We start from the raw sequence: 72,089 nt of genomic DNA on the forward strand, positions 1-72,089 counted from the left end.
ATTTAGAGCCTTAAACACAAGCTAAATCAAATATGAAAAATATTCACTTAAATTATCATTTAGAGTGTTGCCTTAGACACAAGATTCAAAATGTTAGCTAGATCAGCATTGCAGGGATCATAGTAAGGATCATGATGATACAGAAGTGATCACCATAGTACTTGCAATGAGCATAATGCTTGTCAACAAATTTAACAAGCAAACACAATTGCAAACTTGTGCGGTGTTTGAGAATCGCTCTAAAGAGACAAATGTGACCTTTTACACCTGTGGTGCTCCTCATTCATCGTCCACTCACAACCATTTGAAGATCTAGTGAGCAGACCCTCCTCACGCTCAATTGCATTGAATAGTAGGGATTAGCCTTGTCATGATGGGTTATGTCACCAAGACATGTCATCGTCCCAAGAGCCTTATTCTCAACACATGACTACGAGTAGGCATAAAGGGGGTTGTAATCTGATACATACCACATGAGGGTTCTATGGGAAGGGGAATCCTAATCCCAAAAGATCCTCATTGGACATGTGGCAAATCCTGACAAGGCTTACCTGCTATATACCTAGAGAATTGTATTCCATTTTCCTTACAATAGAAAGTGTTTATGTGTATGTTTCTCATCATAACTTCGCTCATCTCTCTATAAAAGGGAAAGACTCAAAGGTCTCCACACAAAATCAGTCTCGAGAGTCTTTAAGAGAGCCCTTGCTTTCTGCCTTCTTACCCCCTCCCTTTGCCATATCAAGCATTCTCCTACACTATGATCCCCTACATCCACAATCCACACAAACTTCTAGTTATCCTTTGTCTTTTAAGGTGACCATCCTCTACCAATGGAGAGACAATAACCCTAACTAGATGTGTTAATAAGGCCATGATGTCCTCCACAAAAATCCCAAACTCACCAAACACCCGAATGAAGGTATGTGTTCGACAACACTAATGAGCCAATAACAACTCTATGAACTCATCCCCATCACGTCTGGGTAGATGCATGAAGCAATCTACTAACCCTAATAAAACAGGGTGAATGGAGTAAATGATAGAACATAGGGTTTTCCAAAATGAACTATGCCTAATCAGTGAAATTTGGGGTCTCCTTGTCGCTCTATCTTCGCTCGTGACAATAATATGTAACAGACCTCTTCTAGCGCTCGTAGAAGTAGAGAAGCTCCTAACCTTCAATTTGTTCATTAGTATTGCCTTCACCCAGTGATACCAAAATTGGAGGCTAGAAACCTTCGCCATGGTCGCTCTCCTTCACTTCTTCAAACTACAAAAACAACTACACAATATCCAACATCTAGGTATATGTAATAAAGGGACAAACAACATGCACGACCTGCTTTTGCTTATAGGGAGCCATTTATGTAGAAGAAAAAAGAAATATCTCTAAGAAAGGAAACCCTAATGACAAAGGAAAGAAGTAGTAGTAAAGTTTTATTTGCTTCTAAAGTCATAAAACAATACAGATGGAGTGGGAGTATATATTATACATGAATAAAATATATATCATGTATAAATAATATATATACTATAATATAAATAATTGATTTGATCACAATATTAAAAACCAATGTTCAAACAATATATTGGAATTGCATTTCCTCTTGGCAAATAAGTAATTTTATTATCTTATATATTAAATAATAAAAAATAAAATATATAATTTTATAAAAAATTTAAACATACATTAATATTATATGCCCTTCATATTAAACAAAAATATATTTGAAAAAATGAGAATTATTGTTAGTAAAGATAGAAATGGTTAAAATACAAAGAAAAATGAATTAATGTCTTAATCATAGTCCATTTTCCTGGTTAAATAGGTTAATGATTCAACCAGTAAGTTCCTTTGGTTACTGATTATTATCATCATCATCATCATTTGATACTCCACATGCAAAAATAAATGTGGAAATAAGAATTACTTTTATTGATGATGAAAATGTAAAACATGATTTAAAATCAACTGAAAAAGAAAAAATGGTTTTTCCTTCCAAGTGGTGGGCTACTTGTTCATCTATCCTTGTCAAATGATCAACACATGATGTTTTTATTAAGTAATAAGATATATAAAATTCTAGAAAATATAGAAATTTATAGATAATTTTGGGTACATTCTATAATATTATATATTCATCATATAAAAGAAGTGTGATTGACGAGAACTATTTGCATTAATGATAAAAATGGGATAAAAATTATGATAAAAAATAAAGAGTATTAATGTCTAACACATGATCCCACTAACCAAGTCAAATGGTTTAAAGATTTAATTAGCTAGGTCATTTTATACAAGTGGTTTGGTAGGGATGCAAATAGATCGGATCGGATTTGAATAAAGGTATATTTGAATTCAATTTGATCCGAAGATCTGATTGGATCTCATAAATATTGATTCAAATCTAAATCCAATCAATAATAAAAACATGGTTTTTCAAAATGAAAAAATAAACTAATTTAATAGTTAGCTCACCAAGTTTAGTTCTAGTCCAAACAAAATGATTATGTTGAAGATTAACAAAAATGTGAGTTGCTTTATCATTATCCCACCCATTCTGAGAATTCATAAGGTCAAAAAACCCATATTTATAAACCTATTAGCTGGGGGACCAGTCAAGGCCTTCAACTTAGAAATGATTTTAATCCAAGGAACATTACAAATATTATTATCAGCATTAGCTACAACCTTACATGCAAGCTAGGATTTCAAATAAGACAAACAATTATAAATAGATTTCCAAATTTTAGATCATGCTGACTTTAATCTACTAGGGAAAAGATGCTAGGCACTAAAATACTTAACTCTCAAGAGTCTAACCCATGAACTATGATCCTAATTTAGCAAAAGCCAAGAAAGTTTGAACTGAAAAGCACAATTCAATTCAAAGGCCTTACAAATGCCTAGACCACCTTGAGAACTTAACGAGCACAGAAGATCCCAATTATCCCAAACAAACCTCATATTGTTTTTTTCCCAAAATTCCACCAAGACTTCTTTTATATCTAATCAATTTTCTCATTCATCTTCTTAGGAAGTTGCATCATAAACATGATGTGATTTGGGAAAGATTGAACGTGGACTTTAAAAGAACTAGCTTGCTAGCTTGAGAAAGATTGCCAAATCTCCACTCATTTAATTTGGCTTTAAATTTACCCAAAAAGAGAAATAGATGGGATTGTGTGTTCTTTTTCCTTTTAAAGGGATACCTAAATATTTAACCTAAAGCTCAATATTCCCCATATTTAACTACCTACAATCTAACTTCCTACAACAACGATGAACATCGTGATTAAAATAAACCCCTCACTTACTGCAATTAATGACTTGGTCAAACATGGACTAGAAACAGTTAATCATGTCCATAAGGTTGGTAGGCTCTTCTTTAAAAGCTTTAAAAAATATAAAAACATCATTAACAAAATGTAAATTGGAGATAAAAGGGGCAATCCTGACTATTTTACACCATGAATCCAACCTACAACCTCTCTCTCTCCCCAAAATCCTAGAAAAGACTTTCATACCTAAAATAAACAAATAAGGAGAAAGAAGGTATCTTTGCCTCAAACCTCAAGATGAAATAATGTGCCCCTCAACGAAAATATTTGATCAGAACTGAATAAGAGACAATGGAAATACAAAAACAAATCCTTCCACGCCAAGATTCAGAGAAAAAAATTGTTATACAATGTATGCCCTTAACTCCAATTAGATTGATGTACATAAAACATTATTAGTGAATAAATAAAGTATGTTATTGTTTCATGTTCTAATCGGTATGTTTTCTATAAATTACTCCTTAAATTGGACACTTACAAGACTTGTGTTAGTATAGAATGTTCTCATCCATTGGATAGACTTAGGGAGTTTATCTTGACAAGGTTGGCACTGGTGTGTTGTTGAACTAGTGGAGCAGTTTGTCTCAGCTGTTAGAATTATACCCCAAGAACATCCAGTGGGTGATGAGAAGAAACACTAAACCCATACCAATTAAAGTTATGCCCAGGACCTTGGAGATATATGGGAAAATTGGAAAATTGCACTTAACCCAAGACTTGGTTATGATACTACATTAGGTATTGGTCTGAGTTGGCTTTGAAGTGCCAATCCATGAGACCCATCAAGGGTCAAATGCCTAGGCATGTTGAAGCAGTTTGGAAAATTACTTGAGTGGGTGATCATAGTGATAGGATCAACCCCTTTGTCATATAAAGTGGACATCAAGCTTTACACTCTTTCTGATGGAAACTTAAACTATCGGCAATGGATTTCAACTATATTTGAAATCTGATTTGCAAAATATATTTATATGTTATATTGCTATTTTATGGAAAAATGTTTGCAAAAGGTTTTAATCTTGAGATCCATCCGAGCATAGAGTGTGACATTGCATTTTATAGTCAAGAAAGAGGTCCTTCCTTGTGGGCAATGTTGTGATGATTATGGGCCTAGAGGTTAAGTGTAAGAAGTCCTTCATAAGGTGGTTGAATCCAAAGATCACTTATGTGTAAATGTTGGGCCTAAACTGAGCCCAAGTTGATTGGGTCAGGGTTCACTGTCCTGAGTAGTGAGTTCGACTTAACCTCTTTAGAGGTAGGCCAAACACTTATGGACTTGTATGGGACCTTTGTGGGTCTCATGCCATACAATATTCATGCCCAAAGTGGCCATGAAATACTTTGGGACATGAACCATTAGAGAAAATGGGCCTAAGGCCCACTACTAATTTGATTAATTAAGTGATCACATGATAACTTAAATTAAAAATGGGCATGGATCTAATTATGGAGCACCTATCCTCTTAAGAAGATAATGATTGTCAATTAAAGAGAAACTCCTAATCTAAATTTGATTTGGATCAACTCCTAATTAGATTAGGAGAGTGCTCTATATAAAGTAGAAAGAGGGGAGAATCTAATTGAACCAATTCTCTCTACTCTCTGCTCTTTTCTCTTCTCCCTTGTCTCCCAGAAATCCTAATTTGACATAGCTTCGATAAGGGCTGATTTTTATCAGTCATCCACTAAGTTTTTGTAAGAAAAACATCAAGGTACATCAAGTTCATACACCCTCTTTGATCCAAGCAAGTTGGAGACCGGTTTTTGCTGAAGTGGTGTTGAATCAACTTCGCATACACACTATGCCATCTTCAGTGGGAGGCCAATTTTGGGACTGATGTTGGGTGTGAACTACAACTATGGGAGCTGCATACTGTGGTCTCCATATCAGGTACGATCAGTGTTAATTTGGGTTTTAAATCTGGTCCAGTTTAGTGCAAGATTGGTCACGAAATTTCGTATTTCAAAATCACCGAAAAATCAGTTCCTAGATTGGGTTAGAAAATTTTTGAAAATTTGGTCATGTCAGATCTGATTTATAACTCTTCCAACACCCATAGTTTTCAAAATAACATTACAAAGACTATTGGGTTGGAAATCCTTCATTAAAGCCACATCATCCTTTTTAGGAACTAGAGTAATAAAATTATGGTTAAAACATTTCACAAATTTTCTGTTAACAATAAAAAATATTTAACATACTCTACAATATCACCTTTCATTTGATCCTAAAAGTATTTGAAAACCGTAATAGAAATACCATCAGGGCCATGAACCTTAAGATTACCAATACTATACACGGCCTATTTAATCTCCCATCCAGAATCCTAACAAGGTCAGCATTCTCTTCTTCAAGATAATAGGGGTAAATAACTTAGATATAGAATCTAAGTTTTGTACTTCCCTTGAGGAATACAACTCCTTAAAATAATCAATAATATTCTCCACATTCAGCTCCTAATCTTTGATCCATCTACCATCCTCCAACATAAGCCAGTCTATTTGATTCCTATTTTATCTAATTGTGGCAACCTAATGAAAAAATTAGGCATTTCAATCCCCTTCTTCCAACCAAAGCTGCCTAGAATTAGGATTCTTGATATAACAAGAGAGTATTCCTTCTAGCCTCCAAAGAATAAAGTAAACACCTAGAGTCCAGGCCACTAGTCAGGGTCTCCACCTCTTGAATTTTCTGTTTAACCTATTGCAATTGATCATTAACATCCATAAAATTTTGCCAATCCCATCTAATATATTCCTTGATTTGATCCAATTTTATTACAACTCTATAAGAGCATAACCATTAATATGAAATTTCCAAGCATTATTAATCATAAAGTCACAATCCTTTGCTTGAAGCCACATATTCTAAAAACGAAAAGACTTTAACTTAGATCTAATAGAGGAATTAAAATCAACTACAATTAAGTGATGATCTGAGCCCCAACTAGGTCCCAACTCCATTGACACATTTGAAAAAAAATAGATAGCCAAGTTAGGGAAACAAAAACCCTAGACAAATTACCAAGACCACAAACAAAATTAAACTACGAAATACCACCACCTCTAGGTAATGATTCTTGAAAATCAAAATCCCGAGTCAAGTTAACAAAGAAATGATAAACATAACATTGGTTACGATAATAATCATAAGATTACTATGAGCCGAGTTTTTTAGAAAAAAAAAATTATATGTACAAAATTTATTTTTTTTATTTCCAAACAAAAAATTAAGAATTATAAAAATTATTTACTATTATACATAAAAAATAAAAATATTATTATATATAATAAAATTATTTATTATATATATGTATATATATATAATAAAAATTATTTACTATTATACATAAAAAATAAAAATATTATTATATATAATAAAATTATTTATTATATATATGTATATATAATAAAAATTATTTATTTAATACTAGGCTCACAAGCCCCGTGATTCGAGCTTCATTGGGCTCGAGCTCAGGTTGACTAGAAAATGAGCCTATATATCAAGCTCAAATTCAGTCCGAAGCTCAATTTAAACTGAGCCAAGACAAGCTTTTCACGAGCCAAGCTCGAATAGCTCGTTAAAGGCTCGGCTCGTGGCCACCCCTAAGGGTAATCAACTATTCATTTTTGAGTAGTCAATTCCTCACCATGCATGACCTTAAAACCTTACATAATTTTATTCCAAAGGTGCACATATTGTTGCCTGAGGCTTCCAAAGCAAGATTTAACAAAGTCTAGGAACACTTAAGAAACAAACCTAGTCAAACCATTATATATTCTCTAAAGTTTAGGTTAGCTGAGGTTGGTCTTCATTGAGCTCATAATATGCATCCAAAGCTTATGATTTACATCAAGTCCTAGACATATAACACAATATATTCTCATACTTGAAGCTTCTTCTTCTTTTAGCTAATGGTAGCCAATGTCTTCTTTAGAGGGATCCATCATGATTTACAATTGCCAAATACTTTCAGTTATGATTTTTCCATCTATTATTTGTTAATCATTTTTAGCTTAATGGAAGCCATTGAACACTTAACACAAATTTTGTTATTTGATGGCTTGGGAGTTGGGGCTTGGGATACTTAAGCTTGTTGATGAATTTAAGAATAGATGAATGGCTAAGAACATCTTATTCTTGGAACAATATTGATATTCATAATATGTTATGGCTTTTTTTTTTTTTTTGTTTTATTTAGATACTTTTATATGCTTTTGGAGGAACATGATGTTACGTGGATTTTAGATTTATTGTGTCATGCTTTTTTGTAGGACATAGCTTCTATGTGTTTTCGGGATTTCCTTGTTTCAAAAGTGTTATAAACAACAAGGAACTTCAAGCTTAGCCTTTTCTAATATATTTGCTTAGTTTTTTATTTATTTTCTTATTTATTATAGGGATTTATTTTGAATAAACAACATAAATTTTTTTTTCATATAGAATAAACAAGAAGATTTGTTTTTTGATATAGAAACATCAGGGAGATTAAGGCATACTGAGATCTTCTTGCAAATTTCAATTTCTAGGTTGGGCTTTGGGCTTTATGAGGGCTAAGCTTGGGCTCAAGTTGTAGGCCTGATGGTTGGAATAGGCTTAGGCTCAAGCTTTACCATATTCTATTAATAAAGAGTGAAAACCCGATTTGGTCCATGAATAGGACTAGTTGAACCTTCTAAAGCAATACACAAATGCTCTTTGACTTGTAGCTTCGACAAAGGAAGAGCTCGGGGATGTAATTCCAAGTAAGTACTTTTCAAAAGTTTCTTGCATTAGATTTAGGATCTCCAGGCATCTAATTGCTTCTTCTTTGCATATGGAGACCATTCATCAAGAGGACACTATAATGGTCATCGTATTATGCCAATGTATTGACATGTTGGTAAGTCTGTTATTGGATCTTCATGCACTATACAATCATTGATGACACTTTCTATTTGTTTGTAGAAGGTTGAGTCTCACTCTTGTCAGTGAATGCCCCAGGGTTCTATTAGTAGAGTTGTCCCTAAGGGGGAAGAAGAAGATGAAGGACAAAAGGAATAAGGAGAGCGAGCACCCTCATCTCCTCCTACTTGTAGCAACACACAAGGGATGATGAGGGATGAACCTTTGGGTTTTATTTACTTTGCTTTTGTACTATGGACCCCTTCCCTCTCTATAGAGGAAAAACTTGTTTGTTTGTACTAAACTTCTTTTCTTATAATTGGTTTTATATGAGAAAATTTTGTACAAAATCCCTCATAAGATTGATTCTCATAAAATAACAAATTTGAAGTATTGACCCTATGTGTTTTGATGATAACAAATTCATTAAGAGTACTAATTGAATGATGTTATGTGTGCATTGCGCTAAGTAATTTCTATTGAGGTAAAATGTTGACAATTCACCATGAAGAATCAAATCGGGATGAAATGCATTTGGACAACTAACTATCATCTTGTCATTTTCCAAGGAAGATGAATGCTATCAAGAGCTAGAAGGAAAAAACATCAAGCTCTAGTGCTTTATATTGTGTCTCATTTCTTAGGATTTGATGTAATCAATTGCAAAAAATGTACTCTATGGGTTATTTGCTAACCTAACTCAGTTGATCTAACCTTAGAAACCAATGACTCTTAGGTTTTTTCCAAACTCTTGTGTGGACGTAAAAAGTGAAAAATATAATTTTGGAAATCTCAGGAGTTAGATTTGTAAATCTCTGAAGTCATAAACTTAGAATTTCTAAGATTGAGAATTGTCAATAATCGACTATCCATGACTGTAGAGATTAGTGTTACCTAGTAGTTGACTACCCATGAAAGTATAGTTGAGTACCAATAACAGCCAAGGTTAGAGTTACTTTGGCAGTATTTCATAGTCGACTATCAAGAGGTAGTTGATTACCAGAGAAAAGATATGCTCTCTATGCATAATAGTCAACTACTAGGTTGTGATAATCAATTACTTGGCAATGAAATTTGACTGTTTGAAGGCATAATAACTCTTTTCTCTTTTGGCAAGCCTTCAATCTTGTTGGAAACATTCTCTGAGCATTTATAAGTTTAGTTTAATCCATTTCCAATAGATCTATAATGATCATGTGCTCTCAAGAATTATAAATCAATGGTTTTGAACACAAAAAAAAAAAAACTTAAGAGCTTAAAGTATGAAGATTATCATAGTGAAAAAGAGTACTTTTGTGCAAGAGTGTTTTAGAATAGAAGAGGTTTCTAAGCTTAATCATTTCACACAAGTGAGAAAAGCTTGTGTAGCCTTTGGACGTATTTGTTTCTCACTGAGATTTCCCCACATTTGTTCAAGAGATTGAACTTATATCATTTGTGCATACTCTTGCATTTGAACAGTTTGTTTGTATTATCACCCTATCAAGAGGTATTTGTATTATTTGTGCTTTTCATTGTTGATCATCTTGTTATAATAGAGTGCTCAAGTTATAACACCATTAAAGGTTTGGTTGGCACCCATAAGCTTAATTGTTTAGGTTTGGTTAACAACCGTTCAGGTTTTCTTCGCACCTATAAGTCCAACTGTGTAAGGTCTTGTTGGCACCTAGAAGTTAAACTATTATAAGATTTTACTAGCATTTGAAAGTCCATCTAATTTATTGAAAATTGAAGGTTGTTTGAGGAGAGGACATAGGCCTAGTTTGGCACCTCTATAAATTCCTATGGGCTTTACTTTATTGCAAATTGATTTACTCTACTTATTTATTTATTTTGTTAATTTCATCACAACATTTCTTATAACACCAAATTTGTATTGGTAACATGAGTATACTAAGCTTATTATTATTTTTGGGTATTTCTTTGAATAGTTTATTTAAAGCATATGGGCCAATTTTCCTAATGCAACTTGCCCCAAATGCATAATCCATCCCAAATAGGGCAATCCAATTATTGAAAACTTGCATCCAAATTTGGTCCAAAATCTAATTAGATTTGAAGATCGTGGATTTGAATTCAAATCCTAATGGATTAGGATCTGATTCAGATTTAATTCGACACCACTTTAATTTTTTAAAATACAAAACATTAAAAACTTAATTACTTTTCAACTTTTATATATAATAAATTAATAGAAATACTAGCAGAGGGGCCCTGCTTCGTAGGGGCTGGAATGGAACCATCGACCTGTTGACCTGTTGACCCAATCAATGGTTTTTGGCCTTTTATTTATTTATTTTTTAATTGGGAACCATCCAAGCAACCAATTCTGTTTTATCCTAATCTCGGTCCCTGGCCAAAAATCGTTGAATTGGTCAACGACCCATTGACCCAGGCAGTCAAACCGTTGACCCAAAAACCAGTGGCCAGAATGGTTCCGTTTTTAGGTTGCATGTGTCATGCGCTCGAATGACATAACACATATGGTAGTGCATAATCGAACTCACACACTCAATTTTTTGCTTGTAATTTTTTTTTTGTCAAAATGAGTTTTCCATTTTTTTATTTTTTTAATTGGGAACTATCCAGATAATCAGTTCCGTTTTACCCCAATCCCGGCCCCTGGCCAAAAACCGTTTGAATCGGTCAACAACCCATTGACCCGAGTGGTCAAACTATTAACCCATTGACATGTTTATTGGTTTTTGGCCTTTTTTTATTTTTTATTTTTAATTTTTGTTGTCAGAATGGGTCGTCCATTTGAATCGGACAATCGAACTATCAACACGAAAAACCGGTGGCCAAAACAATTCCATTTTCGGGTCATATGAGTCACACACTCGAATGACATAACACGTATGATACTACTCAATGGACCTCACACGCTCAATTTTTTGCCTATAATTTTTGTTGTCAGAATGGGTCGTTTGTTTGAACCGTACGATTGAACCATCGACCCAAAAACCGATGGCCAGAATGGTTCCATAATATTTTGCTTGTAATTTTTTATTGTCAAAATGAACCGTCCGTTCAAATCAAATGGTCAAACCATCGACCCAAAAACTGGTGGCCAGAATGATTCCGTTTTCGAGTCGTATGAGTCACACGCTCGAATGACATAACACGTATGATATTACTTAATGGACATCATAAACTCAATTTTTTTCTTATAATTTTTGTTGTCAAAACGAACCATTCGTTCGAACCAGATGATCAAACTATCGTCCCGAAAATCAGTGGCCAAAATGGTTCTGTAATTTTTTGCTTGTAATTTTTGTTGTCAGAATGGGCCATCCGTTCAAAACATCGGTTGTCAGAACGTTATTAACAATATTTATCAATAATAATAAGTAATTATACTATTTAATTAAATAATCATTAATGATAGTTTTAATAATACTATTTAGTTATTTTTAATATAATAGTAAATATTAAATTTATGAATAGGATTTATTAACAATATTCATTAAATTAATAATTACCAAAATTAAATTAAATTAATAGTATTTCAATAATAGTTAGTAGTTATAATATTTTATTAAATAATCAATAACAATACTTTTAATAACATTTTTAATTATTTTTAATATAACAATGATTACTAAATTTATTAATGGTATTTATTAATAACAATATTTATAATTTTAATTTAAAGTAAAATTAAAATAAATATTTATTTATTAACAATATTTATGATAACGACAGTTACTGTAATAACCAGTAATTTATTAACAATATTATAATTTTAAAGTAAATGTCTAGTTATTAACAATATTTATAATAACAGTAATTATTAATTATAATCACTAATTATATATTTATAATAATCAATAATTATTAAGATAAATAGATATATTTATTAAATTACTTTAATAATCAGTAATTATTAAATTACAATAATTAATTACTGTAATTACTGGGTTGCTCTCATGTGGGATATATTATATATATATATATATAATTTATATATTAAAATTGATAAATATTATAATATAATCAGATTCTGATTTTAATCAAACTAGATAGAGTCAAATCCAACCAAATTACAAAATCTGAATCCGAACCATTTACATACATGGCCACGGATTTTTGGTATCATTTAGACCTGTTCATGGGTCGGGCCTGGCTGGGCTTTCACTCTATATTAACAGATTTTTCTAAGGCTCGAGCCCGAGTCTGACCTGATCATCGGGCCTAAAACTTGGGTCTGAGCCTAGCCCTCATAAAAAGCCTGAAGCCTAGGCCTAGGCCAGAGCTCGAAATTTAGCCCATATTGTTACTACTGCTAAAGCAACTAAATAGAGAGAGAGAGTGAGAGAGAAATTATAAAGAAAAAATAAAAAATGTATATATTAAATTATAAATATATATATTTCAATAAATATTATATTATTTATGTATTTTATATAATATATAAAATACATATTATATATTTTATAAATATATAATGCTGAATCGGGCTGGACCAGACTCGAGCCAAGTTTTTTTGACAAATCCTGAGCTTGGCCGTAACATAGTCGGACTTGCTGTATTAGGCCTGAGGTCAGGCCCGCGGGCCTAATTACATGACCAAGCCCGATCGGGGTGCGCGCTGGAACATCGGGCTACCCGGCCCATGACAGGTCTAGCATCATTGATAGGACTGCCACGGAATTTTGGTATCCGAATCCGGAACTCGTATGCATAACCCACACACCTTGTCCGTAGACCGTAGCAGCTCAAGCTGCTCAACTTAACCAAAGCAGTTCGATAACGCAAAGCCCTCTCAAACGGGCCCAATATTTCGAGTTAACCGAACAGCCAAGGTTTTTCCAATTTCAAGATAAGCTGCCATTTTCCCTGCTTTCTATATTATCTTCTTCTCCTTCTCCACTTCCTGTCTGTAACTCCGATGTCTACGAGTCTATTTCTCTCAAAACCCTAAAACCCTACTTCTCCCGCAAGAAGAAGAAAAAGAGAATCAAAATTCCAAAACTTTTTCTTCTCTTCAAAAAAGATAAGGAGAAATGAATTTCTCTCTTCTCCTCCCTTCTCCCTCTCCTTCTTCTTCTCCTTCTTCTTCTTCTTCTTTAACCTCTCGTCACGTACTTTTCTCTCATTTTATAAACCCTTATTCATTACCCAGTAAAACCTCAAGTTCTCTGTACAGAAAACGCCGTTACCGGGCCTCTCTTGTTCGGAGCTCTGCTGCTGACCCGGCAGAAGTGAGCCAGTCGATAAGTTCGTCTGTCTTTGGGGGAAAGAAGGAGCTCTCTGGCGTGCAATTACTTGTGGATGGCTTGTCGCCCTCGGTTAGGCTAGCGAGCTCGGTTGTTATTGTTGCTGGTGCGCTTGCTGCTGGCTATGGGCTGGGCAATCGAATTGGAGGGACCCGGAATACTGGTTTAGGTGGTGCTATTGCGCTTGGTGCGGCTGGTGGCGCTGCGGCTTACGCGTTGAATTCTTGCATTCCGGAGGTTGCGGCAGTGAACTTACATAATTTTGTGGCGGGCCATGATGAACCCGGAGCCTTGAAGAAGGAAGACATTGAAGGAATCGCTAAAAAGTTAGTTCATTTCCTGTTTCATGTACTGTTTACAGGTTACTCGGTTTGCTTTGATGAATTCGGACCTTTCTTGTGTTGGATTTACTTGATATCAATCATGGTTTACGATAGAAGTAACCTATTCCCTTTTTGCTGGCTATAATGAAATTCTTTTTTTATTTCTTTTTCTTGGTTGAGCGTGTATTAATGTCAGTTCATTCCTGATAGAATTTTGATTGACCGGTCAATGTGGCGTGTTCGGTTGTTGTAATGAGCTTCTGATTGCAGCGTCCGTTTTGCAATCGGCCATATTTGGTCTATTTTAGTGTAGATAGGCAATTCCCTAAGTTGGACTTTATGGGTTATATTTGCTTTAACGACGATTATCTGTTTCAAGATCTTGATTTGATGGATATTATGTTTTGAACAGTGGACTTTTAAGAACTTGGAGATATATTTGCCTGGTCATGATAAATGCATGCCTGTGACTAGATTGCTTCCGTTTATATGCATTACTTGGCTTTTCAGGTTTTTAACGTTATTTTGTCTGGTTAAGTTACCAGTATGTCCTAGTTGATCATATTTTCTGTGCTTTCCTGCTGGTTTGACATTCCAGATATGGTGTTAGTAAACAAGATGAGGCATTCAATGCAGAGCTTTGTTATCTGTATAGCCGGTGAGTGAAAAAGTTAATTTGGTTAATATCTAAAATTAATTATTATTATTATTGTCATATATTGTTATCACCATTTTTCATCATCGTTGTTAAGATGTATATCCTGTTGCATAGTCATTTCCTGTTCGCTGCATGTAGTTGTATGCTTTCCTTTTTCTTTTCTTTTGGATTATAGTGACTTAGTAAGTGAACTGTATTAAAATAGTAAGCTAACTATCTAATCACCAATTCCCCATTGGTTCTTTTATAAAAACATCTTTAAAAAATTATGATGAGTTTCATAAAATATCAACGAATTTTCAATAATGTTCTAAAACTTTAAACCTTAAATATATAATTATCAATGAAATTTGAAATATGGAGACTGATGATGCGCAATCCGGCCACTCCTAGCTAGAAGTGACTGAGCTCCTAGTTGGCAATGGGCAAGAGGTACCTGCGTGAAGAGAGATGAAGGAACCCGGGGTTGCTAACTCGGCGGGAGCACTCCGATGCTTAAGTTAGTACTCGGTTGCGAGCTGGAAGAGAATGAGTTTGCAAGAAGATGAGAAAGCTAGAGAGCAGTGAATATGCGATACCTTGGCCCCTGGGGGGTTGAAGTCTTTATATACTGGCATCTTGACAGGTTTGATGGGATTGATCTCGAATTTCTGTCGCGGCGATCTGTTGTCAGGTAACGTTTCGGAGTGACTGGCTGTTATCGTCAGGACTGGGGAGCAGGTGGGTTAATGCGACCGTTGTAGGGTACGGTCTCGCTAGGCAGGAGACAACCTCCAGGGTTGGCAGGCACGACGCCACCAGGCGAGAGACATGAGAGCAGTCCTCAGAGTCGGCAGATACTGTGTCGCCAGACAAGGGGCGTGGGTGTAGTCTTCAGGGTTGGCAGGTACGGTTCTGTCAGGCAGGAAGCTTCTCGCGAGATGCCGGGCTACCTAACAATGAGCGGCCCTGTAGCGAGCTACTTGGTGGCGAGCTATCTGTGACGAGTTGTTGGTGGCGTGGCGAGGTGATTTTGCCCAAGGCAAGTCGTCTTCGAGGTGGCCCACTTGCTTGGGTTCGGACTGCTGAGAACTTGGTGCTGTTGTTTTAGTTCGTGAACTGGGATGGACTCAACCTGAAGTACCTTCAGCTTGGGACATTAGTGTACTCGAGCTTGTTCTGTAGCGAGCTGATACTTGCTGACTTGTCACCTGTGTCGAGTCATGTCCACGTGCCGATTTGCTCATGTTGAGTTGTCGTTTATATCGAGCCACGTACACGTGTCACCCAATAATGAGGTCGGGCCAAATCACCCCTTATCAGAGACCATATAATTTTTCAGCAATTTCTTATCACTACCTAGAAAAATGGGGATATTTTGGGGAAATTTCACTAAGTATTGCCGATTTTGTGAACCATGTCAACCCATGATGTCTTTCACATAGACAAGGTTATAGATACTCACGATTTTAAGTAATGAAATACTTCATTGTGATCCTTCAATTAAAGCATTTCACTTATGAGCTTTTCGATTGAAAATTCATTGATTTCTTTCTTCATATTTGACAAAAGTATTGCTACTCTTGTGCTTCTTAACATAAATTTGCCTCTTTTCTTGAATGAGTTGAAGAAGGAGGTTTTGAAGAGATTTTCCAAGTCCAAACCAGGCCACTGGCTGCAACCAAAAGAGCAAAGAACCACTACTAAATTACGTCACAACTCACAAATGGACAGGAGAATAGTAGATGATATGTAGCTTCTTTGCTAATGTTATAAAGGAAACAGATGTATGTGGGGAAGCATCACTTTGGGCTTTTGCTCCAAAGTAATTCACAAATATTGATTTTTAGGTGCTTAACCTCCCAAAAAAAGGTCTTCACTTTTGGAGGCATTAGTCTACTCAAGATCTCTTTAGCCAGAAAAGACATGTGAATTAAGTTGGGAAGTGGGAGCTTAAAAGAAAGAGGCACAAGAAAATGATCATGAATGCTTAGGGGACCAACCTCTCTACAGTTGGGTTTGGTGGGTTCTGAAAAAGAAACTCCTTTTAGGGATTTTGCCAATTTTGAGTATGGAAGGAGCTTTATAATCCCTAAATACTCTCCTAGAACCAAGGTCTCACAAAATCCTAGAGCAAGTCATCATTGGGGACCATCCATCCCCATCCTATGACCTCCTAAACATCACCACTAGGAATGAATTTTGAAAATTTTAATCAAACCTTGGTATTGCTTACCAAGAAATCTCTTCATTTCTCTAACAAACTAGGATTGTCGGCCTTTTTGTGTCAAACCTTGTCAGAATTCCTTTGTATTAAATCTCTCTTAAATATTTCTAAACTTAATGTTCTTTGATTCTCCTATAATCCTAATTTCTCCTTCCCAATGAGCTTCATAAACCTTTAGACATTTATTTTCTAGCTTTAAAAATGCTTACTGTGTTGTATTTAGTCACAACTCGGCCCAACCCCTTAAGGCTGGCCCGGAGGACATAGGAGCAGAGAGCTCATGTGAGAAAGCTACAGGACAGCTGGTTTTTAGCAGGAGGCTATGCCATCCATGACAGCAGAAGTTAGTTAGTGCAGATCCCCAAGCCTGACCGAAATGATTCTATTGTAATGATGTGTATATAAGGGTGGGTTTATGTATAGGGAAGGCATGGAAAAACATATCTGAGCTCTCCCTTCCTATCATCTTCATCTCTGTTCAGGAGGGTGGTTCCTCGAAAAGACCCTGGTTAGGCAGTTCCTAACAGTAGTTTCCTATGCAAGTCATACATACTTGCACCACATCACCTATACATACTGAAAATAATAAATATTGACTTCTTATCTCCAATCCTTCTAATATGTGGACAAGACTTAAATCCTTGTTTGAAATCCAGAAGTTAGGGAAAGTAGCAAGTCTTAGTTTACTCTAAATTGTAAATCTGAAATATATTAGAAATAGTAAACCCAGAATATACTAAGCACTGTCATATTTATTATTTGTTTCTAAAGCCAAAAAAGTTGGGAAGATTTCAAATATCTCTTAAAATAACACAACAACATTGGTGTAACCCACAGAAGTGTCCAAGAATGTTTTTAATGTTCTTTCTTTTCCATCTGCATTTCTTCATGCATCAGGTTATATTATGCCCTTGTCAAAAATGAAATCTTACATTTTACTTTCCTGAATGATATGACTGTTGGTACATGCTCAGTAATCTTGCATTTATTGATGGATATCTTTTTGGAAGCCTGCCTTTCAATCCATTGAAATCAAACATTCCCTTCTCATTCAGGTTTGTATCTTCTGTTCTTCCACCTGGAGGTGAAAACCTCAAAGGCAATGAAGTAGAAACAATTATCAAATTTAAAAGTGCCCTTGGCATTGATGACCCGGATGCAGCTGCTGTGCATATGGAGGTATTGCAAGTTCCAATTCACCTTGTTTTACTCTTATCAAGGAATCTAACTATGATAGTCATAATCTTTCTAGCAAAAAGTTGAATTTTAACCATCTTTTGACTTAAATTTTCTTGTTGGACCAATAGATTGGGAGATATATTTTCAGGCAAAGGCTCGAAACTGGTGATCGTGATGCTGACATAGAACAGCGAAGGGTAGGATACTTGCTAAAAATGTGTGCCTGTTTTTTGTTTTAATTGTTTTTTACAAGTCCCTTTGCAAGTTGAAATGAATTTGATGCATCTAGTAGCAGAATATTTAGGGGATTAATGTATGATATATGATGTAGTTTGCAAAATATTTAGATCCATTCTGTGTATGAAAAAATGTACTTTACCTGTTTCAAAAAAAAAAAAAAAAAAAAAAACAGATCCACTCTGTGGAATAAAAAGCTTGACCATATTTAGTGATTCTCCAGTGCAGGCATTTCAGAAGTTAATATATGTGTCAACACTTGTGTTTGGAGAAGCTTCAACATTTCTTTTGCCTTGGAAGCGTGTATTTAAGGTCACTGATGCTCAGGTAATTAATGGTAATTAGTTGTATTCTTGCTCTACTTTATACGTGAACTGGTCACTGATGCTCAGGCTTGCAATGAAGTGCTAGGACCACTAGAAGTGTGAGTATAACCCTCAAGGTCTGAGGTTGAAGCTTCACAAGGTTTCACTATGTTTAGAGTGAGAACTAAGTAGACAAATATTTTATTCAATGAAGGATATCTCAATATGTGGATAGTTGTATAAAAGACTTCATAGTTTCATTTATAATGGAAGATAAGATGTTAAGATCCCCTCCATTAATATTTAATACTCATTAGCTTAGACATTGGAAAGCGATGATACTTAATTACCACTTTATACCAGAATGCCATGGAAGCTGTGAATTTCAAGTGTAATGAATGATGATTATGAAAGTTGTGGAGAAAAACTACATTGATGAAATGGGCTACTATGGCTTGATATGGAAGATCCCTATGAAGTGGTGATAAGATGGTTTACAACCATGATGGATGGTCAATGGCCCCTTAGATTTCTGCTGAGAGAAGCAAGAAAATTGTCAGCATGAATTGCTCGTTTCAAACTGGGCCCAAGATCTGCAAATTGGATGGCTGATACTCTGGCTAGGGCAGGGCCAATAAGGAAGAGTTGGTTTGGATTTCAAGAACTTTGAAATGCTTGGATTTCTTTATATGCTATATAAATGAAATACTGATTATTATTGCTGATTAAAATAGGGTTTTAGAAATTGTTAGATGTGAAGTTATAAATAAAATGTTTAGACACAATAGTAAACAATTATATTCAAAACTAAATATTTAACCCATTCTTCTGATGATAACCTGATTTTGGCTGACATAAGATATGTTGACCATCTCCAGTTTGGGGCACACATTTCATACTTCAAGGCATTATTGACAAGGTTGATATTTTCCTTGTGTTTGACCTAAGGCAGGCCTCAAATCATAAGCTACACATCGCTTTTTGGAATGCTGATCAAGACTTTAAAGTGCATGCTGATTTAATTTGTAGTTTTGTGCCAGCTAATTGCCTTATAGGTTATATTGATAAATAAAAAAAATGCCTTACAGGTTATAATTCTTCCATTTTCCAGGTTGAGGTTGCTATTCGGGACATTGCCCAGAGATTGTATTTATCCAAGCTAGAATCAGTTGGCTCAGGTGACCTATGGATTTTTCATGAAATAATGGTTGATGCTATCATGCTAATTATTTCAATGGTTTTTGTCAGTGAACTTGGATTTGGGTCTTGCTCCATTTCTGCGTTTTTTAATGTTTGCCCAAGCTATTGATTAGTTGATTACCAATCAAGAAAAGATGTCAATGAGTGAATCAGGCCTTCTCCACGTAGATTACGTCTGTTAAAAATGGATTACTTCTTGTTAAAAGTATGGAGATGTATAGAAAATGTTGATGTGATACTTTTAAGTTTCTCTGATGCTTCATTATACTTTCATGCAGGGAATTTTATGCAATTGCAGACATAAAGATAAATAATATGTTGTCAAAGACAGAATGGATGTTGTCAAGAAGTTTCCTGTTTGATATATTTATATTCTTTTTGCTTTAAAAAGGTGATGCACCTTTTCTTCATTTGATTACACTGGTTGACTTTGACAAACAGAAAGGCAGGAGAGATGCAAAGGCCCTGCAGGAATCCAGCCAAGAAAGTTGAGCAACCTCAACTATGCAAACCAGGGAGGCAAAAATCCTTCGATTGAAGTGTAACCAGAACCAGAAGTAAAGAAAACTAATTTATTGCTTTAAAGGTGTCAATATGGATTTTATGTTAGAGGAATTCAGGGGTGTTCCTATGGATTCTATATTATGAGGATGGCAAGTAGTGGTGGGTCTTCTGCAGTACAGGACTTGTGCTCCTCTTGCTTGGAGTGGAGGACTAATGAAACTCAAAACTGACAAACTCTCGTTAGGCAATCCAGAATCCTCAGAAAGCAAGAAGGATCTATACTGCTCAATTATTCAGGTCCATTGTGAGATGGAAACTCCCTTGAAGCAAAGCTGATAATACTTCTATAAGTACTTAAACTGGTTTTCTTGTCTGGCTGGAATTATTTAATAATTGAAAGTGGTTGTCTAGTGGTCATTGTTGGATGTCTTCAATTGAAAAAGGCCCTTGGCAACTCAGATTCCCCATAAGAGAAGTCAAAGCATTAGCATCTACACTGAGTGGGTTGTTCAGGTGGGTCTAAAGATCTATTAATTCTTTGGATGATTTGTTAGCCAGAGAGTCTTGGCAGGTTGGAAGTTGGAACTTGAATGGAGGGCTCCTGGCTGTGGGCTGCATCTCCAAACCTGATTCTGGTTTTTGTTTTTTGTGGGGACAGCTACATGCTGGCTTTTGTCAGTTTTGCTGTTTCTTTAGTGCACTTGATTATGCTGTGTAATGCCTTTACCTTTGCTATTATGACAAGAGGGGTTTCTAATACAACAATAAAACTTCTGTTTTCTTGGTGCTGAGATGGTATGATTCCAGAATGGAGAGAAGAGAAGGAGAAGGGAGAAGAGAGACAGAATTGAAAGAGACCAAGAAGTCAACTGGCGGCACCAGTTTAATTGGTATTTATACTAGGGCAACCATACAGAAAAAAAGAAAAGAGAAAATTACAAAGGTGCCCTTGCGACACTTAAAATAAACTAAGTTATTTCAACACTCTCCCTCAAGTTGGGGCGTAGATATCAATCATGCCCAACTTGTCACATAAATCATCGTGTCGCGAGTGATGTAAGCTTTTTGTAAATATATCTGCCAGTTGCACTTTGGAACTCACAAATGGGGTGCACACTTCTCCATTAAAAATTTTCTCTCTAATGAAGTGTTTGTCTATATGCTTAGTTCTATCATGAAGAATTGAGTTGGCTGCAATATTGATGGCAGTCTTGTTATCACAATACAAGGACATAGGGCCATCAACAGGAAAATCCTGTTTGTTCAACAGATTCTTTATCCACATGCCTTCAGCCACCCCATGGGACATTGCTCTGTATTTAGCTTCAACACTAGACCTAGCCACCACATTTTGTTTCTTGCTTCTCCATGTGACTATGTTTCCTCCCATAAAGGAACAATACCCACTGGTAGACTTTCTGTCATCAACTGATCTAGTTCAATCAGCATCTGTATATACTTTAATCTTCAAATGACCATTCTTTTGGTATAATAAACCGGCTCCAGGAAACCTCTTTAGGTATCTGAGTATTCTTTTTGCTACCTCTAAGTGTGTGGTCTTAGGAGCATGCATGAACTGACTAAGAACACCTACTGCATAAGTAATGTTTGGCCTGGTCATGGATAAATGTAGGAGCCTTCCCACAAGTCTCTGGAATTGTTTTACATTTTTGACAACTTCACCACAACAGTCACACAGTCTATGATTTGGATCAATGGGAGAGTCGATTGGCTTAACCCCTAATTTTCCTCTATCCTGTAACAGATCTAGGATGTATTTCCTTTGAGAAATGAAGATCCCCTTTTGAGAGCGGGCCACTTCAATTCCAAGGAAATATCGAAGGGGACCTAAATCATTCACCTCAAATTGAGTGGCTAAGAAATCTTTCAGTCTTTGAATTTCAGCCTTCCAGTCACCTATGATCACTATGTCATCAACATACACTATCAAGGCTGCAATCTTTCCTTCCCCTCTTTTCACAAATAGGGTATGGTCAGTCTAATATTGTTTGTAGCCAATCTGCTGTATAGCCAGATGAAACTTGTTGAACCAGGCTCTCGGAGATTGTTTCAGACCATAGAAAGACTTCTTTAGTCTGCACACTTTTTGCTCTTTGCCTTGGGCACTAAAGACAGGAGGTTGGACCATGTACATCTCTTCCTTAAGGTCTCCATTCAGGAAGGCGTTTTTAATGTCTAACTGATGAAGATCCCAATCAAGATTTGCTGCAAGGGAGAAAATGACTCTAATGGAATTCATCTTGGCTACTAGGGCAAAAGTCTCTGCATAATCTACACCATATACCTGGGTAAACCCTTTCGCCACCAACCTAGCCTTGTACCTTTCTATCGTGCCATCAGTCTTGTGCTTCACTGTGAATACCCACTTGCACCCTACCGGTTCCTTACCTTCAAGAAGATTCACTAATTCCCACGTACCATTTTTATATCGGGCATTTATCTCTTCTTTCATTGCATCTGTCCATTCAAGTACTAAGAGAGCTTCTGCCACATTTTTTGGGATAGGGACATTGTCAATGGAAGAAATGAAAGCACGAAAGGAGGGTGAGATGTTCTCATAGGTAACAAAATGGGTAATAGGATACTTGGTGGTACAAGACCAAACTTCCTTCCTTTTTGCAATAGGAATGTCAAGGTCATCACCAGATGGAATATCTATGGCAAGAGGATCAGGAGTATCAATAGGAATGATAGTACCTGGTTGGATACGATCTGTCCCTGGTGAATTTGACGATGTTGGCGGTACGGTTTCAAGTTGCTCAACAACTCTTAAATTTAGCTGGCTCTTGCAATGATGAAAAACATGGAATGGAGGAGGGTCAGGCAAAGGAGGAAGAACCTGAACTTGAACTGATTTCTCCTTCACCTTATTCCCCTCCGAGGAGAAACCGAGAAAAAAGGATCACTTTCAAAGAAAGACACATCCATAGGGACATGGTACTTCTTGGAAACAGGGTCAAAACATCGATAGCCCTTTTGGGAAGAAGGATAACCCAAGAAGACACAAGGAACGACATACGGTTGATGGGGGGCCTTGTACCCTAACAAGCGAGATGACATACAGTTGATGAGATAGGTAGCACACAATACAACATCCAACCAGAAACATTTAGGAACATTCATGTGTATAAGTAACCTGTGAACAACTTCAAGGAGATGACGATTCTTTCTTTCAGCAACAACATTTTGTTGGGGGGTTCTAGTGCAAGAGCTACGGTGTATAGATCCACATGAAGCAAAGAACTCCGTGTGATCACTATGGAAATATTCTTTGACATTGTTTGATTGGAAAATTTGGATTTCCGTTTGAAACTGAGTGAATATCAAGCGTTGGAAATCTTTAATGATTTTTCGTACTTCATCTTTGGACCACATAGTTACACCCATGTGTATCGGGAGTAGTCATCAATAAGTGTAACGAAATATCTATAGCCGAACTCGATTGTTAAAGTAACAAGGCCCCATACATCAGAATACACAATATAGAAATGAAAATCAGATTTATTATTTCTTTAGGTAAAGCAATTTCTACAATGTTTGCTCAACTAACAAGTTTGACATGTGAAATCCGACATTGACACTGGTTTAAATAAATATGGTAACAAAACTTTCAATGACTCAAAAGATAAATGACCCAAACGACTGTGCCATGAAAGGACTTGACTCTTATTAGATAGACTCTTAGACTCAATAGCTGCAAGACAAGCTTTATTTTCCAGCATGTAAAGACCATCTACCATACGACTTCTACCAATCGTCTTCCTTGAGGCCAAATCTTGTATCATGCAAGAGGAAGGAAAAAATGTTACTGAGCAATTCAACGAATTTGTTATACTACTAATAGAGAACAAATTTATGGGCAGTTTAGGAACATGTAGAACATCAGAGAGGGTGAGTCCAAGAGGAAGGGAGATTGTTCATTAACCAACTATGGTGGAGAAAGAACTATCAGCAAGTCTCACCTTGTCCTGACCAGATAATAGATGATAAGATTGAAAACAATTGGACTTACCTGTCATACGGTTTGAAGCTCCAGAATCTATTATCCGAGGGGAGTCTGAGGGACGAGAGGACACATGGAAAGCTGTGGCAGAATTACCGTTACCTGATGTAGATGCAAAGGAAGTCGAGGGTGGAGAAGCAGAATCCATCTGATGGATTGCCCTCCCATACAACTCTAAATGGTCACAGAAAGAATTAATGATATCTTCCCTCGGATCAGTCCCGAAAGGACTTAGTGGTGGTAGATGATCGAGGCTAAATTTGTTGCATTAAACTTTCTCTAACCTTTCTATCCTGGTTTCTTATTCTGATTCGGCTTTTTACTCATTTCCTGAACTCACTTTGGCATCCCGTGAAGCTCCCAACATGTCTCCCGAGTATGCCTAGACTTCTGACAATGTGCACACCATAACTTATCTTTGTCATCAACTTTCTTCTGGAAGTCACTCTTCTTGAAGGAATTTCCACTACCCATAGCAACACTCCCTTTAGGTGCTAAAATAGCATGCTCTCCCTCGGGATTATTCATCACATTTCGTTTGCGCTCTTTTGACTGCACTAGAGCATATACTTCTTGTATTGATGGGAGGTCTTTACCCCCCAATATCTGAACCCTGATAGATTCAGATATGGGATTCAGCCCTAAGAGAAAGGCAAACACTCGTTGTTGGGAAGCCAGAGACTTGTATGCTTTGGCATCTGCATCACACTTCCAGTCTATATTCTGATAGTGATCTAGTTTCTTCCAAACATAATTGAGGTCTGAATAGTAGATGGAGAGACTCCTCTCCCCCATGTTAACTGTGCTTGCTCCCATATCTCATGAGCTGTTTCTGCCCACATGAAGGTCTTTCTCACTTGTGGCAGCATAGACAATAACAGCCATGACATCACCATGCTGTTTTCTTGGTCCCACCTATCGCATTCCACACCACTAGACTGGGGTTCTCTAATTCTGCCATTGATATATCTTGCTTTTCCCCTTGCAGTTATGTAAAGCTTGATTCCCCTTTGACCATTCTAGGTAATTGAGGCCATCAAAGGGAATCACAGCCATGGGATTTCACTCATGTCAAAACCTCCACTCATCCCACTCTGACTAGAGGTAACACTATACATACCAGAATCTTCTGAAGACATAGAAGCTAAATCGGATCAGTCACAAACCAGCTAGAGAACAAGTTTTCCAGTTCAGTCCGGACCCATAGTACAGTAAAAAAACCAGGCTGCAGCAATCTGATCAAGTTTTCAGTTCAGCCACACTTCTGGACACAAAAAAAAAACTTCTCACACAAGGAAATCACAGCTGGTCACACACCATTACTGTCCTTAGATTTTGGCTCTACTGAACCCTTTTAGACTGATCACACACTATTTCAGATGTGTAAGGTATATCAAAAAACAGATCTGACCATTCCCTCTAGCAACAAAACAGCTTTCACACAGTAACTTAGGTTCAATATGAATAGAAGAAGGAAATAAACTGCCGTCACAGCAGTTCCAGATCCATAGTCTTGAAGCAATAACACCTTTCTGGGCGTAATAAAGATCACTCGATCCACATACAATGAGAGAAAACACTCTCACACCAGCCGCAGGTCATTAGACCCACATAACCCACACATCTGGGTACAAAAAGGATCAGTTCGATCCACAGACTGGGGAAGGAAAACTAAAAAAAAAACTCACAGCATTCGATTTTTTTTTTTTTTTGTGATAGTGTCTGGGCTCACAACCAAGGAAAAGGAACAGTCTTGCAGTGAGCTTCCTCACACGTCCACCAGATCTTGTTCTTTGGTTCAATCACCAATAGACAAAAAAAGAAAGAAGCGCCACCCTGGTCCTAAGATTGGATCTGCCGCTCTGATACAATTTTTTCTTGGTGCTGAGATGGTATGATTCCAGAACAGAGAGAAGAGAAGAAGGAGAAGGGAGAAGAGAGAAAAGAGAGAAGAGAGGCAGAATTGAAAGAGGCCAAAAAGTCAACTGGCAGCGCCAGTTTAATTGGTATTTATACTAGGGCGACCATACAGAAAAAAAGAAGAAGAGAAAATTACAAAGGTGCTCTTGTGGCACTAAACTTAAAATAAACTAAGTTATTTCAACAACTTCCTTTTATCATGTCACTGATGAAAAACCAACACAACCAAGAAAAAACCTAGATTTTACTGGAAGAGAGATGCCTACACAAAGGGCTTTATTCCCTTGGAATTAGAAGGGCTTGTTAGGTTGTGCATTTGTGCTTGTTACAGTATTATCTGAGAATATTTAGTATGAAGCCTGGGAAGCAGATTTTTTAATAAGGGGTCTCATTTCATTTATTGTAAATAGATGGCTGTGATGTTATTTTCTAATCAGAGGGCATGGATGAGTAAAGATTGGGCAGAATCACATGGTTGATTATGTTTAACATGTTGTGTATAGTGAATTTGAATCCTATAGTTATTGGAAGATTTAGAATTTCAGATGACACATTAATGTATTGCAAGTTGGGGTTTCAGAAGCTTAGAGCCTGGATCAAACATGTGTTTAGTAATCAATTATCAAAAGAAAAACATACATGCTTAATAATTGTCAGAGCTAGATATAGTTCTCAAATTCTCTCTTGTTGCCTATCAAAAAAAAAAAAAAAAAAGAAAAAAAACAAAAAGAATACTCACATCATAGGGGGGTGCCTTGTCGCCTAGTCACCTAGGTGATAGATTTTTTTTAAGTAAAAATCACATATCCTAGGGTAGTTCCCTAGGTTCTATAACCAACATTCTTTAATAACTATCCATAATTTTCATAAGAAAATTATAAACTTCATGTTTAAGTCTAGAAAATCAACATATTTATGAGAAGAAAAAGAAGAAAGGAGAGAAAATTAAAAAAATATAGGGGCTGAACCCCTATTTTTGTTATAGCAAAAGAAGAAAAGAAAAGGTGGAAGAAATGTGTTGATTAGACAAAATTTTAAGTTCTTCCCTTATTGGTTCTGATTTTGAAGTCATTGAGGGTTCAATACAACAGTTAGCAATGTTTGTGTTGATTAAACCCTAACAAATAAGAAAATAATAAAAAGAAATTAGTTTAGAAACACAAAAATGAATATTTTTCTTTAATAATGTCTATTTTATAATTATAATCTCAAAAAAATAACAATATAAAAGTACTTTATTACACAGTATGCAAAACTGCTTGGCAACTGGGCGAGGCAAGCCTCCAAGGGTGCCTTGTCGCCTAGGCATTGCCTTGACAACTATGACTCTCATATTGATCGAGAATTTCAACCACTTGTTTTTTGGGGTTGCAGGGACAATGATAAGTAAACTACTTTGTGCACTTTATTGTCTTCACAATCCAATTTGTTTATACCTTTCTGAAAATTTTAGGTACAAGGTGAATGCTTTTTTTCTTAATATTTAATTTGGAAGTTACCCTTTGAACCATAATCTTAATATCTACTGATGTATACGTATCAAGGCTTTTGAGGTAGAAAAAATATTTAATTAACAAAAGCGCGATGCATACAAGATGCATGCAGGTTCAAGGACATGTCAAGAAAATATAGCACATTGTTGTGTGTGTTTTCTGGTCATGTTGGATATAGTTGAGTTTTCTCACTTAATAAGTGCTTATATTATTTTCTATTTTCATATTGATGAGCAGCATTTGATTAACTACTCTTATGTGTGTGTGCATTTTCATGTTTGCAGTAATGTTTCTTTTTGCAATCTTAGGTGCTAATGGAATTTGAATCTTTTGGCTAGATATTGATGAGAAACAACTCCGTAGTCTGAGAGAAGCACAGTTTCTATATCGTCTTTCTGATGAGGTATGTGCTCAGGGTCTTTATTTTTAGGATCTTAATTACCAGATATTGGACACAATTGATAGTTTAGAAACCTTTATTCATTTGGTGGGCTTTTGTTCGTTTCAGCTTGCTATTGACATGTTCAGAGATCATACAAGAAAAATTGTGGAGGGAAACCTTTCAATGGCACTCGAAATCTTGAAGTCCAGGACTAGAGCAGTGTATGATCATTATTAGTTGGTTAGAACAACTTCTAAATACTTGCATGTCATGAGATTCGGCAGATGTTCTTGTTCTAGAAAATGAGAAGATTGCCTTATGCATTTCTGTTCATGAAATTGTTGCATCAAATGAGTTGCAAATTAATATTATCCTCTCTGGACTCTGGCTTCCATTAATATTTCTTCCACTAACAAAACCTTGTTTTCCAGGAAGGGAGCAACACAAATTGTGAAAGAGCTTGACAAGATTCTGGAATTTAATAATTTGCTCATGTCCTTGAGTAACCATTCTGATGCCGGTTGCTTTGCCCCTGGCATTGGACCTGTTTCTTTACTAGGTATAGCTGCTATTTTAAACCTGTTGTATCCAAATGCTTAAACATGCTTATTTTACCCAAATTAAAATACTACATTAATGCTAGTACTGTTACCTTATAGATAATTTATAATTTTATCATTTTGTTTTATTTTCTATTGTATCTTTAGTTATTTCTCAGTCCCTGAGAACTCTCTTAATTCTTTTTTTTAAACAAAAATATAATGGCATAGATAAAATTAAGTTGACAGAAATGCTAAAACTAGCCTGTTTTGTTTAACAAACACAATAGGCAAGTTAAAGAATGGTGCTAATGTAGTTGAGGAATTTGGTAAATGAAAAGTATTATCCCTGTTTCACCTTACATTATGTCGATATCTGCGCATCATAGCTACAAAATTGAAACCTCAAGTTTACAGTTTTCATGGAGCATAGAGTTTTCATGTCCATAAAGAATGTGTTGAAGTTGACATGTCTCTGTCTTAGGTGGTGAGATTGATGGTGACAGAAAGATGGATGACTTGAAGCTCCTCTATAGAGCATATGTGACAGAATCATTTTCGGGTGGCTGCATGGAAGACAAAAAGGTCTGAAGAAACTTTTTTCTTTTCTTTTTTTTTTTCCATTTTTTTATATGCTAAAACTCCAGGAATAAGAGTATGTTCAATCCTTGCACAACTAAGTTTCATATATCTATCTTTTTGAATGTAGGACTTCTTTCAAACCTTCAACTCCTTATAAGCTCACTTGAGATTTCTTTGATAAAAAGTGGATGAAAGGGGAAAATGTTGTAAATATGGTTTAAAAGAGAATCCGTTTGACTTATCCAGATAAAAATAGAAAGAATCATTTGATATATCCAAATTATATCATGTAGTGTAACCATTTCTGGATGATGCTATGGTGTTATCTAACAAGGCATGATTGCTAACAAAGAAAACATTCAAATCTAACTAAATTTTAGAGATCTTCTGAATATCAGTCAAATATTGAATCTGAAAACTGTATCTGCAAAGCAAAGTCAAGTGCAGAAGATTCTTCCATTTCTTTCTTGCCAAATTATCCATAACAAGGCTGCCTGGCTCTGGCATACCCCAAGGAATACTTTACAATTTAGGAAAATTCCCTATCTTGTGCTGCTTGGGAAGGGAGAGCTGAAATTATGGTCCCTGGATGTCCTTTTGGCATAAACATTACCATGCAAGCACAATCAACTCCTCAACACATGGCAGCGCTCATGTAGAAACCATTCAACAGAGTTGTGAGGCAGGCTGCGAAGATAGTATAGCTTAGTTGGTTTTCTCATTGTGCAAATAGTTGACAGAGTTGCAGGCTTGCAGATAGTGCTCTGGTTCCATTGAGAATGATGAACACGATTGAGGCGAAGAAATTGATTCTAGAAGAAGAAAAAGGTAGGGATCAAGTTGTTCTGAAACTAAGAAATCAAGGAAGAGCAACTATTTTCTTAACTGGAGAAGCCACGCAGTGGTTGAAAGGTTTCATTGATGGAGTGATTTCTTCAGTGAAGATCAATGGGTGGGAGAGCTCTTTGGAAAGTCCATGCAGAAAGTATCAGGTGGTCTTGAGATCCAATCAGAAAGGACAGTTTGTGGCTGTGACAGAGGTATTTGGCAAGAATGGAAACAACTGGTTGGCCTTCCTGAAGGAAAGCAGGGGTTGAGTTGGAGATTGGTTGCTCAGAATCTTCAAGGTTTTCTATGGAGGATGGCTGAGGGTTTGGCCGGAGGTAAAAATTTCAAGACTTTACCAAATAAAGAGTCAAACAGGAAGTTATAGTGGGTGGCACCATCAAAGTGCAAAAATTGATGATGGAAGGAAACAGAGGGGGACTGGAGAGGATTGATTTTGAAAGCTGAAAGGAACGTCAAGGATTGGGGTAATATCTTGTGTAGATTAAAGAAAAAAATGCAAATTAGTTCAAGGGTCTCTGTCTTCCATTTTGACAGAAGACTTTCTGTTCTGGTTGTCGAAGATAAAATAATAGATTTTGATAGATTCGAATCGGATTCAGGCATTATCTGGGTCCAAATCTGGACAATTTCCTGCAACAGCAAGGATTTTCACTACGAGATTTTCATTATCAGATTATATGGGCTTCCTTTCAATCTCTGGGAGACGACAATGGTGGAGAAGATGGTGACGGTGATTGGTGGTGTTCTCATCTCCTGCAACACCTCGAAGCTCAGTTCAGTAATGGCTCTCGTTGCTGGAGTGAAGCCAGAGGAGATTCCGCGTGCCCTCAACGTTTTCTTGAATGGGGCCTGGACAAAGGTTTGTATTGCGACGGAACATGAAGTGTCACTTTGGGGGGTCGGTTGAGAGGAGGAAGACGAAGTTGATGTGGCAGGGTGGAGGCCAGATGGAAAAACAGGTATGGAAGAAGGGTAAGTTGAAAGGTGGCTCCAGCATGGAAGAGGAAGGGTCGGGAAAGTAGGTGAAGAGTTTTGGTTGGGTTCCACGGGAGTCAGCTCCGAACCTGATGGAATGCTGAGGGACTTTAGCAACTTGTCAGATTGTCCCGACGAGTTAGCCTCTAAAAGGGATACTCAAGAGTCTTATATCGAATCTGATAACCCTCGGTCGGAAGCAAAACAGGGATCCTATCCAAAAGGTTCTTCTATGTCTTTAGGTAGGTCAAGAGGTGACCAAGCTGTTAATACGACCTTGGTGTGGGGCAGGAAGGAAAATCGTTTCAAGGATGGCAAGAGGAGACTCTTAGGGCCTTTAAAACCTTTGCTGAAGAGAAACGGAGCAACAAAGAGATTTGTGGTAGAGGCTAGGGAAGAAAAGGAAAAGTGGTGGGTTTGGCTAATAGCCAGATTTGACAAAAGTGGTAAGAAGAGGATCATAAATGGTCCTAGTAAGCTTCTCGACAACGTTCTACCTTTTGTGATTGACATTGCTGGCCTCCTCTCTCTGGTCAATAAGGAGTTTGATGGAAAACATGTATCTATCCACGGTTCGGTTAACCGAACCATGGGCAATTTTTGTAAACCGAACCGGTACCACCAGTTTTTCCACTTCTCCAAACCGAAACCGAACTGGTACCACCGGTTAACCGGTCTGCAGTTTCGGTTTTTGACTGGTTTGGTTCTTCGTTTTTCAGTTTTTTATATTTGTAATATATATTTATATAAATATATGTATAATATTATATTATAAATAATAAATGATATATAATATATTATAAATATTATAAAAATATATAATATATTTATAAATAGATTATTATAAATATAATATATGTATATATGTATATATATAATGAATTTATATTTGTATATAATATATAGAAAATATTTGACATATATTAAAAAAATATATAAAATATACATATAAATATATATACCGGTCGGTTCGGTTACCGCCATTTTTTTGTAGGTTAACCGAAAACCAAACCGGTCCTTCGGTTTTTCAAAAATACCTCATGGACAACCCTACCCGGAGTTTGTAGGAGCAAGCTGCCCCTCTGAAAGCCCAGCTTTGCTGCTTTGAGAGGTTGTGGCCCCAGTTGAGTCTGTGAGGCTGGAAGGGGAAGGAGGGAAAGGAGCATTGGTAGTGGGGCTGGGTTGGGATTGGGGATGAGGTGGAGGGTAAAGAAATCCCCTGTGATGATGACAGTGGAGGGCAGGTTGAAGAAGGTCAGCATTATGAGGAGGTTGAGGTTAGAAGGTTGGGTGTTGCTTTGGGTTGAAGAAGTAACATTGAAGAGGAGGGTCAGACTGATGGGATAATTAACAAGAAAATGAACAACTCAAGATCTCACAAATCACAATATTGTTCATGTGACAAACATATTTTCAAGGATAAAGCTTGGCATGGAAGGTGCAGGACCTACAAAAAATTTCAAATGGTTGTACAGAAGAAAAAGATGGAGAGGTAACAAGTTGACTGTCCCTGATAATAGGGGGGTGACTATGCCTGCCCAGCCTCCAGCTTCCACTATGTCGAAGGAAAATCAGGAAGACAAGAGGAGGATCGACAGTTCTGATTCTACTGTGGTCTGGCGGCAGCAGAATTCTGATGTATTTGAAGAAGATTCCAGAGGCGTGACATTACAGAATATAGTTGATAGAGAAGTCACGATTGGGAAAGGCTTGGGCCTGTTTAGGAATTTGCTAGGAAAGCTTTCGAGGAATTTGAAAGAAGAAGAAAGGAAGAGAAAGAGAAAAACAAAGCTATCTTGCAAAGAAAAGGGGCATGGGACGAGGATTTTTCAACCCAAGAAGATATGCTCACAGATGAAGATTAATGTAGGGTTCAGGAAATGGAGATTTATTATGATTAGTGTCGGGCTTGTGACTCTTGTTTTTGGGGTTGTTTGGGTCTGCGTTTTCGTTTTTCTTTTGGTGTTTGGTCGTGTTTCATTTATGTAAGTTGTGTTTGTATTGGGTCTTATTGGGCCTCTTGAGTGGGTTTTCAGGCTGTTTGGTGATTTGTTATCACCTTCTGCTGTACTTCTTTTTTATTTTTAATGGATTTTCTTTCTACCCTTCAAATAAAAAAAAAAAAAACACAAGGCTGCCTGCATTATACTCTAAGTACCTTTGCCTTTTTGAGCCAAACCTTCCTGGTATGAGCCATCCAAAATCCTGAATTAAGCAAAAACTCTGTTTCTGATTGAAGTAAAAAAAAGTACAATGGAGAAGAAGATGATCTGTTGATACTAATGAACCTTCATGAGAAAACATAGCTTGTGTCTGTTAAGGGCATGCCTCTTCTAGACAGATCATTTCTTGATAGAATTCTGTTCAGATAGGCTGTTCAGACAAAGATAGGCTGCCTTTGTTATACTCCTAGCATATTTCCTCTTGCTTTTTGAATCCCTTGATCGGTGGCAAAGAGAATAGAGATGATTATGAGAATTTTCTTATGGGAGCTAGGGAACACCAAAAGGAGCATCTATTCAAATGGAAAGTAGTGTGCAAACCAAGGTTGGATGGGGTCTATGTTTGGGGAACATGGTGAATATAAATACAGCTCTCCTTGGGATATAATTGTGATGATTTCTATTGGACTTGAATAAATTGTGGCATACACTGATAAAAAAATGTGGTGAGTAGCATACATGGGAATCTGCCACATGGATGGATGCATGTGTATCAAGTAGAGCTCACCTTTGACTTGGAAATCCATCCATAGTATTCTTCCATCTGTCCTATATTTTATCAATTATGATGTTTGCTCTAGCAATAAAATCAGATTTTGAGAAGATATTTACTATGGTGGTCTTGCTTTTAAAGACCACTTCCAAAGTCCAAACCCTCTTTTCCTTGTCTGCCCATAAAGCAAGAACTATCTCCTATTTTGCTTTGTTCTCCATCAACAGGCTTGCCTGGGATTTTGGGTTTTGAAGAGGTCTAAGCGATTTTGAAACTTCCGAAGTCCAAACTTCTGTTCTTGACCTTCTTAACCTTCTTGAAGGGGTCTTCTTGGACCCTTTAATTCCTGATAGCAGAATTTGGACTCTTGCCATCTCAGGTACCTTTTCTTTCTCTTTCTTCTTCAAGGTTATCTCTTACAGAATCTCTTTGCAGCCTTTTTCCTGTCAAAGAAATCTGGTGTGTCCTGGTTCCTTCTAAAATTAGGGCCTTCTGTTTGGATGTTGTTCATTTAAAGATTAATACTCGTGAAACTTTCCAAAACAGGAGACTATTCGGTGTTTGTCTCCTCATATTTGTTTTCTGCACAATGTCAGCTGTTCTTTGGGCATTCAGGTTATGTAAACCATTCCACTTCAGAAATTTAATAGTGGAAGGAGATTCTAAAATGGCGTGATTGAAAAAAAATCAAATGAATGTGCATGGCATTACAGAAATATGATGAGGGAAAAATGGAAGATGGAAAAAGCATTATATTTGAGAAAAAGGTAATGTATTATTATATATAGCTGAACAAAAACATGTTCAAAGCCCTGTTCAATAAGATACTGTCAGGGGCCAAACATCTGAAAAATATATGCTGATTACATCACAAGCCTAGATACAAAAAAAAATTAATATAATAAAAAAAGGATAATTTACTTCTACATGGGGAAGATCAGCTAATGTTTTAGCTGATTTGTTGGCAAAAGAAGGGGTGACAAGGGAACAGTTATTTTGGGGGCATTTGTAAGCATTATATTCAAAGTGGGACTGTGGGATATTTAGCAATGCTAGCCTATTCTCTGATTGGCTTGAAGCTGTCTTTATATACACTCAAGTTTTTCCATCATAATAATCAATAAAGTTCTTACTGCTACAGTGTTATTAATCACAAGAAAAAAGATTTCATCCATTGACACAACATGGAACTCTTCTCTCTTTTTCTTGTTAGCATCCTATATGCTACTGTAATAGTAATCTGGCTGTAATTACTTTTGTCTCATTTTTTTTTCATTTTTTTAAAGTCTTAGAAGGTTTAGTGTTCCGTTCTTCCTAAAGATGAGACTAATAGCAGTCGTAATGTCCTCCAGCTTTTTTGATTGTTAATTTATCACATTGGTATGTCTCACCTGAATTGAAATCACATCACAGAAATACCTTTTCTTTGATTTTTTTCATTTTCTTTTAAAGTCTTAGAAGGTTTAGTGTTCCGTTCTTCCTAAAGATGAGACTAAATAGCAGTTGTTATGTCCTCCAACTTTTTTGATTGTTAATTTATCACATTGGCATGTCTCACCTGAATTGAAATCACATCACAGAAATACCTTTTCTTTGATAGATAAAAATAAATTTTGTTAAAAGTAAACCGGAAGTTTTATATTATCCCAACACAAGTCAGAAGTGTTACCAAAAAAAAAGGATGAGCTGTGAGGTGCAAACTTTCACTTAACAAAAAAACTGATTACAATTGAGCCCAGAATAAAATGATCGGTAGTAACCCCTTGCTTAGCACAGAAACACCGCTAACAGCATATGAATCTCTCATCGTTTGATCCACCTGAGTATAAAATTGATAGAATAATTGAAAAAGATCACAGAATTTTCCAAAATCACTCCATTACTTTCCAATCCTTGCACCATCACCTGCTTCGAAGTCAGTCAAAGGCTCAAAATCATTTAAAACCTTCATCATTCCCTTTCAAAAGTTTACCCTGTATGATGTATTAGCTGATTGAGAGTGCCAACTGCTGGGGAAAATAACCATATTTTGCAATGCCATCTCCCTTTTGCTCTTAGATGTATTGGGGTGGAGGTTGAGGGGGAATGTCGGTTAGTGGTCATTCATCAAAAAGAAAAAAAAAAAGAAAAATGTTGGTTTGTGGTTGGTGGTTGTTTGGATTACAGAGGAAGCAAGGGTCCTTGGGCCCATCATTATACAGGGAATTAGGAGATTTTGTAATGACATAGCTCATTCATTGGTTTGAGTTGGGGATACTAGGGCTCAGCTGTATTGGGTATGTTCTTCGCCATATTAGGGAGCATTTAAGGCAAGGGGAGGCTTAGTATGACTCCTTGTGGTTGTTCTCTCATATGGTGTTTCTTGTATTGTTTGTTTGATTGATTGTGGGCTTTCTTGTAATTCTCTTCTTGTACTGTTTTTCTTCTTGTTTTTTTGTTAATAACTTTATTTATCTTGTTTCCGATCAGAAAAATAGAGAAGAAACGTTTGTAAACAGTGCTTCTTAACCTTTCCTATTTCCATGTATTGAAAAAAAGATTATTATTTTTTGTTTTATTGAGGTTGATTTTTGACCCAACAGATTCCTAAGGTGGAGATACCAATTGTAAGGTCTAATAAATTACCAGTGTCCTGACACGAAGTAATTAACAATTAAGTGATCAAGCAATACTACATTTTGCCCCATAGTTTCCTCAGAATATATTTTAATTGCAGAGTAGGTTGATTGGAACGACCAACCACTTAGGTAACTATGATCTAGGACTTTACCCTGGCATCTTCCATTTGCATGCTAATGCTAGGAAACATATACACCTATCTTTATAAGAAGCAGGCCTGCTACAAAGATATGCATGTTATTTTTTTTTCCAGGTACTAATTGCAATCCTACATTCTTCTTTGATGTCTCCATTAAGTTCCACTTTCTTTCTCTTCATGTAGTTGGTGTCTTTGAATCATTTGAGGAACATATTTGGTCTGGGAAAACGTGAGGCAGAAGCCATCATGGTGGATGTTGCCTCAAGGGTATACCGAAGACAGCTTGCACATGCTGTTTCTAGTGGTGAACTAGAAGCTGCAGATAGCAAAGCAGCCTACCTACAAAATCTATGTGATCAGTTGCACTTTCATCCAGAGAAGGCCAGTGAAATTCATGAAGGTATGATGTGGTGTAATACTCTGCTAAGTGTTACCATCTGAACAAATCCTAATACTACCCTATATCAATCATTTGAAAATATGCATTGCAATGCTTTCTTACTATTTTCCTTTTTTATGTTTTTTTTTTCATGAAGAGATATTTTCGCCCTTGCATCAGCCATGTTTTTGAAGCAGTCCAATATACCTTTTAACTATAATGAAAATTTTAAGTTTTACTCTTATTTGATAGATGAGTAATCACAGAAATGAAAATAGCATATAACCTGGTTCAGTTTCTGTTCATGATATTGTCTCGTTCCATATCAGATCTATAACAAACCTATTTTCATATCAGAAATTTATAGGCAAAAGCTTCAGCAATCTGTATCTAATGGAGAACTAAGTGAGGAGGATGTTGCTGCTTTGCTGCGGCTCCGAGTTATGCTTTGCATTCCTCAGTCAACTGTTGAAGCAGCCCATGCACATATTTGTGGCGGCTTGTTTGAAAAGGTGAGTCTCTCCGAATCCCATGTAACTTTTTATTTGTTAAATAAGAGACCTGGTTGTCGCAGTAGCTTTGCTTAGGCCCACATTTCTTTTAACCCCTCTTTCTGTGGTAAAGAATATTTCCAATGTGGAGAGGTTGAAAACTCCTTTCTTGATTACCTTCACACCTTTTCTTTCCCTTGAACTTGTTATATATCTCCATTAAAATGAAATCTGTGTCTGACACCGAGATGGAGGAGCTTGCAAAGTAATTATATAGGAAACAAACAATTGTGTTTAGGACATCATTCCTCCAGCCACACATCACACACTTCAAAGACTCCCGTTTGTATCTCCTCTTTGAAAAATGACATTTTAACTTCAAAAACCAGATATAAACACAGATATGAGCATATTACATGGGATACCATGCACATAATATTTATATGGGAGTCTAGGAAATGGAGTCATATCATGTTTCCTGTATTTGCTGGTATCCGTAACTCAGTATCCATTTCTAGGCATTGTATTTAGGACATCATTCCTTCTCTCTAAATGGGTTTCCATCGAAAGATTATAGCACTTCTTGTTATGATTGTCCAGTGCTGTGTAGGTGCCAGACTCTATACATCATCTTACCAGTTTAGCACTCAGGAGTCCACTCCTTCTAATGGACAATCTCTACCTGCACCTCTTCTTCTAAAGCCATGATGTCATTTGGCTTAAGTTATTTCTGCATAAAGCCATGATGTCATTTGGCTTGAGTTATTTCTACATGGTTCTCTCAAGCATGTTTTGGATATGGTGAAAGTTCAGAAAATGGAGTTTTCTTGTAAAATGATGTCCATGGAATATTTGTCTTAATTTGCTATTATATATTTTATTAGTCTTTGTTTAGCAGACCCCAAATAGTTGGGATTAAGGCTAAGTTGAGTTGTAGCCTTTTCTGCTGAAGAGAAAGGCTATTTTGCATTCTTGGACAGGTGATTTGAAGGTGGTGGTTTAGCTGATTGAAGAAAGAGGACAGTGGTTTGTGGAACTTTAGCAATGAAAAGAAACAGTTCTTATGGCTGTGTAGGGACATTGAGATTCAGTACAGCTGGGTGAAGAGGAGTGCCAACTCATTTGCGGATGGGTTGGCCAAGCAAGGAGTGAATAGGGAGTCTGTATTTTGGGCTATTTTTATTTTTTTCTCTTTGTATTCTCTTTGTATTCTGTTATTGGAGAGCTAAGATATTTTATCCCCTCTTGTATCCATATTCCCTCTTTTCTTTTAATTTAATGAAGCTGATGTTATTGATAAAAAAAAAAAAAAATACAAACTCTGTTGAGAAAAATTGGAATACAGGATTACTGCACATTAAGATAGTTTGCTTTATGTCATCTTTAACCATGCAGTAACACTTGCAATTTCATCTTGTTTTTGATATGTAACACAGAGTCTCATATTACTTCACCAGATGTGCTGCATGCCTTAGTTCCATGTGTGTGTGTGTCTAAAGTTGGAACTGATACATGCGATGATCATTCTGCAGGCTGTGAAAGATGCAATTGCAGCAGGTGTTGATGGATATGATGCTGATGTCAGAGCTTCTGTGAGGAAGGCTGCACATGGCTTGCGCTTAACAAGGGAGGCTGCAATGGATATTGCTAGCAAGGCAGTAAGTATCTGCTACCATAACTTCTCTATCTGTTGAATGGGATTTAGGTTGATAGGTATTCTCAGTCTTCCAAGGGGTCCAACTTTCTTTTTTTGCTATTAATTGTTTCAAATTGTGTTTGTATTACTGCTGATGAAAAATTTGTGTTTGTGTTACTGGATTTTCTTATCAGTCATCTCATAGGAGGTAATGTTGCATGGACTTGGACACCGTAATTGGATTCTAACATGTATTTGGGAGTCCAAACTCAGTAAGCCCAATAATGGTGGATTCATGGACATGTCTCACTCTCAGAAATAATATTTTATTGTATACCAAATATTATCAGATTTTAATATTATTCTTAAAATCCATAAAATTATACATACAATAACATCTTAAATGGTTAAATTACAATTTACAATTGACAAGTTCTACCCACAGCCTTTACCTATTGGCCACATGGACACACTAGTTGTTTTTTATTAGTTTCCTAATTAACATCTGACATCAATTGGAAATGATCCAATAAATAATGGGTTATAAGTTAGGTCTAATCCAGGGAAATGAAAATATTAGTCCTCTATTGGATTGTTTAATGGACAACTAAATGCTTGGTCCCCAAAACATGAAACTGATCAGAATATTATTGTATACCATCATGATTGCCTCTGGGGAAATTTTTATTAGTTTATTGTTATCATGTAAAATGGAGGCAAGTCACAGTTGCCTTTTCTTCCTTTGTTGGAAACCCTCTACAAAGAAGACAAAAAACTAAGTGCTAGTACTTAAATTTAAATAGCATTTGGACATGAAACATGAGAATTCATGAACAAAAGGTTGGATGAGTTCTACTGTCTGGGTCCCATGGTGATGAGTTTTAAAAGGAAAAATGTCTTTTAAGCTATGCCACGTGGATATGGCAGCAAGAACATGGTATTGGATATGAAATTTACACCAAAAATTGAAGTACCTGACATGACACGGTACCCTTTTATAGGTATCCAGGTATCAATAACCATAGATTACAAAGAACTATGGAGGAAACGAGTACATTGACATGGCAGAATCCTTATGTCAAAAGCGTGCTTTGGTAGGGAAACCAATTAGTCGTTTCACAGAGAACTGGTGAAGATGGAGAGAGGCCGAAGTGTAGGAATGTTTCAGAAGGTGAACAGGTGGAAAACTGAGTTGAAGGTAGAGACTAAGCGATTCTTGTTTGATCTTGGAAGGGCTGGAGGTAGAAACCAGCTGAAAATTAGAGAAGGTAGAAGGGTGACAGTAATTTTAACTGATGCAGCAGTACTGTGGTTGAAAGGTTTTCTCAATGGAGTTACATTTTCCGTAAGGAAAGAAGGTTGGAGGAACTCTTTGGAAATCCATAGGACGAGATTTGAAGTAGAACTGAGAAGGAATGGAAAAGGATGGTTCATTAGTGTCACTGAACTATTTCATAATAGGAGGCAGCTGGTGTGCTTTCCGGAAGGGAATGAGGGACAGGGCTGGTTGGAGGTTGCAAATAAGTTACAGGAATATCTATTTCATACTGATTTATGAAAAAAACAAATATCTATTACATACTGCTGGTGGACTGATAAAGGTGCAGGATGCAAACATGGAGGTGTCCAGTGAGCATAAACTCATGAATAGCAGTGGACAGAAGTGAGGAAGTGCAAGAAGTTCCAAAACAGAGATCATCCTCTGGTGGTGAGATATTTGGCAGTTCGATGGAGGTTAAGAGATTCTTAATTGAGGCGGAGAAAACTATTTGGGAGAGGAGAATGGTAATAACAGCTACTAAGGAGGTGAAAAAATGGAGGAAATTGCTGGACACAGTGGCCTGTAATTTAGGCACTTCGGCTAATATAGCTTTGAAGCCATTCTCTGATAGGGAAGCTTTAATCGATGTTGGTGAAGAAGAATGGGACTTCACTATCTTTGAATCTGAACTGGGTTTGCTTCAGCTCCAGAAGTGGAAACCGCTCTGTAACAAACTGGAACAGCACTTGGGAAGTTTTTCACTTGATATTTGGCCTTCCGTTTCAGTTGTGGAGCGAGCTGAACTTGGAGAAACTGGTTACGATGCTGGGAGGAACTGTGATGGAGTTTAACCTTCAAGATCTTGTCACTGCCGAGGTCAAGGCTGCAGGAGTGAAACCTGAAATGATACCCAGATTTGTTGAAGTGTTTTCAGAAGGATACTGGTATCGTGTGTGGCTAGTCTTGGAAGTGGAAGCGTCTCTTTGGGGAAGAGGTTCCAAGGTTGAAGATGCTGATGTCGCGGGCTGGTACACACGTGGCGCACACTTGGTGGTGAACAACAGGGGCACATAGAGAAGTCCCCCTGGGGAAGCTTAAAAGTTATCTAAGGAAAACCAAGGTTCAAGTAATCTTTGTAGAGAACACTGATGTGGACCCCACTGCTGTGGTCCCCACTGTGTTCGTATGGCAGCATATTTTTTGTTAGTTTATTTTTATTAGTTATGTCAGTGTTAGTTGGTAGTTATTTCAGTTTGTTATTACAGCTTGTTATTTCAGCTTTATTATTAGTTTATTTGCCATGTAAGCAATAAGGGCAACTCAGCCCTTTTACAATTAGTCAACATATATAAATATTAAGAGTGGGTCGGCAGATCTACTGATCAACCCTCTCTCTTTTTTCAAAATCTCTTCGTGTGCTTCTCTTTTCTCCCTCTCTTCTGAAATTTCTTCTTTCTTTTCTTTGAATTCAAGACTGATTGTAGTCTTGATCGACTACTTGATATCAGAGCTGACCTAGGAGCTCTTATGTTAGTCTAATTAGATTGACTACATGAGAATTTCCTAGGTTTAGAAGTGTTTCAACAAAGGAGGATCGGCTGATTCTTGGAGGTTATTGGTAGTGTGCGGCTGCTACTAAGAAGATTGTAGAAGGCTGGGAGAGTTCCAGTAGTCAAGAAGAATTAGAAAAGGCTTCGAATCCTCAAGATTAGGGTTTTGCATCAGACAAAAGGTGGCGGCCAGAGATTTTCTTTCATAAAGTAAGTTTTTTCTTGAGAATAACCTTGGAAAAAATCATCTTGGTCTATTCTGAGAGGTTCGGTTGGAAAATCTGTTTTTTTTTTTTTTTTTCTTTAGGGTTTTGAGAGAAAACCCTAAAATTCAGAACTGTTGTTGGTTTCAGATCAGATTTTGAATTGGTTTCATACAGTGTTTTCTTTGTTCTTTGGAAGACCTAGGCTAGCTGTTATCAGTTGTTTGGGTGCTGTTTTTCTATTACAGTAGTTTAAAAGGTTTTGTATTATTAATTCTTGACCAAGAATGGAGTTCAAGAGTCAGGGGGAAAGTGTTTTTGGGACTAGCAATTCTGGTAACATGTCTGAGAATGCCTTTCAGATTACAACTGTGAAGTTTGATGGATCAAACTACTTAGAATGGGCTCAATCGGCCATGATGGCCATTGGGGGTAGAGGAAAACTCAACTACTTGTTGGGAGATGTGAAAGAACCAACTAAGGAGGACCAAACTTATACCAAATGGGTTTAGGAGAACTATTTGGTTATGACATGGCTGTGCAACTTTATGCAGCCACATATCAGTCAGAACTATTTGTGGGCAAAAACAGCCAAGGAAATCTGGGATGTCATGAATGAGACTTATTCCCAATCCCTTAATGTTGCTAGAGCTTATGAATTGAAGTGTGAGGTTAACAACCTTAAGCAAGGAGAGAAACTAGTCTTGGTTTACTTCTCTACCTTGAAATCTTTGTGGCATGAAATTGACCACCTAGAAACACTTGAGTGGGAAAGTCAAAAGGATGCACTGACTCATAGAAAGCAAGTTGAAACTAATAGGGTTTTTGAGTTCCTAGCTGGTTTGAATCCTGACTATGATATTGTGAGACGACAAATACTAACAAGGGACAGTGTGACTTTGTTTCAAGCCTACTCCTTAGTGCATAGTGAAGAGACTAGGAGAAAGGTTATGATGTAGCATCAGCCCTTCCCACCAGCCTTAGCAGCAATTAAACCTAAGTCTGGGGGTGATACAGAGAGGGATATAAAAAAGGAAGATAAGTGGGATCTAGTGTGTGAACATTGCAAGAAACCTAAGCATACTAAAGACACATGTTGGAAGCTGCACCCTCATCTAGTTCCAGCAAAATTGAGGAACAAAAGGGGTAATGCTCATATGGCTGTTAATACCGATTCTGCATCCTCATCGGGGCACAAAAGGCATGCCTCTAGACACCCTAGCTGCTGTCCGGACTGCTCTAACTTAGTTGGAAAAGGAAGTTGGGAATTCAACTCAATCATCTTAGCCACCATCAACTCCTCCTACATCAGCCTTTGCTCATTCAGGTATTCGGGCCTCAGCTTACCATGCTTCAGCTCCAGGTAACATTGAACATTGTTGGGTAATAGACTCAGGTGCATCTGACCATATGACTAGCTTGCCATCACTATTCACTACATATCACTTATCTTCTGGTAGAGATAAAGTGTCCATTGCTGATGGTTTCCTTGTTCCCATTTCTATCAAGGGAGACATCAAGTTGTCTAATACCATTTCCTTATCTTTAGTTCTGCATGTTCCTAAGCTTGATACTAACTTGCTTACAATCAGTAGTATTACAAAACATCAGAATTGTTCAGTAACTTTTTTCCCTGACCGATGTGTTTTTCAGGACTTGGAGACAAGGTGATTGGGACTGGCCGTGAGACGAATGGGAACTATCTGCTTGGAGAGAGTTTTCATTGGGAAGATCGTGAAGATAGGAAGTCTTTTGTTTCTCAGTCTGTTAGTTAGGTTATGCTTTGGCATAATCAGTTGGGTCATTTATCATTTCGGTCTTTGAAGAGTTTGTTTCCAAATTTGTTTGAGTCTATTCAGATGTCAAGTATGAGATGTGAGATGTGAGTTTGCAAAGCGTTGTAGAACATCTTATTCCTTGAGTAATAAAAGTAGTAATTTTTTTGATATTGTGCATACCGATGTTTGGGGCCCGTATCACATCACTTCTATGGGGGGGGGATATAGATATTTCTTGTTGTTTGTTGATGACTATACCCATTTTTCTTGGGTTTACCTTATGCGTTCTCGAGATGAGGTTCCTGCTTTGACTCAGATTTTTCATCAGATGATTTTAACCCAGTTTGAGGTCAAAATCAAAATCTTCAGATCCGATAATGCAGAAGAATACTTTACCAACCCATTAGCCTCTTATTTGCTTGATCATGGGATTATTCACTAGAGTACTTGTCCTTATACACCGCAACAAAATGGGGTTGTTGAGAGGAAGAATAGGATCATATTGGAGGTGGCTAGAAGCATTATGTTTAACTCCAATGTGCCTATTTGTTTTTGGGGAGATGCTATTCTCACAGTAGTGTATCTCATTAATCGAGTTCCTTCACGGGTTCTTGACATGAAGCCTCCATTTACCCTTCTATACCCCGATAAAGAATTGCCTACTGTTCCCCTTAAAATCTTTGGTTGCACTTGCTTTGTTCAGATTCTTGGACCTCATCATTCCAAATTTGATCCTAAGGCCTCTAAATGTATTTTTCTCGGTTACGCATAAACTCAAAAGGGTTATTGTTGCTATGACCCTACTTCTGGGAGGAGCTTTGTCTCGATGGATGTTACTTTCTTTGAGGAGGTACCCTATTACCCTAGGGTTTTTCCTCAGGGGGAGAGTAGTGAGAGTGGAGTTAACTCATCAGAAGTTCCTTTACTTGTTCCATTATGATGAGGGATGTAATGGGGAGGGTTGTCAGAGGTGTTAGGATTTGCGAGTCTATCACAGGCAGTGGAGGCAGGTTGATTTCGGTCATCAGTAGTCCAGGCTAGTCCCAGTTCCTTCTGCAGATCTAGATCCAGGTACCACTGTCCCTTTATCAGATCCAGGTCCCATTGAAATACCATCCACTGTTGCTACTTTACCTCCTTTGGATTACCTTGACCTCCCCATTGCAGTCCATAAAGGCAAACGGCGTTGCATCACATCCACAACTCACTGCATTTCCCAGTTCCTGTCCTATGATTGCTTGTCCCCTTCTTACAGGTCCTTTCTCACATCCATTGCTGATATTCCTATTCCTAGAACAGTGTAGGAAGCCTTGTCAGTTCCTGAGTGGAAAAGATGCAATGAAGGTTGAAATGGATGCTCTTCTGAGGAATAATACTTGGGAGCTAGTTGACCAACCTAAAGGAAAGAAACCGGTTGGATGTAGATGGGTATTTACTGTGAAACATAATGCTGATGGTTCCATTGAAAGGTATAAGGCCCGGTTAGTTGCAAAGGGATTTGCTCGGACTTATGGTATAGACTACTTGGAGACTTTTGCTCTAGTAGCAAAGATGACCATTATTAGAATTTTGTTATCCCTTTTAGCTAGTTACTCTTGGCCCTTGTTCCAGATGGATGCTAAAAATGCCTTCCTCAATGGAGACTTATAGGAAGAAGTCTACATGCAATTACTTCCTGGATTTTATGATGCAGAGATAGGAAAGAAGGTTTGCCGGTTGAAAAAAGCCTTGTATGGACTAAAGTAGTCCCCCAGAGCTTGGTTTGATAGATTCAGACAAGCCCTTGAAAAATTCGACTATGTATAGGCCCAGTCAAACCATACATTGTTCATTAAAAGAGTGGACTCATCCTTGACTTTGCTTGCTGTATATGTGGAAGATATTGTAATGACAGGGAATGATAACAGTGAGATTGAGTCTCTTAAACAACTCTTTCATCAAGAGTTTGAGGTGAAAGATTTGGGAGAGCTACGATACTTCTTGGGTATTGAGGTTGCTAGATTTAAACATGAGATTTTTATTTCTCAACGGAAGTATGTTCTAGATCTATTGGAAGAAACTGGAAAGTTGGGTGTTAAGCCTGTAGATACACTTATTGAACAGAATCACAAGATCAGTGTAGAGGGTGCAGAGCCACTTGAAGACAAAAGCTATGTTCCAATGGTTAGTTGGGAAACTCCTCTATCTTTGTCAGCGTTGTCAGTCAATATATGCACTCTCTTAGAAGTACTCACCTCCTTGCAGTTGAGACGATATTAGCATACTTGAAGAGATGTCCAGGTAGAGGTATATTATTCAAGAATAATGATCACATGAAGATAGAGGTTTATACAGATGCTGATTGGGCTGGGAGTGTTGATGATAGAAGGTCTACCTCTAGATATTGTGACTTTGTAGGAGGTAACCTTGTCTCCTGGAGGAGTAAGAAACAAAGTGTTTTTTCTCGTTCTAGTGCTGAAGCTGAATATAGATCTATGGCTAATGGTGTGGCTGAAATCCTATGGCTAAAGTCATTATTTGAGGAGTTGGGTATTGCTTATGAGAAGCCCTTAATGTTGTATTGTGATATAATCAGGCTGCTATTAATATAGCTCATAATCTGGTATAGCATGACAGAACTAAGCATATTGAAGTCGACCGACATTTTGTTAGAGAAAGGGTTTCGTCTCAAGAAGTGTGCCTCCCGTATATCGCCTCCAGCATGCAGCTCACAGATCTTCTCACCAAGGCTGTTCCAAGGAAGAAGTTAGAGGCAAACCTATGCAAGTTGGGAATGACAAATATCTATTCCCAATTTGAGAGGGAGTGTAGAGAACACTGATGTGGACCCCACTGCTGTGGTCCCCATTGTGTTCGTATGGCAGCATATTTTTTGTTAGTTTATTTTTGTTAGTTATGTCAGTGTTAGTTGGTAGTTATTTCAGTTTGTTATTACAACTTTTTATTTCAGTTTTATTATTAGTTTATTTGCCATGTAAGCAATAAGGGCAATTCAGCCCTTTTACAATTAGTCAAGATATATAAATATTAAGAATGGGTCGGTAGATCTACTGATCAACCCTCTCTCTCTTTTCAAAATCTCTTCGTGTGCTTCTCTTTTCTCCCTCTCTTCTTCCCTTCTGAAATTTCTTCTTTCTTTTCTTTGAATTCAAGATTGATTGTAGTCTTGATCGACTACTATCTTATCAAGGAAAAGTTTCCAAAAAATTTCAAATTAACTGGTGAGAAGGTGGGCTGGGCTTCCTATGCTGACGTGGCCAAAAGAAGGGGTGGGCCGGTCAGTTATAAGGGGTGCAAGGGGGATTCCGAGCCAAACCAGGTGAGACCCGGTTCAATGTTGGAGGAATTAGCTGACCCACATGACTGTTTAAGCGATCACATGGATAGGGGCTTGTTTCGTTTGACACTAGACCGAAAGAATGGTCTAGTTTCTTCTCCGTCGAAGCCTATTAGGGCTGGTTTTGGCCAGGCATCAAAGTTTGGCCCCAGATACTAGTTGTAGTGGGCTGTGCGCTCAGAGGAGGACTTGCAAGGTGCGGAGCATTCTGTTTCAGGCTGGCGAGCTCCAAGGAGTGCTCAATCTAGTGCGATTGCTGGGAAGGAAGCAAAAATTGATTGGGTGGCTTGCAGCATGGAGGGGGTTGATGAAATAGATGATTTGGATGGGTCTACCAATCTAGACAATGTAAGGGGAGAGATCTTGTTGCTAGAAGAAATGGAAGACATGCTAAACCTAGGGCGCCTATTTTCGGAAGAAGCTGGAAATGAAGCCCTTTTTGGTGAGAAGTCTCAAACCATTGGAGAAGAGGAGGCCAATTTAGTAGGGTGCAAACAAATGCTAGGGGAAGGAAATCTGCTCTCAAAGATAGAAGCTCCTTTGCCAAACTAGTTTGCTAGGCTGAAGGTTTGTAAGGAAGGACTTGAGGCTTCTCAGTGGCAAAACAGGAACGCTTCAGCAAGGAATAAACAGTTGGGTACAGAGAGTAGTCCCTGTGGTTTACAACCGAAAGGAAATTTACCAGTTCAGTTCTAACTCAAGGATTTAGGACACACACACAAACCAATACAGGGAGTGTTGGATTCCAATCTCAGACCCTGTAACCCTCCTCGGCTTCAGCAAAAGTCAGGTATCTGTGTTCATTCGTTTTGTATTACTAATGATTGTCGCTTGTCTGTTGTGCTAGATCCCATTCCCATTCCAGAGGATGAAGCCCGTGGTGGAGAAGAGGAAACAAGGGAGAGGAATAGAAGTGGTGAGGGTAGGGGTAAAGGTGAAGTGGCACAGGAAGGTAGAGATAGAGATGCAAGACTCTGGAAAATTTTTAGGAGGTTAGTGGATGAGTTTGGGGAAAATAACACACAAAAGGAGAGGGTAGAAGATTTAAGTATAGGAATTAAGATTACGGGGGTAGGAGGAGGTGAAGAAATAAATGAGGATGGGGGCTCTGAAGAGCAAGAGTTTTTGGAGGTGAACAGTGGCAGCCTTTGTGGGGAAACTGGGGTGCAAATTAAAAGACCCAAATGATCTCAAATTTTTTTTTGCAAAAGGAGGGGGGTAAGGTAAGGAAGAGAAAACTGAATGAGGTTGAAAGATTGATGAGAGATTTTGGAGGGGATAAGAATGCTGGTATCAAGGGGTATAGAAGGAAGGGGTTAAAGTAATGGGGCTATGGGTTTGAAGGGAAAAGAATAAGTCAGTAAAATGAAAATTGTCAGCTGGAATGTTGGAGTGTTGGGTAGTGCTAGGAAGAGGGCAATAATTATAGAGGCAATAAAAAAGGCTAACCCGGATATAATTATGATTCAGGAGTCCAAGAGAGTAGAATTTGATGCTAGGTGGGCAAGTAGTATTTGGAGAGCTAGGGGGGTTAGCTGGGCTACTGCACCTTCATGGGGATCTGTTGGGGGAATAATAACTTAATGGAAGAGTGAGGTGTGTATAGCAATGGAGGGATTAATAGGTTAATTCTCAGTTTTGTTGAAATTTAAGCAGGTGGAGGATGGCTTTGAATGGGTGTTAACAAATGTCTTTGGACCTAATTATTATAGAGAAAGGAGGAATCTATGGGACGAATTGGGGGATGTAAGGGGATTGTGGGATGGACCATGGTGCTTAGGAGGCAATTTCAATGTAATTAGGTTTTCAGAAGAAACAAATAAGCCTAGACAGAGGGTGACCACGAGCATGAGGAAGTTTAATCAATTTGTGGAAAGCTTTGAACTTAAAGAGATTCCATTGGCCCGCAGTAGTTACACTTGGTCCAACTTACAAGTGAATCCCATTTGCTCTAAGTTGGATAGGTTTCTTTTTTCAGTGGATTGGGAGGAACATTGGGGTAGGTTGGCCTCTAAAGCACTTCCAAGAGTAACTTCAGACCATTGGCCCATCATGATTGGTGTGGAAGAGATGGGAAGCACATGGCTTGCCCCGTTCAGATTTGAGAATATGTGTCTACTTCACCTGGTTTTTATTAATAAAATCAAGGTGTGGTGGTTAGAGTGTGACTCGGTAGTAGAACAGAAAGGAATGAGGTTCCATAAGAAATTACAACTATTGAAGGGTAAAACCAAGGAATGGAACAATTAGAATTTGGGAGGTTGGAAGAAAGAAAGCAAATGGTAATTGATCAATTGGAAGAGTTGGATGGGAAGGAGGGGAGGAGAGATTTAACACAGGAGGACAAAGAACAGAGGTGGAATTTGCGGAAACAACTGGAGGATGAATTGTTTAAGGAGGAAATCAGCTGGAAATAGAAGTCAAGGTGTAGGTGGTTGAAGGAGGGAGATAGGAATACAAAATTTTTTCACTATTTGGCAAGTGGGAGAAGAAGGAAGAATTTTATTTCAAACTTGGAAATAGAGGGGATAACCTTATCTGATCAGGGGGAGATTGCTATGGAGTTTGCTAACCACTTTTTGTCTATATACAAGAAACCCTTAAGTAATAGGGTATGGATTGAGGGGACGGAATGGCCAAGGTTGAGATCAGAAGATTGGGAGTGGTTGGAGAGAAAATTTGAGGTGGAGGAGGTTAAGGAGGCAGTATTCTCCATGGATAGATCAAAGGCTCCGGGTCCAGATGGTTTTACGGTGGCATTATACCAGTATTGTTAGGAGGTTTTGAGGGAAGAGCTAATGATGGTCTTTGAAGAGTTCCACAGAAGAGGAGTGATTAACACGGGGTTGAATTCCACTTTTATTGCTTTGGTTCCCAAGAAGAAAGAGGCAACACATCCAAGGGATTTTAGACCTATTAGCCTAGTGAACAGTCTATATAAGATCATTGCGAAGGTGTTGTCCATTAGGATTTGACAGGTGCTCAATACCATCATATCAAATAATCAAGGAGCTTTTGTGAGGGGCAGGCAAATCACTGATCAAATTCTTATAGCAAATGAGAGTGTGGAGGACTTCAAGAGATCTAAGAAGGGGGTGGTCTGTAAGCTAGATTTGGAACAAGCTTATGACTTAGTAGATTGGTCATTTTTTGTTGGAGGTGATGCCTAATTTTGGGTTCGGAGATAGATGGTGCAGATGGGTGTTGGGGCATCTTAGGTCTTGCCACTACTCTATTTTGGTGAACGGAACGGTGCTAGACTTCTTCCTAGCATTGAGGGTAATAAGACAAGGAGACCCCCTTTCTCCTTTTTTGTTCACCTTGATTGCTGAAGTCTTAGGGAGTTTAATCTCTAAGGCAGATTTTAGAGGGCTAATTAAAGGATGGAGAGTTGGCAGGGAGAGTATACCACTAACACACTTGTAGTTTGCAGATGATACGATTTTGTTTTGTGAAGGGGGGACATGAATTGGATTAGGAGTGTGAAACTTATAGTACAACTATTTGAGCAAATGTCCAATCCGAAAGTTAATTTTGATAAAAGTTGCGTTGTAGGTGTGAATATGGGGGGAAGTGAGATCCTTGAGTATGCAAATATTTTGGGGTGTGGAGTATCGAACTGGCCTTTGATTCACCTTGGTCTTCCTCTAGGAGATAATCCTCAAAAAGGAAGTTTTTGGACTCCTGTAGTGGAGAGGTTTGAAAAGAGACTTGCTTCTTGGAAGAATCACTACCTATCTCTTGGGGGAAGAATTACCTTAATCAGGTCTACCCTAGCTAATCTGCCCATCTATTACCTTTCAGTCTTTAAGGTACCTGCAGGGGTGGCTAGCAAGTTGGAAAATTAATGAGGGACTTCTTGTGGGAGCCAGGGGAGGAAAAAAAGGATCATAGGGTTAGATGGGAGATGGTGTGTAGGAATAAGTAGGATGGAGGGCTAGGCCTTGGGAATATTAGGAAGAGGAATTTGGCTTTGCTAGGGAAATGGCTGTGGAGGTTTTCTTTGGAGAGGGAGAAACTATGGATAAAGATAATTTGTAGTATTCAAGGGCTTGTAGAGAATGGTTGGGACTCTGGGATTCTGGTTATGGCTACAAGAGCATCACCATGGAAATCCATCCAAGATATTTTGCCTCTCTTCTCTCCTTGGATCAGGTATGATTTACACTTGGGTAATCTCATAAAGTTCTGGGAACATGTTTGGGTTGGGGAGACCCCTTTGAAAGAACAATTTCTGGCTCTATTTGCAATCTCCACCTTAAAAAATGAACCAATTACCAGTTTCCTTGTTTTCTCAAACTCAAATTCCTGGTTTGCTTGAAACTTAGGTTTGAGAAGAGCACTCAGGGGCACAGAACTGGATAATGTTTCATCTCTTTTATCCATTCTTGATGGGATTTTCTTGGAGCCCACAAAGACAGATATTTGGATCTGGTCTTTGTCTCCCTCTGGATCCTTTACTTGTGCATCCTTCTTTAAAGCCCTGATACAACCAGAAATTCCTATTGGATTATCATTCCCTGTCAAGGAAGTGTGGTGTAAACCTATACCTCCAATGGTTGGGAGCTTTAAAGAAAAAGACCCAATAGATGTTTGTCTCCACACTGGTGTGTTTTATGCAAAGCTGTTGGTGAGTCTAGGTACCACTTACTAATATTTTGTGTTCTGGCAAAAAATATTTGGGATTGGTTTGCTTCTTTATTTGGGTGTAGGTGGATACCTCCAACTAGTCTGCAAAGCTTGTTTTCCTCTTCACCTTTTGAATGCTCAACGAAAAGATCAAGAATTATGTGGAGATGCGTGAGAGCTGCTGTTTGTTGGACATTATGGGAGGAAAGAAATGAAAGGTTCTCGGAAAAGGAGAGAGACTTGGAAAATATGGTAGATTTGATTCATATAAGAGTAATACACTGGCTGAAGACTATGAAGGAGTTTACAGATTTTTCAACAAATGATTTGCTGAAAAAGTGGAAAGAAGTTGCTAGCTCAGTTATAAGGAAGAAGACTTTGATTCTCATGTGGAACTCTCCACCTCCTGGTTTTTTCAAACTAAATTTTGATGGCAGTAGCATGGGGAATCTAGGGCCTTCGGGTATTGGGGGAATCCTAAGGGATGAGAGTGGTAATGTAATTAGCTTTGTTTTCTCTAGTCCAATTGGAGTGGGAGACTCCTTGAGGGCTGAGGTGTTAGCAGTGTTGGAAGGGGTGCAAAGGGCCAAAGAAGTTAAGAAACTGATTATAGAAGGAGATTCTGTGGTTGTTGTGGATTGGCTGAAAGAAGACACTTCCAAGATGTGGAGCTACAGCAATGAGAAGAAAATTCAAGTGGTTGATTAAGGATATGGAAGTCCTATGTACTTGGGTTAAAAGAAGTGCTAATTCCTTTGCTGATGGATTGGCTAGGCAAGGAGTTTTTAGAAATTCTGGGTTTTGGGCTCAATTGTAGGGTTCTAAGTGTTTAAATCAGATGTATCTCTATTCTGGGGAGTTATGAGTTTTTAGCTCCTCTTCCCTGTAACTTTTCTCCATTAATTAATGAATTCTGTGGTTATTGATAAAAAAAAATAATCATAGGTTACAAGTTAAAACATGAAATTCATGAACAAAAAGTAGGATGAGTTCTACTGTCTGGGCCCCATGGTGATGAGTTTTAAAAGGAAAAATGTCTTTTAAGCTGTCACCTGGGTATGGCAGCAAGAACATGGTATTGGATACGAAATTTACACAAAAAATTGAAGTATCTGACATTGATATGGTACCCTTGTATAGGTATACATGTATCAATAATCATAGCTTATAAGTTAATTCATGCAGCTAAAGAATAGAAGATAGAAAAACAAGCACATTCACATGGACAATCTTGCATAGAGGAACTTAGAATGAGGATTTGTAATTTTGTTGATTAGATGCAGTAGGCATTTTAATACATCTCCCTGATTTGTATGGTAATTGAATCAGACATGTATTTGGCGAGTTGGATGCAAGCGAGTATTGACTTATGACTTCCCTCTAGATGTGGGGTGTCTTCATAAAATTGCATGTAGTCTATCTATCTAAAAAGGTATCATCACCATGAACCCTGTTCTGTTTAATGCCATATCCATTGTTAAATTATAATCAGTTAAATCATTTCTTACTACTTCGACCAATGTCTTTTTGGTCTACCCCTTGCCTTCTTGCTCCTTCAACTTACAGTAGATAACTTATTCTTCTGGATTTGGATTGTTTCTCATTACTTGGATCATCTGGTCAGCTTTATGATTTTTAGCTGATAGCCCATGCAAGAGGTGGTATATTGATAAAAAAATAATAGTAATAAAATATTATGTGCTGGAAGCACATACTTGTCCTTGCATAAAAATTTACAACGCATACCAATTTGACACACTTTCTTCTGCTGTAAATGACTTCTATCCAGGTGCGCAAGATGTTTATGAACTACATAAAACGATCACGATCAGCTGGCAACCGTACTGAGGCTGCAAGAGAGCTAAAGAAGATGATAGCATTTAACACATTGGTCGTCACCGAGTTAGTTGCAGACATCAAGGGGGAATCCTCCAACACTACAATGCAGGAGCCTGTTAAGGAGGAAGAAAAACAAACCGAGGAAGATGAGTGGGAGTCCCTTCAAACACTTCGGAAAACAAGATCTAGCAAGGAGCTTGCAGAAAAGCTAGAGAAGCCGGGTCAGATAGAGATAACTCTCAAGGATGACCTTCCAGAAAGGGATAGGAGTGACCTTTACAGGACATACTTGCTTTACTGCATTACTGGGGAAGTCACTAAAATTCCTTTTGGGGCTCAAATCACCACAAAGAAGGACAACTCAGAATATTTGTTGCTAAACCAGCTTGGTGGGATCCTAGGGTTGACTGGCAAAGAAATTGTGGAAGTCCATAGGAGCTTGGCTGAGCAGGCTTTCAGGCAACAAGCTGAGGTGATTCTAGCAGATGGGCAGCTGACCAAGGCTAGGATTGAGCAGCTTAATGAAGTGCAGAAACAGGTAGGTTTGCCAGCAGAGTATGCACAGAAAGTTATCAAAAGCATAACGACAACAAAGATGGCAGCTGCAATTGAAACTGCTGTCAGTCAAGGAAGGCTCAGTATAAAGCAGATCCGAGAACTGAAAGAAGCAAGTGTAGATTTGGATAGCATGATCTCTGAAAGCTTAAGGGAGAATCTTTTCAAGAAAACTGTAGATGAGATTTTCTCATCAGGCACTGGAGAGTTTGACGAGGAGGAAGTCTATGCGAAGATCCCTTTGGACCTCAACATAAATGCTGACAAGGCAAAAGGAGTTGTTCATGAGCTTGCCAGGACTAGGCTGTCCAACTCATTGATTCAGGCTGTGGCACTGCTAAGGCAGAGGAATCGTGCAGGAGTGGTATAAACTATAAACCTTGAAAACTTGGTTACCCTAGTTTGACTAGTGCACTAAATTCTCTTATTTCAGTCTAGGTTTAATTGCATTTTTTGTTGCAGGTTTCCTCTCTAAATGACATGTTAGCATGTGATAAAGCTGTGCCTGCCGAGCCATTATCATGGGAGGTGCCAGAGGAGCTTGCTGATCTTTTTACCATCTACCTGAACAGTGAACCAGCACCTGAGAAGCTCTCTCGTTTGCAGTATCTTCTTGGAATAAGTGACGCAACAGCTGCTGCTCTGAGAGAGGTGGATGAGAGGGATTTGCCAATTAGGGACGAGGAGGAAGAGTTTGTATTTTAGTCCTAGATTTTGGAAAACGAGATTGATGCGTTTCATTCATGCTGTCATACATAATTGATGCGGGTATTTTTCTTTTTGCCCTTGTGATCAAGAAAGGTATATCTTGTAGCAACAGGTGAGGAGAGTTAATAATAGTCGGCCGCTGTTTAGGTTATTAGTTCTTGCTTACGCTAAATTCATTTTGAATAAGAGTAAATTTTCTTTTTGCTTGATTATTTTTCCTTTTCTGCAATTACTTTCTTGCCCGTCTATGTAATATGGGGACACTAAAAAACATTTACCTAACAGTTGGGATTAGAAAGAGCTTGAATGTTGGCCTTTTTGTCATATATGCTACTTAGCACGTTTGAAAGTTGCCCAACATTCTTTCTTTGATCTCATGATTAATTCGTTGATTTCCTTTGATTGAGGCCCCCTATGGATGGCAGAGGCCTTCATCAAAAGCTAGTAACCTAGTAACCTATTAAAGCAATAAAATGATCTTTAGTGGGTGTTTTTCTTTGGATTTTGAGGGGGAAAATTGGTCAATGGGATTTTGGTTCTCATTGACAAAGAAATCCATGTTCTTTTTTCAGATCTATGTGGGGGTCGGGGAGACTTATTTTCCTGATTCTCTTCTCTTACGTGGACGAGTAACTTTTTCACTTGGGGGTAAAGTTGTAAACACCTGAATGGGACAAAGATGCCCCTTTTAATAATGGATTTTTATGACTAAAATGGTCATTAAAATATTTACCTGGGAAATAAAAGAACATGGGCAAATGCTCTTAGAATATTTTAGTGGGTTTTGACCAGTGTTTTAAGACATCGACGAGAGTAAAAATTGGAATGCTCTATGGGTCCTGTTTTTATTGGCTAACTGGGTGGTTTGTTTGTTCAACTTGACAAAACCATCATTTAATTGGGACCTAGAAAGGCCATCGGTTCCCGATTTCCACGGTCTGACTATGATTTGGGCCAAGTCTTAAAGCACTGGTTTTGACACTTGAGGGCCTCAACGGATTTTTACAATTCAACACTCAAATCCAAGTCCCTTAACTGACTTTCTTGTGAGCGATAAATTTATTAAAATGTTCATTCACTAGGGGTGTTCACGTTAAAAGTCAAACTGACTAAACTGGCTCGATCCAATCCGAGTTGGTCAATTTTTGAAAATCACTAGTTAGTTTCGGTTTGTATGAAAAAATAAACCGACAACTCGGTTTGGTTTATGAAAATTGAAACCAAATTGAACTGATCCTATATTTTTAAGTAATTATTAATTAGTCCCTACCCTATCTATTAAATGTTGATATATTTTATTTGTGTTTTCTTTGAACTTAAAAAAAAAACTGGTTATTTATGGTAAAAATTAAAAACGTAAAACCAATACAAATATAATACAATGGTACAATATTTAAATTAGTTTTGTATAAATTTAAATATATATTGACAAAAAATCAGTTTTGCATAAAAATTAATCGATTTAAATATATAATTTGGTTTTGCATAAAAACTAAAAAGAAATAAACTTAAATATAAATAGATATTTAAGTTTAGATATTTTAATTTAAAATATATAAAAACCGGCTAAATCGATAAACTGACCCAAACCGACCTTTCATGTTTAGGTCGGTTTTGCTTCAGTGTTAGTCGGTTTCGGTTTAGTTAATAAACCAACTAGGTTGGGTTGGTTGAAAAAAAAAAAAGACTCAAACCGACCCAACTCGACCTATGAAGACTCTTACCATTCATCATTTGATTAACGATACAGTGAGCGATAAGGTAAAAGTGAGAAGGAAATGGAATTGCAAAATGAGAAAAATGGACATAATTAATGTGCATACTGTTGTGTTGTTTCAACCCTGTATTCATTTAATTGTAAGAAAGAAAATGAGAAAGAAAAGAACTAGGGTTTTAGAGACTTTATAAAGGAGAAGAACAGTGATATAAAACATGCAAAAAGTAATTTTGAGATTTTCATATGTTTCAAGGTGCATATGATATCATGTGCTTGAATAATTGATAACATTCTAGTGGCCGAGTTTGCGTGTAGATTTGTGGAAGTATATACAGGGTACCTAATTGTCTGTCACAAGTTAGTTCAGGTTCTTATGTTCCTACCCCCAAAGTACAGGCCTATAGGATACTTCCCTGTAATGTTATCACCTGCTGCAAAGATTAAAATCTCATTCCGAAGTTTTTCCTAAGAATTGGCGCGACCGAGCATTGGCACCGTAATTTGCCTAGGTAATTCTTGCCTCCGGAATCATTTGCCTAGGTGAGCGCTTTATCCGGGCCGATATCAATAAAAAGAAGAAAAAAAAAAATGAATGAGGCCTTATTGTCCTACAATTTTTGAATTGTAGGAGTCTACTAGTAGCTCTTTATAAACCGTATTCATAGATTTGACATCAATCTATACGGTGCAACTAAGATTTCTAAGAGCACATGGACTGAACAGTAAAAACCCCAAAGATGAATGAGGCCTTATTGTCTTACAATTTTCAAATGTAAACTATACCAACCTCTACAGGTAAGGTCACCTGGGATTGAATCCCACCCCCACCGAGTTGGGGAGCACAGGGGTTTGGACGAGAGCTACCCTTGTGTAAGTCCATTAGCAGAAAAAAAAGTACAAATATATACACTGCAAAACCTTGAGTTTTGTATTATTTTATATGTATTTATACTCATTATAAACTGAGCCTATATAACTGAAAAATGAATTTTAACCAATATATCAGAATTTTATTTAGATAAGAACAACAGCAAATGAAATAGATGAAAGGATTAATTTAAGGATGTATGACACAACAATATCAATCCCCTCAAATGTCCATCGGGAGGTAAACCATGTATACACTTCAATCTTGAATCCGAAAAACCAACATTGTTTTTCAAATAGGTCTATTAATTTACTCTTCATAATATGCATGCTCTCAACAATAGCTAGGAATCGAGTCTGCCCTCTACTGCTCCAGCATTTGTGTAGTTGAGCATCGCACTGAAGCTGCATGGTACAAAGAGTGGAGGGCAAGGCTGGAACTGAACACATTTATTCACCAAATTACTTAAGTAATACACTCCACTTCTCTTAATATGCTTAGAAACATCACTCGTCTATGCCTTCAACCATAAATGCATCCACGATTCATGGAATTCACAACTTTTTCTTAATTTGAAGCACTGCCAAACAAGAAGATGGGTTCGATCAATTCCAGAAAATTCTGATAAATACTGGAAAATGTTGATCAAACTGAAAGAATTGGAATTACATTAGCATATAGCCATGCAAAATATACATCAACCACGTAAGGTGCAAAGATAGGTTTGGGTGATCATAGAATTGATTCCCAAATTCCCCATCATCTCGTAATTTTCTTCTCTATTGCTACAATCTCATAGATAATAAACAAGCTTCCTATATTAGTGATTAAATAATAAGGAGCCAAAGTCCATATATTTCAGATCATGGTTTTGAGAAACGGACTGGAGTGGACGATCAGATTGGTTTACCTGGGAACCTATCATGGATACAGTTCCGATTTTGGACCCCAAAACCATCCGACTGTTCTTTAGATCGGATGGTCGAACTGTTTGACCCAGGAACCGATGGCCACCGTTCCTGGTCTGGTTTTTAAAGCCATGTTCCAGATGGTAAGAAACACTTGTTTCATTGAGATTGTTATTTGAAGGTGTAATTAAATAGATTCATATCTTCAATGCTTTATCCTTTTAATTGATTGATTTAATTAACATGATTTATCTTGAAGGCAGTTTCTTTGATTGAATACTAGGCAACATTCACAAATTCGTGTTTGAACATAGCTCGATAACCAAACAAACTTCTGATATTTGAGATGTATGAATTTTTTTTTCTATATATGAATCTATAGCTGTGATGGAAGGAAAGTATTGTTGAATATCGAAGATTAACTAACTAGATTCCATTTACCACTATAAATCTTGTTCACTGAAGGAGAACACTTGTACGAATACATTTACCAGAACAAATTAATTAGATGAATTCAGACACAATGAATTGACAAACAAGGAAAGAAGAAGGCATAATATGGGCACAAAGTAGTTAATAGTTTCATCTTTGAGGAATTCAAAGCAATAAACACCCAAGGTATGAGTTCTTGGTCAGAGTGCACTGTTTTCAACGTTGTTTTGATAATTCGCCCTGAAAACAGAATAATAGACTTAAGAGAAGAAAGAAGTTCAACTTACTTTCTCTTGAAGAAAGAGAGACAGTTTACACCTGCAAAGTGTCAAAGATAGAGATAGATTAGTGGGAAATGTCTTCTAAAATGTAAAATCCCAGAGCAGAATGTTACCCTCCAACATTTGCAAGAAAAGGGGAGAAGCCATCTGAGAATGTAATTAAAATTTTACTCCCAAATGAAGGTCAAAATCTGACTATAAGTCTATAACATAAAGAGGAGAAGCCATCTTTCTGAAAAGCTAATAACAGAACAGAATAAGCCTTATTTCTTTTACGCAAGAAAAGATGATTTTAGTTTAATGGAGTGACAATGGACATTGTAAGAGTATACTTCTGGTTTCATGGAATCTACATTGCAAGAGCCAAATGATATGGCGGGCTAAATAAAAGGAAAAAAAAAGAGAGGAAATCAGTGGGTCAGGTTAAGTAATAACCTTATCTTGACCTGACACTATCTGGTCAGGATTTGGGTCAGCCTTAATTGGTTTTGGGTTGGAGTCCATAAACTTTGGACCTCTGCATAGCTGAGTTCAATTCGAATTCACAAATTTAAAACAGGTCCAACAACATTGCACTAATGAAGATTGGACACATTAAATCAAGATTCAATCAATTACATTAAAAATATTATATATTCTACTTTACTTTTCATTTGTTCAAGTTTTAGAATCTCTATTTTCACATTTTACAAAATGTATTTATCATTAAGATTTTGATAGTGTTAAAGATGTCAACGATGCATGGGGAAGTTTTTAAGCCAATGCCAGCTAGGCTTACCTGTTATGTTCTTCTATTTCTTCTGACGTACGCGTAAAACCCAAATTGATAGAGGGTATATTATGTGTTGGATTTTGTGGCGATCATCCTCTCCTCGGCACCTGTCTATGAATGATTTCGGCATATCATCAATATTCAGTATTATTTGGAGGGTGGTGACGGATGTTAATCCTTATGGAACCATCCTCAAATTTATAAAAACCTTGAATATGTTAAACTCCTATGTCTTGGCATCACAATGAGAAAGTCGTATTGGAAGACTCGGAAATATGCCTCCCTTAGGCAATAAATTCAAACTCAAGCACCGAAGACAGTTGAATTTGCAGATGGATTGGATTACTGCTTCCACTTGTGATCCCTGGATAACTTTCGCAGATTAGTTAATAAGTTGGTTGAATCTCGTTTCAACCAACTATCAGCCATGATAATATATATATACTTCAAGGTTTGGAGTCGTAAGTGGTTGCCAGAAGCGATGAATAATAAATGTCTTAGGTTTTCCATCATCCATAGCACGTCGGGTATTTTAGCTTCCCCTCCAAATAGATATCCAACGTTTGTAGGTTCACTAAGTTCCCTATAGATGATGGAAGCTCTTTTCTTTTATTTCAGTGCGAACTAATCCCAAGTACTTCAAGTGAATTAGCTTTCCTATTTCTGAAGGTAGAGTTTTGTTGAAGCATGCACTTGTATCGAGGAAGAAAGAGTACATACCTGTCATGTTTGGATTTTGGTGTTAGAGAGTTTTGTATGCCCTTAGCTTCAATCAAAATTGATGTACTTTATGAGTTTATTGTAAATGAATAAAAGTGCATATTTGATTCATGTTCCCTTGGTATGTTTCTATGTAATACCCTTAAACTGGGCACTTATTGAGACTCGTGTTAGTTTAGAAAGTTCATAGCCAGTGGGTCGGTCTAGGGAGACCTATCCTGACAAGGCTGACACTGTGGTGCCATCAAGTCGGTTGAGGTGGCTTGTCTCAGCTACCGGGGTGAGACCATAGACACATACAGTGTGGGATTAATTGAATCTTTGAACAGGACCAGATTTCCAAGTATTGCCCTAGACCTTGGAAATTGATGGGCAAAACTGGAAAGTTACACCCGACCCCTAGACTCCATTATGATAATGCACTAGGTGTCGGATCAGGGTGTCTTTGATGTACCAATCAGTGAGATCCTTAGCGGGGGTCAAAACCTGGGTATGTTGGGACAATCTGAGAATTCATCTGAGTGGGTGATCATAGTGACAGGATCAGCCCCTTTGTCGAACAAAGGTAATGATCGGGGATGTGCTCTCACAGTTGGAAACCAAGACTACCGGCAACCGATTTCAACCGTTGAGATTTGTTTTGCAAAGTATATTTTATATGAGATATAAAAGTATATATATTATGGTTTCTAAAATGTTTGCAAAAGGTTTTAATTCCCGGGATCCATATAAGTGGAGAGTGCAACATTGTTCCTTGCAGCCGAGGGAGATGTCTTCCCTTGTCAGGCAGTGTATGATCATTAAGGGCTGAGAGGTTAAGTGTAAGACCATTGACGATAATACCTGATGGGCTAATCTTGCATCTGCCCACAGTCCCTGGGTGTTACAAGGTGGCTTGGCCCAGGGACCACTTAGGGTAAGTGTTGGGCCCATAGAGCCCATTCGATGGGTTTCAGGGGGTTCACTGTCTTTAACAGTGTATTCGACTAGGCCTTGTAACAAAAGTTGGGCCAAATCCATGTGGCTGATGTGTAGATCAATGCTTGGGTCCCACGCCATACAAGGAAGCCCAACTGGGCAGCAGATTGGACGGTTAAGTGAGCACATAAGCTTGATGGGCCTAAAGCCCATTTCGAACTGGGCTATTTATTTAGTTAATTAAAGGGGCGAATTCTGAGATGGATTAGCAGATAGGATAGGGTCTTAATCCTATCCACTCAAAGAGTCCAGATCTGAATGTGATTCAGATCTAGAAGCCTCCTAATGGGATTAGGATAAAGCTAATCTAATCTGCAGATAAGATAAGGGTTTATCCTTATCACTAGAAGAGAAGGCTGATCCAAATATGATTTGGATAAGCACCTCCTAATGGGATTAGGAGCTGATCTTTCAAGTTAACAAAAAGAAGGAGGGGGCGGCAGCCTTGAGAGAGACCAACAAGAAACACATCAGATCCTCTTTAGTGCTGAAATCAAGAAGAGAGAATTCTGCAGCCTGCGAATACTCTCTTGCCGCCTCCTTGCTCTTGTCGCCCTGTTTGCCAGTTCGATCTCCAGTTGTGGGAGAAGTCAAGATTGGATCTTGACATCAGTTCTTTGAGAAAGGATTGAAAAGGAAGCTGTGCTCACGTACCATTCTACTGATTCTTGCGAAGGACAGAGTTCTTGGGGAAGAACACTACTGATTCTGCTCCATCTTGCACTGCGCCATCTTCAGTGGGAGTAGTCTTTGGATCCTTCTTTGGGCGTGAACACCTTCGTTGGGAGATATTACTTCTCCGTATCAGGTATTATTCTCTCCCATTCCTTTTGGTTCAGATCTGGTTCAGTTTAAGGTTCAAGATTTATCCTTGAAAATATGATTTTCTAAATAGGAAATGTGATTCCCAGTTGAAGGGAGAGGAAAAATTTTTGAAATTCGCCCCTTATTCCGCAATCTTTGGGCGTCCATGTGATGGATCTCTCATCCTTTCAGTGGTATCAGAGCCCAAGTTCAAATCTTGAACCATTCTGTTTCAGATTTGAACCTGCGCAATTAGGGAGAAGGCGTTCTACCCAATTTGCGCAGATTTGGTTTTTGGGAAATTTGTTCCCAAAACAAATGGGCAAATAATCTGAAATTAATTTTAAATAAATCTGATTATTATTTAGAATTGTTCTTTATAATTTTCTTGATTTATGGGTTGTTCGTACAAGAGGAGATCGAATTCTCGGTTTGCGCAGGGAACCTGCGATTTTGCCGTTCTTGATTTATTTTGGGTCTGTAAATATTTTTTTTATTTATTTTCTAGACTCAATGTATAGGTATTCGATCTGATGTAATTATTAATAGAAATAGGATTTCTATTTATTTTTATTTTGGATTGAAATTGGCGGCGCAGAAAAGGAGATTTCGTAGAGAAGGAGATTTCGCAGATGAGAGAAATGATATCTGCGATTTGCAGTTTGTGAAACTGCATTCTGTGATCTAACCTCTGTTTTGCAGGAAGGATTGTGCGAACAGCCCTGTTTGACTGATTCTTGTTTTTCCTTTTATCAGTATTCAATTTCAGATTATTTTCTTGAATTAAGGATTTAATTAAAAATCAAACCCTAGACCCATTCTAACCAAGATTGGTTCAAAACTGTTTGGACCAATTCTAGGGTTTAATCAAGGCTGAAAGTCAGCCCTAATTTCCCACTAATGGGCCTAAGGATTGATATTTAATTAAATGGTTAATTCGGCCCAGCCTGTAAAGGCCCAATTTTAAATAGTTAAAACTGCAAAAGCCCATTTTAAAGGATAAAGCTATATGGGCCGAACTGGGTAACCCTAATTCAGCCCATATACCTAGATAATATTAATGGTTAATATTATGGAATTTTAACGGGCTTCCAAAGGGCCTTACAGATAATTAATTGATTGGATCAATTTATCCCTGTATGTGATGTATGGATGTGTGATGTGCTGCATACATGGGCCATAAGTACTTGGCCCATGCTCATTCGACAGTGGCTCTTGTGCACACCGTGGCTGAATGCACATCATTGCCATGGTGTCCCTTCTGGTCATTGGATGACTTCCCTCAGTGGTGGGCCCCACACCTCATCAAGAGGTTACATGCGGAACCCTAGCCGATTCAAGGCCCACCGAAATCTGGCTTTATGAAAGTTAGTGGGAGCCACTTTGGTTTGACCTAAATCAAACTAGGGTGTAATTTTGTTCCCTCCAGCTAATATGAGTGCATGTGATAGGGAGATTCATATGATGAACTCTCTAAAGGCCTTCCATCATTAGCATGAGGATGGGTCCTTCAGTAATGAGGAAACACACCAGAAAATGGGCTATCCATTTGCTATTGGGCTTGTCTGAGTGTTTCATAAGATGATATGGGCGTCATAGACCGATGTGGGAGGGGCTTCAATAGAAAATGGGAACTCTCTCACGGTACCTTGGCGTTCACGAATATGATGGGTAAGCCCTCACTGCACAGAAAGGTTTACCTGAAAACGACTCTGAACCTTGTCTGACAGAGGCCAAAGGGAAAACTCATATGATGAGTGGATTTGATCCTTCACAGAAAGGTGGTGGGGTTATGCAGCTGAAACAGTTGGCTCCATGCACCCTATGTGATTTCCCACATTTCCAGAGACAACCCGTAGTCTCCGTCACTGAGAGAGGAGGGAAATCTAAGAGACGAATAAATGGAAATGGATCGTAGATTAAAATCCATATCTATGAAATGAACACGAATCAAATTAGGTTGTGGACTGATGGTTGCTCTTTTATCAGAAAATGGCAAACGGATCTTTTGCAAAACTACTTGATGACAACAAGTTGAAGGGCCCAAACTATGCTGACTGGTACAGGAACCTTATGCTGGTCCTAGCTTCTGAAAAACTGGACAAAGTGGCAAAGAATCCTGCCCCGGAGCGTCCGGGTGATAGGGCTTATGAGGCTCGAAGGAGAGATTATCAAGAATGGGAGGAGAAAAACTCCCTTGCCCGGTGTTACATCATTGCCTCCTTAGACAACCCGATACAGAGGCAGTTCGATCAGATCGAACTTGCCAAAGACATATTGGACAGTCTCAGGACAATGTATGAAGAGCAGAATCGTTCTACTCGACAAAAGGTTTTGAAACAATTCATGACCGCACAAATGTCCAAGGGTCAACAAGTTCACGACCATTGTCTTCGGATGATGGGATACATCAACGAACTGGAGGCTCTAGGATCCGGGCTGGACCTTGCAACCCAGATAGATGCTATCCTTAACTCTTTGCCTCCTTCCTTTAATCCGTTCATCATGAACTATAACATGAACAAGCTGAATGTCAGCTTACAAGAGCTCAGCAATATGTTGCAAAGAGCTGAAGAACTGATTAGAAAGGATGAGCCTGTAGCCATGCTTGTTGAAGCTAGCAAGACAAGCAAGAGAAAGAGGAAGCAAAGAAGCCTCAGAAGAAAGCCGCTAAGAGCAAGAAGCAGAAGAAAGACAAAGCATCGGATGCCTGTCACTTCTGCAAGAAGACCGGCCATTGGAAAAGGAACTGTCCTGCCTACCTGGAATCCAAGAAAGGTAACTTCGAAACTTGTGTTATAGAAACCAATTTGTTGGTAGCTTCTGCATCCTGGTGTATTGACTCCGGGGCTTCAACTCATGCTTGTAACTCACTGCAGGTGTTCATGGTAAGCAGAAGGCTGAGTGAAGAAGTCACACTCTACTTGGGGACTACTGCAACTGTTGCAGCCACGGCCATAGGAACCGTGGAATTAATTTTTAGAGAATGAATAATTGTACTGAAAGACTGTCTTTATGTGCAAATTTTAAGGAGAAATTTGATTTCTGTCTCAAAACTGTGTGCAGATGGTTATTCTGTCTTCTTTAGTAATACGATTACTATTAAAAGAAACAACAGATTCATCGCATACGGGGAACTGGAGAATGGTCTCTATGTTCTACATCCTTCTCTAGAAACTAACATAACCGAAACTACGTCAGCTGAAATCCCTAAGAAGAGAGCTCGTGATACAGTTAATCCCACGTGTCTGTGGCATTATCGACTTGGCCACATCGGTGTTGACCGAATCACAAGGTTGGTAAAGGATGGTCCTTTGGATTTTCTAACTGTAGAAAATCTTCCCACTTGTGAGCCTTGCCTACAAGGCAAGATGACGAAACGACCATTTAACGGTAAGCCTGAAAGATGTATGGGCACACTTGACCTAATACATACTGATGTATGTGGTCCCTTGAGTGTTAGGACACGAAATCAACACGTGTATTTCATCACCTTCACAGATGATTTTTCACGATACGGTTACGTGTACCTAATGAGACACAAGTCTGAATCCTTTGAAAAGTTCAAAGAGTTTAGACAAGAGGTCGAGAAATAGTTAGGGAGAGAAATTAAGGCCCTTCGATCAGATCGAGGTGGCGAGTATCTCTCTGACGAATTCAAGGACTACTTAAAGGACAATGGGATAGTATCACAATTAGCTCCTCCTGCTACACCACAACTTAACGGTGTTTCGGAGAGGAGGAATAGGACCTTATTGGATATGGTCCGGTCGCTTCTCATACACTCTGAGTTACCCACATCCTTTTGGGGTTACGCATTAGAGACAGCGATTTATGTGCTGAATCGGATTCCAACCAAATCGGTTCCGAATACTCCATATGAACTTTGGACCGAAAAGAAACCAAGTATCAGACATTTGAAGATTTGGGGTTGTCCAGCACACGTTAAAAGAACGAGTGCAGACAAGTTGGAATCCAAGACCAGCCGTTGCCTATTTGTAGGCTACCCAAGAGGCTCTGTAGGTTACCTATTCTATGACCCAAGTGAGCAGAAAGTGTTCTGCAGTCGTAACGCGCAATTCTTGGAAACCGACTATATCCTGGACACCCATCGTCAGGAAGTTGTTCTTGATGAGGAGAGCTCAGGAGCAGTGGGAGATGTCCCACAAGTTCCAGGTAGTGACCAACCTAGAAGATCCACTTGGGTATCCAGGTCATCAGTCCGTTACGGTTATGACCAGGATAGTTACCTGGTGGAAACCTTGACTAGTGAAGAGGATCCCGTGACTTACACGGAAGCTATGTTGGACATAGATTCTCAGAAGTGGGTGGGAGCCATGAGAGCAGAGATGGACTCAATGGAGATCAATGGAGTCTGGACTCTAGTAGATCCGCCCTCCGGGGTAAAAGCAATCGGTTGCAAATGGATTTACAAGAGGAAGAAGGGCCCCGATGGTAAGGTTGAGACATTCAAGGTTCGTCTGGTGGCGAAAGGGTACACTCAGAAAGAGGGCATCGATTATGAGGAAACCTTTTCGCCTGTGGCCATGCTTAAATCCATTAGGATCCTGCTAGCTATAGCAGCATACCATGATTCTGAGATTTGGCAAATGGATGTCAAAACTGCATTCCTGAATGGAGATCTTACTGAAGATATCTATATGCAACAGCCGCAAGGCTTCATTGCTACAGGTCAGGAAAACATGGTATATAAACTCAATAGATACATTTATGGAAAGCAAGCTTCTAGAAGTTGGAACATCCATTTTGACTCTGCCGTCAAATCGTTTGACTTCGAGCAAAATCCGGATGAACCCTGTGTCTACAGGAAGTACAGTGGAGATAAGGTTACCTTCTTGGCTCTGTATGTAGATGACATTCTACTCATTGGGAATGATGTAGGTATGTTAACTACGGTGAAAGTATGGTTATCACAACATTTCTCCATGAAAGATCTTGGAGAAGCCTCCTATATATTGGGTCTTCGACTCTATAGAGATAGATCGAAGCGAATAATATGATTATCCCAATCTGCTTATATTGACAAAATAGTCAAGAGATACAGCATGGAAAACTCCAAGAAAGGAAATGTTCCTTTCAGGCACAGAGTCACTCTCTCCAAGAAGATGTCTCCCAAGACTTCTGAGGAGATTGATGGCATGAAAGACATTCCCTATGCCTCTGCCGTGGGGAGTATCATGTATGCCATGTTGTGCACTCGTCCTGACATAGCTCAGGCAGTGAGTGTAGTAAGTAGATTTCCGGCCAACCTAGGGCAGGAGCATTGGACTCCTGTGAAAAACATACTTAAATACCTTCGAAGGACAAAAGAGTTTTGTCTAGTATTCGACGGTAGCTCACTACAGATCCAAGGGTATACAGATGTCGATTTCCAGTCAGACCCAGATGATAGAAAGTCTACATCTGGATATGTTTTCACGATAGGATCGTGTGCTGTTTGCTAGAAAAGCAACAAACAGGGGTCCACTGCAGACTCCACGACCAAGGCCGAGTACATTGCCGCAAGTGAGGCTGCCAAAGAAGTCGTATGGATGAAGAAGTTCATTCATGAGTTGGGAGTAGTTCCGTCCGACACATCACCCATCCCATTGTTGTGTGACAACAATGGAGCCATTACTCAAGTTAAGGAGCCACGAGCCCACTCGAAGTCGAAGCACATCGAGAGGAAGTACCACGTACTGCGGGAGATTGTTGGTAGAGGGGACATCCTGATTCAGAAGGTAGCGTCAGCAGAAAATGTAGTAGACCCATTGACAAAGCCACTATCACAGAAAGTGTTTGAGAAACACGTGGAAAGCATGGGACTCCGGCTAGTACCTGATTGGACCTAAGTGCAAGTGGGAGCTGTTAGACAGTTTTGTATGCCCTAAGCTTCAATCAAAATTGATGTACTTTATGAGTTTATTGTAAATGAATAAAAGTGCATATTTGATTCATGTTCCCTTGGTATATTTCTGTGTAATACCCTTAAATTGGACACTTATTGAGACTCGTGTTAGTTTAGAAAGTTCATAGCTAGTGGTTCGGTTTGGGGAGACCTATCCTGACAAGGCTGACACTATGGTGCCATCAAGTTGGTTGAGGTGGTTTGTCTCAGCTACCGGGGTGAGACCCTAGGCACATACAGTGTGGGATTAATTGAATCTTTGAACTGGACCAGATTTCCAAGTATTGCCCTGGACCTTGGAAATTGATGGGCAAAACTGGAAAGTTACACCCGACCCCTAGACTCGATTATGATACTGCACTAGGTGTCGGATTGGGGTGTCTTTGATGTACCAATCAATGAGATCCTTAGCGGGGGTCAAAACCTGGATATGTTGAGACAATCCGAGAATTCATCTGAGTGGGTGATCATAGTGACAGGATCAGCCCCTTTGTCGGACAAAGGTAATGATCGGGGATGCGCTCTCACTGTTGGAAACCAAGACTGCCGGCAACCGATTTCAACCGTTGAGATTTGTTTTGCAAAGTATATTTTATATGAGATATAAAAGTATATATATTATGGTTTCTAAAATGTTTGCAAAAGGTTTTAATTCCCAGGATCCATATAAGTGGAGAGTGCAACACTGTTCCTTGCAGCCGAGGGAGATGTCGTCTCTTGTCGGGCAGTGTATGATCATTAAGGGCTGAGAGGTTAAGTGTAAGACCATTGAGGATAATACCTAATGGGATAATCTTGCATCTGCCCACAGTCCCTGGGTGTTACAAGGTGGTTTGGCCCAGGGACCACTTAGGGTAAGTATTGGGCCCATAGAGCCCATTCGATGGGTTTCAGGGGGTTCACTGTCTTTAACAGTGTATTTGACTAGGCCTTGTAACAAAGGCTGGGCCGAGCCCATGTGGCTAATGTGTAGATCAATGCTTGGGTCCCACGCCATACAAGGAAGCCCAACTGGGCAACAGATAGGAAGGTTAAGTGAGCACATAAGCTTGATGGGCCTAAAGCCCATTTCGAATTGGGCTATTTATTTAGTTAATTAAAGGGGCGAATTCTGAGATGGATTAGCAGATAGGATAGGGTCTTAATCCTATCCACTCAGAGAGTCCAGATCTGAATGTGATTCAGATCTAGAAACCTCCTAATGGGATTAGGATAAAGTTAATCTAATATGCAGATAAGATAAGGGTTTATCCTTATCACTAGAAGAGAAGGCTGATCCAAATATGATTTGGATAAGCACCTCCTAATGGGATTAGGAGCTGATCTTTCAAGTTAACAAAAAGAAGGAGGGGGCGGCAGCCTTGAGAGAGACCAACAAGAAACACATCAGATCCTCTTTAGTGCTGAAATCAAGAAGAGAGAATTCTGCAGCCTGCGAATACTCTCTTGCCGCCTCCTTGCTCTTGTCGCCCTGTTTGCCAGTTCGATCTCCAGTTGTGGGAAAAGTCAAGATTGGATTTTGACATCAGTTCTTTGAGAAAAGATTGAAAAGGAAGCTGTGCTCACGTACCATTCTACTGATTCTTGCGAAGGACAGAGTTTTTGGGAAGAACACTACTGATCCTGTTTCATCCTGCACTGCGCCATCTTCAGTGGGTGCAGTCTTTGGATCCTTCCTTGGGCGTGAACACCTTCGTTGGGAGATATTATTTCTTTGTATCAGGTATTATTGTCTCCCATTCTTTTTGGTTCAGATCTGTTTCAGTTTAAGGTTCAAGATTTATCCTTGAAAATTTTTTGAAATTTGCCCCTTATTCCGCAATCTTTGGGTGTCTATGTGGTGGATCTCTCATCCTTTCATTTGGAATGAATAGCATGTCTACGCGAGCTATGAGCGTAAGCATCTTCATCAGGATAGATACCCCAAATGATAGAGGGTTTGTGTTGGATTCTGTGGTGGTGATCCTCTCCTCGGCACTTATCCGTGAATGATTTTGGCAGTTGATAGATATCCAGTAATTGGAGGGTGGTGACGGCTGCCAATCCTTCTGGAACCATCCTCAATTTATGCACCTATCAACCAGTTCCTGGAGCTGGAGCCACCTCAGCCACCTCTTTGCAATGTCCTTGTAAAACCATAGCTTTTCTGTTTTGTATTTTTTTTTGTTTATTATTCATTGAAAAATCAAATATATATACATGAATGCACAACCATACAACCATCGAACTCCCAAGCTTATGGCAACTAGAACTACTAAGCTTAGAGGACTCAATCTTTTCTATCCTATCTCTGAATAATTCACGTTAAGGAAAGAAGGAAAGAAGATATACACAAAGATGATATATACATGAACAGACTCCTAATCCTAACATCCCCCTTCACGTTGGAGTATGCAGATTGTTAATGCCCAACTTGCAAAGAAAGTATTCAAATTCTCTGCGACCTAGTGCCTTTGTAAAAATGTCAGCCAACTGAATGATAATTGACACGTAAACAGGACGAATGCAACCATTTTGAATCTCATCACGTACAAAATGGCAATCAACTTCAGATTGTTTCGTATGCTCATGAAACACTGGGTTTGCCACAATATGCAAGGCTGCCTGACTATCACAATATAATCGCATTGAGCTTGAATGCGTAACTCCAAGAGCCAATAAAAATCCCTTCAGCCATTTTAATTCACACGTGATTGTGGCATAGAACGATACTCTGCTTCCGCTGAAGAACGAGCCACAGTGTGTTGTTTCTTAGTTTTTCAGGAGATCGGCGATTTTCCAAGAAGAATAAACCATCTAGACAGAGAACGTCGGGACAGAGGATAGCTCGCCCAGTCTGAATCACACCATGCATATAATTGCAAGTCACAATCTGAACGCAAGAGAATTCCTTGACTAGGATTTCCTTTCAAGTAGCGCACCACTCGCAATGCAGCCTCCCAATGTCTTTCTTGCGGTTGCTGCATAAATTGAGACAAAACATGCATGCAATAAGACAACTCAGGACGAGTTGCTGAGAGATAAATAAGCATGCCCACCAAGCGCCTGTATCGCTCAGGATCAGATAAGAGAGGCCCATCTATCAAGGAGAGATTGTGATTCTACTCCATAGGAAAAGGAGCGGGTTTTGTACAAAGTAATCCAACTTCAGAGATAATATCCAGAGTATACTTTCGTTGAGACAGAAAAATTCCTGTTGAGTTTCGGGCAACTTCAATGCCCAAAAAATATTTCAATGGTCCCAAGTCTTTCATATGGAAGCAGTCACTCAAATATTTCTTGAAAACTTGAATTGCCAAACGATCATTACCTGACACGATAATGTCGTCCACATACACGAGAACAAGCACATGCACCCTGTCTCGACGAAATGTGAATAGGGAGTAATATGAACCTGATTGCTGAAACCCATATGTCTTCAAGGTTGCGGTTAATTTAGCAAACCAACATCTCAACGCTTATTTTAGGCCATACAGAGATTTTCGCAACCGACACACCATACCTGGTTTATCTGATTGAAAACCAGGAGGCATTCGCATGTAGACTTTCTCATGAAGTTCACCATGCAAGAATGTGTTATGTACGTCCATTTGATGAAGCTCCCAATTTCTAGTTGTGGCGACTACAAGAAATGTACGAACAGTAACCATTTTTGCAATTGGGGCAAAAGTTTCATTATAATCAATTCCCTCAACTTGCTTGTTCCCAAAAATCATGAGACGGGCTTTGTATCTTTCCACTGTCCCATCAGCGTTGTACTTGATTCGATACACCCATTTGCATCCTATGGCTCGTTTTCTGGATGGCAAAAGCTCTACGGTCCATGTCTGATTATTCTCAAGTGTCTTTCTGCATTGCATCCCTCCATTTTTCATCCTTTACGGCCTCAACAAAATAAGTAGGTTCAACTCCTGCAATAATAGCTGCTAAGAAAGCACGATGTCGACAAGAAAAACTATTACAATTCACATAGTTATCTATGGGATAAGGACTACCTACAGGATGTGATTGGCCGAGTGAGCTTGCAAAGGGACGCG

At 38.3% G+C, this 72,089-nt stretch overlaps 1 protein-coding gene across 1 annotated transcript; it reads left to right on the forward strand.

Moving 5' to 3' along the window:
* The first annotated feature begins 12,991 nt into the window (after positions 1–12,991).
* LOC148874206 (protein TIC110, chloroplastic-like) lies at positions 12,992–54,876 on the forward strand. Its single transcript, XM_088964775.1, has 15 exons — positions 12,992–13,775; positions 14,371–14,430; positions 17,692–17,815; positions 17,944–18,012; positions 18,281–18,379; positions 19,469–19,535; positions 27,837–27,901; positions 28,007–28,101; positions 28,312–28,439; positions 28,904–29,004; positions 36,482–36,698; positions 37,035–37,189; positions 38,701–38,826; positions 53,352–54,320; positions 54,419–54,876. The coding sequence occupies exons 1-15, from the start codon at positions 13,237–13,239 to the stop codon at positions 54,659–54,661; spliced, it is 3,057 nt and encodes a 1,018-aa protein (XP_088820901.1). The 5' UTR covers positions 12,992–13,236; the 3' UTR covers positions 54,662–54,876.
* The last annotated feature ends 17,213 nt before the right edge of the window (positions 54,877–72,089 follow it).

The sequence above is a fragment of the Nelumbo lutea genome, chromosome 1, assembly GCF_056320005.1.
Source record: "Nelumbo lutea isolate HS-2025 chromosome 1, American lotus-T2T, whole genome shotgun sequence".
Taxonomy (NCBI): domain Eukaryota; kingdom Viridiplantae; phylum Streptophyta; class Magnoliopsida; order Proteales; family Nelumbonaceae; genus Nelumbo; species Nelumbo lutea.

What these genes read in the sequence shown, in the direction of transcription:
- LOC148874206 (XM_088964775.1), top strand. Translation starts at nt 13,237, where the DNA reads ATGAATTTCTCTCTTCTCCTCCCTTCTCCCTCTCCTTCTTCTTCTCCT. An exon ending in CAGCTGCTGTGCATATGGAG is followed by an intron (nt 17,816 to 17,943) that starts GTATTGCAAGTT and finishes TTGGACCAATAG; the next exon opens with ATTGGGAGATATATTTTCAG. An exon ending in TATATCGTCTTTCTGATGAG is followed by an intron (nt 27,902 to 28,006) that starts GTATGTGCTCAG and finishes TGTTCGTTTCAG; the next exon opens with CTTGCTATTGACATGTTCAG.